The 54335-nt window shown below is 43.8% G+C and overlaps 1 protein-coding gene across 3 annotated transcripts; it reads right to left on the bottom strand.

Moving 5' to 3' along the window:
- Positions 1–25055: 25055 nt before the first annotated feature.
- Positions 25056–47076, bottom strand: LOC129824284 (phosphatidylinositol 4-phosphate 5-kinase type-1 gamma-like). 3 transcript variants are annotated; one of them, XM_055883825.1, is made up of 18 exons: positions 46463–47075; positions 39718–39755; positions 39370–39465; positions 38951–39081; positions 38589–38706; positions 34886–35038; positions 33569–33868; positions 33037–33236; positions 32729–32812; positions 32569–32617; positions 31862–31946; positions 31532–31690; positions 31208–31337; positions 29358–29393; positions 29167–29250; positions 28507–29020; positions 27175–27258; positions 25056–27070 (listed from the first exon to the last, which is right to left on the bottom strand). In XM_055883825.1, the coding sequence occupies exons 1-18, from the start codon at positions 46578–46580 to the stop codon at positions 27068–27070; spliced, it is 2382 nt and encodes a 793-aa protein (XP_055739800.1). In that variant the 5' UTR covers positions 46581–47075; the 3' UTR covers positions 25056–27067. The 3 variants fall into 3 exon arrangements, with proteins under 3 accessions (XP_055739800.1, XP_055739802.1, XP_055739801.1); XM_055883827.1 differs by lacking the exon at positions 25056–27070 and adding an exon at positions 28341–28381 and having other exon boundaries at positions 46463–47076; XM_055883826.1 differs by lacking the exon at positions 25056–27070 and adding an exon at positions 28347–28381 and having other exon boundaries at positions 46463–47076.
- Positions 47077–54335: the final 7259 nt, after the last annotated feature.

Genomic DNA, 54335 nt, shown 5'->3' with positions numbered 1-54335 from the left:
CATCATTCCAAAAGATATAGTCCCGACACAAGTCAAGGGTTGCTACCCAAGCCGGCTGGTTGTTCGTTCTATCGGTTCGGTTGCCAGAGACGCAACCCAGTGGTTCAGTCTTCTTGTTCCTTATCTATGGACAAGACCCAGTTGTTCATTCTAAATGTTCCATTGCCATACTGGCTGGCAACGTCCTTATCCCTTGGTTGCTAGCCATCTACGGCTAACATACTGTACAGTCACGTCAAAAAGTGCAGCCAGAATAACAGCAAAGTAGCTTCATTTGCATTTGTTTAAGCTGGTGACATTTATTTGAATACATCCATAACAATGAGCTAATGAGGCACGATTTCGCCTGGCATAGAACATTTGTTCACTCGTCAGGACACGGTTGTTCAGAGGAGCTAGCCAACAACACAGCAACACAATCACTTCAAACTGAAGCTGGAAAGACTGCAAACTAGCTGCACTTTGTTTCATTTGACTTTTTCTCAATTGACATTTCTTTGTATCTATCCATAATGACGCTAGCTGATTCATGCTTTGACTGGCTGAGAAATGCTGCCTGCCTGCCTGTCTCCTCCCGACTCGTTCATTACTATGGGACAGCTGGAGAATTTGAATATTGAAACAATGTTACAAATGTCGGGGAGACAGAGAACAAGGTTAATTTAAATCTTTGCTGTTGAAAACGAAATGTTAGTCTAAATAACATGTGAGATAATGTCTAGATGTTTTTTATAGTGGAGATCAAGTTTATAAATTGCTTGGCTGGGCTGATGAGACAGTTGATTGAGCAGTCAGATGGAACAGACTAAATAGGTATTTTAACATCCAAGAAATAGACGGAGTCGACACCAGCTGGAATGTACTTTTAACCAATCTGCATTCAGGATTACACCCCACCCATTGTATAACAGCCAGTGTCTATTCCGCAAGTTACCACCGGCTAAATCTCGGATTACAGGCAACATCCGCATCGAGCTAAAGGCTAGAGCTGCCGCTTTCAAGGACACTTATAAGAAATCCCGCTATGCCCTCAGATGAACAATCAAAAAAGCAAAGAAAACAAACAAACAACCAATAAAGGATTAAGAATGAATCCTACTACACTGACTTTGACGCTCGTCGGATCTGGCAGGGCTTGAAAACTATTACGGACTACAAAGTGAAACCCAGACATGAGCTGCCCAGTGACGTGAGCCTACCAAACGAACTAAATGCCTTTTATGCTCACTTCGAGGCAAGCAACACTGAAGCATGCATGAGAGCACCAGCTGTTCTGGACAACTGTGTGATAATGCTCTCGGTAGCCGATGTGAGCAAGACCTTTAAACAGTTCAACATTCACAAAGCCACGGGGCCAGACGGATTACCAGGACGTGTACTAAAAGCATGCTCAGATCAACTGGCAAGTGACTTCACTGACATTTTCAACCTCTCCCTGACTGAGTCTACCTACATGTTACAAGCAAACCACCATAGTCCCTGTGCACAAGGAAGTGAAGGTAACCTGCCTAAATGATTACCGCCTTGTAGCACTCACGTCGGTAGCCATGAAGTGCTTTGAAAGGCTGGTCATGGCTCACATCAACAGCATCCTCCTGGATACCCTAGACCCACTCCAATTTTCTTACCGACCCAACAGATCCAAAGATGACGCAATCTCAATTGCACTCCACACTGCCCTTTCCCACCTGAACAAAAGGAACACCTATGTGAGAATGCTTTTCATTGACTACAGCTCACCATTCAACACATAGCCAAACACAACTCCAACGCCATCATTAAGTTTGCTGACGACACAACAGTGGTAGGCCTGATCACCGACAACAATGAGACAGCCTGTAAGGAGGAGGTCAGAGACCTGGGAGTGTAGTGCCAAGACAACAACCTCTACCTCAATGTGAGCAAGACAAAGGAGCTCATCGTGGACTACATGTCACGATCGTCTTCGGGAGAATGAGAGGAGGACCAAGGCGCAGCGTGATACGAATACATTTTTCTATTTATTTAACACGAAACAAAGAACACTTAAACAAACTAATCAAAACAACAAAACGAACGTGAAGCTATATATATAAAGCGCAGACACAAGCAACCAATACATAGACAATAACCCACGAAATACCCAACGGAATATGGCTGCCTAAATATGGTTCCCAATCAGAGACAACGATAAACAGCTGCCTCTAATTGAGAACTAATCTAGGCAACCATAGACATACAAACACCTAGACTAGTAAACACCCCATAAACATACAAACCCCTAGACAAGACAAAACACATACATCCCCCATGTCACACCCTGACCTAACCAAAATAATAAAGAAAACAAAGATAACTAAGGCCAGGGCGTGACACTACAGGAAAAGGCGAGCCGAACAAGCCCCCATTAACATCGACGGGGCTGTAGTGGAGCGGGTCGAGAGTTTCAAGTTCCTTGGTGTCCACATCACCAACGAACTATCATGTCCCCAACACAACAAGACAGTTGTGAAGAGGGCACGACAACACCTTTTCCCCCTCAGGAGACTGAAAAGATTTGGCATGGGTCCCCAGATCCTCAAATAGTTCTAAAGCTGCACCATTGAGAGCATCCTGACCGGTTGTATCACCACCTGGTATGGCAACTGCTCGGCATCTGACCGTAAGGCGCTACAGAGGGTAGTGCGTACGACCCAGTACATCACTGTCAGAGGAAAGCCCCAAAAATTGTCAGAGACTCCAGTCACCCAAGTCATAGACCGGAGTGCCAAGTCTAGGACCAAAAGGCTCCTTAACAGCTTCTATTGCCAGCCATAAGACTGCTGAACAATTCATCACATGGCCACCAGATTACTTACATTGACAACCCCCTCCATTTGTTTTGTACACTGCTGCTACTCGCTGTTTATTATCTATGCATTGTCACTTCATAGTCACTTCCATGTCTCAATTGTTTACCTACATATACAAATGACCTTGACTAACCTGAACCCCGCACACTGACTCTGTACCGGTACCCCCTGTATATAGCCTCGCTATTGTTATTTTATTGTGTTACCAAATGAATTAAGTAAAAAATGATAAAAGTACATATTTTCCTAACTCTTCTTGAACTGCACTGTTGGTTAAGGGCTTGTAAGTAAGCATTTCACGGTAAGGTCTACACTTGTTGTATTCGGCGCACGTGACAAATAAGTTTGATTTGATTATAATAGAACTTAATTTCAATGTGATTCCTAAAATGACTCCTATCCTGGCAATATTCTGGCATGTTGTCATGGGAGCAAAGTGTGCAAACTATAAAACCTTCCACAGACCATGGTTGTAGGGCGTTTTGCTGTGCTGTGTAAATAAATCGTATCTAACTCAATATACAGTCTCAATTTTGGGCAAGCTACGCCATCATATCAGATGAAGATTTATATTACTTTATCACTGGTTCCCACATCCCAAAAAACTCTGTAACCTTTCGTTGGTTTCTTATGGGGGTTTATCATATCCATGGTAACGTGATAAGAACAGTGATGGCCCAAAAAAACACGAGTGGGCTGATAGGGGTGACGCAATGCATGATGGGTAGGAACGTACGGAGTCACCTCCCACACAGGACCAACTCTTCGTCTCCGTCTCGTTCTCTCCCTCTGGAGTTCAAACACTTCCCATCTGCTTTGATCTGCTCTCTCCATCCATCTCCCTCTCTATCCCTTCCTCTCCCTCTCCCCCTCTCTCTCTCTCTCTCTTTCTAACTGATTCTGTCATTCTCTTTCACCCCCCCCCCCTCTCTGTTTGTTGTTTCTCTGCTGCTTTCTTCCTCCTCTCCTTTGTTCTCCGGCTCAAAGAATAAAAGAGTTTTCCCTGCAGATGAAACGTTTGCTTTGTTATGCCCCATTTCCCCCCTGATACAGAACATGCAGACTACACAGAAATTAAGAGGGGAGCGGGAGAGAGAGAAAGGGAGAGAGAGAGAGATATGAGAGACTGTAAGGGAGAGGGAGGGGTGGGAGCTCTGTTAACATGTCCACATAGTCATGTGCAAAATATCTGCAGAAAACATGTGAAGCAGGTATAGTCATATGTGAATGAAACACCAATAGGATGTGGTGGGGAAGTACAGAACAGCTCATGTCATCACCATGAATGGGCTGTTTCACATAGTCCTCCAGCACAGTGGAATATGAGGAGGACCTTCGCCACCACAAGCCACTGTTTGCTTTATTAGAGTATACAATAAAAATACACATTAGGCAAACGTGTCCACACACATAATCACACATGCATGCATCCACGTTCACATACACCGCAAAAAGTGAAATGTAAGAAAGCCTACATTAAATATCTTATGTTGAGTGATAATTCACTTAAAATGTGCTTTTTTCCTGTTTTTTCTTACCAAGCTAAATTATCTAACGTCAATCGCAGATATTTTTGCTTATTTTAACCTAAAAAAGGCTTAATACAAGTAATTCATCTTTAATTGAGTTATTAACCTAAAATAGCTTGAAAAATATATTGAAATAAGATAAATTACTTGTATTAAGCATTTTTTTATGATAAAATAAGTTAAATTATGTTAGATAACAATATTGTTAGATAATTTAGCTTGGTAAGAAAAGACAAGAACATAAGAAAAGCAAATTATCACTCAATATAAAATATTTAGGCTTGCTTAAATTTCATTTTTTTGCAGTGTACATACGACCATACAGAAAATACACTAGAGTATAGCAAAAATCTGGAACATGGACTTTAGAAGGTGTCGAAAGCATTCCAGTGGGATGCTGGCCCATGTTGTCTCCAATTCTTCCCACAGTTGTGTCAAGTTGGCTGGATGTTGTTTGGGTGGTGGACCATTCCTGATACACACATGAAACTGTTGAGCGTGAAAACCCCAGCATTTTTGCAGTTCTTGACACAAACTGCTGCTCCTGGCACCTAGTACCATACACCGTTCAAAGGCACTTCAATATTTTATCTCGCCCATTCACTCTCTGAATGGCACACATACACAATCCATGTCTCAATTGTTTCAATGCTTAAAAATCCTGCTTTAACCCGTCTCCTCCTGTCTCCTTTAACATCAATAAGGGATCATAGCTTTCACCTGGATTCACCTGGTCAGTCTATGTCATGGAAAGAGCAGTATATATTGAAAATGTTATCATCTGTTTCTCATAATCATAAATCAATGTACTTCTGTGTGTTTTTTGTGTGTGTGGGTGTGTGCTGTAGCCTAGTGGGTGAGCGCTGAGAGGGAGATTTCAGGCCTCAGTTAGAGACTGGACTGCTAATCTCTATTGGGGGGAATTCCGACCCGAGTTTAGCGTACGTAAATGGAAAATAATTCCTTTTTTATGCACTTTTCTCTCTACGAGTAATCTGACCATGAATTTAAGCATGAGAATAGCATGCTATTCACCCGCTATTTGTTTTGGGGTGTAGATCAAAGAAATTAAGGTGTGGTGGAGGTGTGTCTACAGGTACACCGTATTCCGACCTTGACTTAATTCCCTCATAACTCCACCACCTTCATGTGCGATGAAACGATGGCTAAGGTCAAGCAACCTTTCGGTTCCAAGTGGAACAACATCTACTTCATTTTTTCAGATAGAAATAACACAATTTTCCATGCACTGTCATTTACAAATTGATGAGAGCTATTGATAAAAGCTAGGTAAATGAGTGAGCCAATTGGATAAGGGGATCGCATGGGCGGATTGGCCATCTGGCAATTCTGAATTCTGGCAAATGCCAGAAGGGCCGGACCAGATTTTATTGGAGTGGGCTGGTCGAAATTGACCCCAAAAATATGGGATAGTTTTTTTTTTATTGACTTTTGCGCAATTTCTCTGTTGTCATAATTATCTGTATTGAGCATTTTACCAGATGGGCAGCCCCGGTTTTAAGACTGGCTCAGTTGGCGCAAATTCACATCCAAAGTCAAATGCACATCATCAAAGATAGTGAGACACGTTTTGACTGTCTGTCATTCACTCAGTCAAAACAGAAAAATGTAAAGGTGGTGCCAATGTGTGAAGTTAACCAACTTATTGGCTAAAAGTTCTGGTTCTGCTGGTCTGAGTGATGTGTCTGTGTCTGATAAATGACAGATCAGCTGCTGTGGTGCAGTCGAGGTAGGAAGGAAACGGAGAAAGACACACTTATAGTGCATTCGGAAACTATTCAGACCCCTTGACTTTACTCACATTTTGTTACATTACAGGCTTATTCTAAAATGGATGAAATCATTTGTTTCCCTCATCAATCTACACACAATACTCCATAAAAACAAAGCAAAAACAGGTTTTTAGACATTTTTGCAATTTTATTAAAAACAAAAAACCTGAAATATAACATTTACATAAGTATTCAGACCCTTTACTCAGTTATTGTTGAAGCACCTTTGGCAGAGATTACAGCCTCAAGTTTTCTCGGGTATGACGCTACAAGCTGGGAATACCTATATTTGCGGAATTTCTCCCATTCTTCTCTGCAGATCCTCTCAAGCTCTATTCAGGTTGCATGTGGAGCGGCACTGTGCAGCTATTTTCAGGTCCTTCCAGAGATGTTCGATCGGGTTCAAGTCTGGGCTCTGGCTGGGCCACTCAAGGACATTCAGAGACTTGTCCCCAAGCCATTCCTGCGATGTCTTGGCTGTATGCTTAGGGTCGTTGTCCTGTTGGAAGGTGAACCTTTGGCCCAGTCTGAGGTCCTGAGTGCTCTGGAGCAGGTTTTCATCAATGAATCCTCTGTACTTTGCTCTGTTCATCTTTCTCTTGATCCTGACTAGTCTCCCAGTCCTTGCCACTAAAAAACATCCCCACAGCATGATGCTGCCACCACCATGCTTCACTGTAGGGATGGTGCCAGGTTTCCTCCAGACATTACGCTTGACATTCAGGCCAAAGAATTCGATCTTGTTTTCATCAGACCAGAGAATCTTGTTTCTCATGGTCTGAGAGTCTTTAGGTGCCTTTTGGCAAACTCCAAGCAGGCTGTCATGTGCCTTTTACTGTTGAGTGGCTTCCGTATGGCCACTCTACCATAAAGGTCTGATTGGTGGAGTGCTGCAGAGATTGTTGTCCCTCTGGAAGGTTCTCCCATAGCCACAGAGGAACTCTGGAACTCTGTCAGAGTGACCATCGGGTACTTGGTCACCTCACTGACTAAGGCCCTTCTCCACGATTGCTCAGTTTGGCTGGGCGGCCAGCTCTAGGAAGAGTCTTGGTGGTTACGAACTTCTTCCATTTAAGAATGATGGAGGCCACTGTGTTCTTGGGGATCTTCAATGCTGCAGACATTTTTTGGTACCCTTCCCCAGATCTGTCAATCGACAAAATCCTGTCTAGGAGCTCTACGGACAATTCCTTCCACCTCATGGCTTGGTTTTTGCTCTGACATGCACTGTCAACTGTGGAACCTTAAATAGACAGGTGTGTTTCCTTCCAAATCATGTCCAATCAATTGAATTTCCCACAGGTGGACTCCAATCAAGTTGTAGAAATATCTCAGTGATGATCAATGGAAACAGGATGCACCTGAGCTCAATTTCGAGTCTCATTGCAAAGGGTCTGAATACTTATGTAAATAAGGTATTTCTGTTTTTCTTGTTAATACATTTGTACACATTTCTTAAAACCTGTTTTGGCTTTGTCATTATGGGGTATTGTGTGTAGATTTATGAAAATATATATTTTTTATCCATTCTAGTGATTCTGTCGAGAAAATTCAAATTAATGGTTGACCAAATGTAAAGTAATGGCTATGTAGAAAAATGTACTGAAAACCCTATTGAATGAAAACTCCATGAGAAAATATGTTGGACAGGAAGTGGAAGTGTTTTCAGCATTTAAATTACATTTAACTCAGCGTGTGCAAGGGAATCAAACCTGCAAAGCCTGTCAACTACTGTGAAGTGCATAGGAAAGGCGTGCGTAAGAAAGGCATACTTTTCCTAAGTCTGAATCAGGCCCTATGAGAGGAGGAGACCCTGACCACACTGACACACACGCATGCATGCACACATACACCCACATCCACCCACATTTCTTCATTGCCAGTTAGCCCTCATTTCATTGCCACTGAGCCTTGTCATCAGCATGCACAAGTACCTGCCCACCCACCTGCTCCTGCCTCACTGGGGCATCACGTATCATCACCCTGTGCCAGAATCTCCTAACAACATCATTGGGCTTTTATTCGCTGTCAGTAACAGGTCCCTGGAGTCCAGTAAGTCACGGTTTCCTGTGGGCCTCTGCAACTGCTATGGCCCCCATGGAAACTGTAAAGAGCCAAGGCTCATGAGGGATGATTGGCAGGAAGTGAGTAATTGCTACGCACCATTAACACCCGAAACCTGGCAAAAACACACTGACACCCAACCAATACATTTGAAAACCTTCACAACTGATGAAGAGAACGAGGAAAAGAGAAAGAGAATGGAGTCTTCAGCATGGGATGGTGTCTGTCTGAGTTTAAAACTGTTTTGACAAGGTGATGACAGAGGGCTTGTGTCTGGACGTCTGGCAGGAGAAAGTAGTTGTGGGGACAGGAAGAGAAGAAGAGGGGGAGAGACACACACACACACAAAGGGAATCTAAGGGGATAGAGAGCGATGAGAAAAGAGAGAAATACTCATAGGACCGGTGGTGTGTGAAATTGGGGGAGAGGTACCTTCAGTTCAGAGAGAATGAAGCATACTGCACAACATGGCAAGGATAAAGAACAGGTCAAAAAGGTCACTGATACTAGGACAAGATAGACTGTTTGGAAGCTTAGTGGTGCTGCACAGACAGACATACACACATACGCGCACACACACTCCATGCCTTGAAAATGTAAATAAACACCAATCGCCGTGATGACAACCAGGCCGTGATGACAGCCATGGATGTCCGGAGAGCGCCACCAGAAGGAAGTTACAACGTCACAGAGCAGGAAGAGACCTCGGCGGTGGCAAGCGGCGTGTGTTTCCTGGGCCAATGTGATGCTATCCAGACCTCATCCCAAATTCCCGAACCAACCCCAAGGCACTCTGATCAGCTTCCGATAACTGCCACAAAAACACTGCAATCATTCTTCACCTTCCCTCTCTCTCTGAACCACTTTAGTCCCCCCCCCCCCTCTTTGCCCCTCCTGCACTCTCTCAAGGTTCTTGAACCTGTCCCTGTTTCTCTGTGTTTTTTTAACCCAGTAGTCTACCCAGCATTTTGCCCATAGTATTTCCTCTGTCTCTCTCTGTCTCTCTCATACTTTTTATGCCTCTACAAAGCCTCGTGGGCATTCAGTGTATTTTCTTCCCAGACTCATTGACTTACTGCACCATATAATTAGCCATTTCTACATGTAGGGTTTATTGTCTTTCTTAGAAGGCGTCCATCATATTTCTTCCTTGCTTTCCAACAATATGTTTTATGTCTCTTTCTCAACAAAACATGAGTTAGAATCTATGATAGAGAAGAGATGAAAAGAGAGAATGGGGGAGCGAGAGAAAGAGAGAAGAGAAATAGGAATCTTGTTTTCATTAAAGGAGAAGATTGGACCAGCAGCCTGTGATCCCTGTCCATCAGAGATTCCATTATGGCAAGACAGGGCTGAGTTAACACCCGCAATGACACACACACACACACACACACACACACACACACACACACACACACACACACACACACACACACACACACACACACACACACACACTCAGAGTCATATTCGTGTAAAGTTTAGAGATGATCTGATGTCAAGTGCTGCCTCACCTAAAGCCCATTCTTGTGGGAAGCTGCCATAGACCACCAAGTGCTAACAGTCAGTATCTTGATAATATGTGTGAAATGCTTGATAATGTATGTGATATCAACATAGAAGTATATTTTCCGGGTGATTGAAATATTGACTGGCTTTCGTCAAGTTGTCCACTTCAAACTGTAACCAGTGCCTGCAACCTGGTTCAGGTTATCAGTCAACCTACCAGGGGATTTAAAAACAGCACAGGAGCTAAATCCTCCACGTGTATTGACCACATCTTTACTAATGCTGCAGAAATCTACTCTAAAGCAGTATCCACACCCATTGGATGTATTAATCATAATATAATTGCAAAATCTAGAAAAAAATTTTTTTTCAAAGACTGGACATAAGATTGTGTATAAACAATCATACAAGAGGTTTTGCATTGATTCCTATGTTGAAAATGTGAAAAATATTTGTTGGTCTGAAATGTGTAATGAGGAACATCCTGACATAGTACTTGAAGCATTTATGAAATTGCTTCTTCCGCTTACTGACAGGCACATGAAGAAACTGACTGTTAAAACTGCCAAATCCCCATGGATAGATGATGAACTGAGAAAACTGTATGGCTGAGAGGGGAGAGGCAAAGGGAATGGCAAATAAGTCAGGCAGCACAGCAGACTGGCAAACATACAGTCAATTGAGAAATCAACTAACTAAACTAAACAAAAATCAGAAAAAACTATACCATGGAACAAAGATAAATTATATAAAGAATGATAGTGGAAAGCTCTGCAGTACCTTAAATGAAATTCTAGGCACAAAAGCTAACTCAGCTCCATCCTTCATTGAGGCTGATGGCTCATTCATAACAAAACCCTTTGATATTGACAACCACGTTTTTGTTGACAAGATTAGTGAATTTAGGCATGTATGCAAACAACAAATGCTGAGCCTTCATATTCATGCATAACGGTATAAGGGCACGAGGCGAGACCCAAATGCAGACACAGGAGGCATGCGGTAGAGCTCCGATATTTATTGTAACAAAGGGAGTAGGCAAAGGCAGGTCAGGGACAGGCGAGAGTTCATAAACCAGGTCAGAGTCCAAACAGTACCAGTCTATAGGCAGTCTCGAGGTCAGGCCAGGCAGGGGTCAGAAACCAGATCTGAGTCCAAAACAGTACAAGGGGATAGGCAGGCTGGTAGTCAGATCAGGCAGAGTGGTCAGGCAGGCGGGTTCGGAGTCAGGACATGCAGAGTGGTCAGGCAGGCGGGTTCGGAGACAGAACAGGCAAGGGTCGAAACCAGGAGGACTAGAAACAAACAGAGACGGGGAAAAATAGGAGCAAGGAAAAACGCTGGTTGACATGGCAAACAAGATGAACTGGCACAGAGAGACAGGAAACACAGGGATAAATACACCGGGGATAATAAGCGACACCTGGAGGGTGTGGAGACAATCACAAGGACAGGTGAACCAGATCAGGGTACGACAGTACACCTCCTCTAGGACCGCCACCTGGCGTCCTACCTGGGTGCATACCTGGTTGACCGGGGTGTTGGCGGTGGAAGTCGGTGATGAGGGCTGGATCCAGGATGTCTCTAGTGGGAACCCAGCACCTCTCCTCCGGGCATTAACCCTCCCAGTCAACCAGGTACTGGAAACCCTTGCCCCGTGGTCGAACACCCAGGTGGCGTTTTACAGTGTAAGCCGGATGGCCATCAATGACACGGGGAGGGGGGGGGACAAATGACTGACAGAAGACGAAGGACTGTGAGACACGGGCTTAATCCTAGACACATGGAAAGTAGGGTGAATATGGAGGGTATGGGGTAACAAGAGATGGACAGCAGGGGAAATAAGGACTCCAGAGATAGGAAAAGGACCAATGAAATGGGGGAACCGTTTGCGGGACTCTACCCGAAGGGGCAGGTCCCGTGTGGACAGCCATACCCTCTGCCCAATGCGGTAGCGCGAGGCTGGAGACCTGCGGCGGTCCGCTTGTCGACGAGACCTGGAGTTGGTCTTGAGAAGTGCTACCCGAGCTCTTCTCCAGGTACATTGACAGAGGCAGATGAACATCTGGGCCGAGGGTAAGCTGACTTCCGGTTCTTGCTCTGGGAAGAGTGGAGTCTGGTATCCCACGGAGCACTCGAAAGGGGAGAGTCCCGTGGCTGAACAGGGAAGGGTGTTCCGGGCATACTCCACCCAGACCAGTTGTCGACTCCAGGTAGTGGGGTTGGTTGAGATCTGTTATCTTAGGGTGGTCTCCAGGTCCTGGTTAGCTCGCCTCGACTGGCCGTTCGACTGGGGATGGAATCTGGAGGATAGGCTGGCCGATGATCCAATAAGGGTGCAGAATGCCTTCCAGATCTGAGACGAAAACTGAGGACCCCGGTCAGAAACCATATCCACCGGGAATCCATGGTTCCAGAAGACGTGCTGCACCATGAGCTGGGCCGTTTCCTTGGCAGAGGGAAGTTTGGGGAGAGGGATGAAATGAGCAGCCTTTGAAAACCGATCCACCACCGACAGAAAGACGGTGTTGCCATCAGACGGGGGAAGCCCAGTGACATAGTCCAGAGAGATATGGGACCAAGGATGATGAGGGACCGGTAGTGGCTGAAGAAGGCCAGAAGGAACTTGCCATGGAGTCTTTTTCTGAGCACACACTGTCCATGCGGCGACAAAGGCAGAGACCTCAGGAACCATTGTGGGCCACCAAAAACGTTGTCGGAGGAATGCTAGGGTATGGCGGGAACCTGGATGACAGGTCAGCCTGGAGGAATGAGCCCATTTCAAGACCCGGGACTGGACTGAGTTAGGGACAAACAGCCGGTTAGCCCGGGCCGCCTTCAGGTCCAGGCTGGGAATGTTGTGCCTTGCGAACCAGGGTCTCAATCCCCCAACCCTCTGAGGCTGCAAGGCATGAGGTAGGGAGATTGGTTTCGGAGACCGAGGGTGTGGGAGAGGAACTGTATAGGCGGGAGAGGGCGTCAGGCTTCACATTCTTGAACCTAGGGCGGTAGGAAATGGTGAAATTGAATATTGTAAACAAGAGAGCCCACCGGGCCTGCCTGGAGTTAAGGCGCTTGGCTATACAGAGATATTCCACATTTTTATGGTCGGTCCAGACCAAGAATGTCTGTTCTCCTCCTTCCAGCAAGTGCCTCCACTCTTCCAACACCATCTTGACTGCCAGGAGTTCTTGGTTGCCTACGCCGTAGTTCCTCTCTTAAGGATTGAGATGATGGAACAGGAAAGCACAGGGATGAAGCTTTTGGTCCTGGGCAGATTGCTGGGACAGGATGGCAACAACTCCAAAGTCAGAAGCATCAACCTCTACCACAAATTGATGGGACAGGTCCAGATGGACAAAGATGGGTGGTGAACCGATGCTTCAGGTCCACAAAGGCTCTGTCGACAGCTGGAGACCATGTGAACGGTACTTTGGGAGAGGTGAGTGCAGAGATGGGGGTGCTGTAGCCCCGAATTAAACAGCGGTAGAAGTTAGCGAAACCCAGGAAACGTTGTAACTGCACCCTGGACGTAGGTTGAGGCCAATCTACCACTACTTTCACTTTTCGCTTTTTTGCTCAACCAAATAGATGTCATTTTACAGTAAACAAATTACCAACAGACTTTCAGCATGCTTATAGGGAATGTCACTCTACATGCTAAGCACTGACACAAATTACTAATGATTGGCTGAAATAAATTTATAATAATAAGATTGTGGGAGCTGTTTTGTTAGACTTCAGTACAGCTTTTGATTTAATTGATCATAACATATTGCTGACAAAACGTTGGTGTTATGGATTAACATCCTCTGCCTTATCATGGATTGAGAGTTTCCTATCCAATAGAACACAGAGGGTTTACTTCTCTAATGCAAATTTGTTTGATTGTGGTGTACCGCAGGGCAGCCGGCTTGGGCATTATTGTTTTCTGTTTTTACTAATGACCTTCCATTGACCTTGAATAAAGCTTGTGTGTCCATGTATGCTGATGACTCAATAGTATCCATATCGGCTGCAACAGTAAAATAAAAACTGACAGCCTTAACATAGAGCTCCAGTCAGTTTTAGAATGGGTAACTAGCAATAGGCTGGTGCTAAATATCTTAAAAACTAAAAGCATAATTTTGGGGACAAATCACTCGCTCAACCCTAAACCTCCTCTAGATCTATTACAGAATCATGTGGCAATTGAGCAAGTTGAGGAGACTAAACTGCTGGGTGTTACCCTAGATAGCAAGCTATCATGGTTCTTTAACACATAGACTAAATGGTTGCTAAAATGGGAAGAGGTGTGTCCATGATAAGGCATTGCTCTGCTTTCTTGATATCTCAGTCAACCAGACAGGTCCTACAGGCCCTAGTATTGTCGCACCTGGACTACTGTCCAGTTGTGTGATCATGTGCGGCAAAGAAGTACATAGGCAAGTTGCAGTTGGTCCAGAACAGAGCAGCACTTATTGCACTTAGATGTACACAGAGGGCGAATGTCAATGACATGCATGTCAATCTCTCCTTGCTCAAAGTTTAGGACAGATTGACTGCATTACTATTGGTCATTGTGCGAGGTGTTGATGGGTTAAAAGTACCAAACTGTCTGTTCAAGCAGTTGGTACACAGTTTGGACACTCATCGGTACCACACAAGACATGCAACCAGAGGTCTTTTCCCAGTCCCCAGGTCCAGAACACAAGCTGGGAAACACACAGTATTAAATAGACTTATGACTAAATGGAACTCTCTGCCACCCCAGGTAACTCAAGCTTGCAATACAAACACATAAAAAAACTGATAAAAGAACACCTTATGGCACGACAGGGACACACAGACACCTTTATGTATTTTGTATTGTATTTTGCATTGTATTATGTATGTGATACGTGGTTGAATACCATTGTAATGTGTGATTGTCTCCCCTGGCTATCTTAGAGCGACCCCACTGGCTGTGGGTCGCACTGGATGAGAGCGTCTGCTAAATGCCTCGGCAACATTGGGGAGCCTAATAAATATGAAATACTCACACACACACCTACAATGACACACACACACACACACACATATACACACACACACACACACACACACACACACACACACACACACACACACACACACACACACACACACACACACACACACACACACACACACACAGAGCTTTGTTTTCCTTAAATGTCAAATCAAAACAAATTGTATTAGTCACATGCGCCAAATACAGTGAAATGCTTCCTTACAAGCCCCTAACCAACAATGCAGTTAAAAAACTATGAAAAATAATAAGAAATAAAAGGAACAAGTAAGTAAAGAGCAGCAGCAATGCAAATAGTCCGGGTAGTCATTTGATTAGATGATCAGGAGTCTTATGGCTTGTGGTTGGTAACTGTTTAGAAGCCTCTTGGACCTAGACTTGGCACTCCGGTACCGCTTGCCGTGTGGTAGCAGAGAGAACAGTCTATGACTAGGGTGGCTGGAGTCTTTGACAATTTGTCGGGCCTTCCTCTGACACCGCCTGGTGTAGAGGTCCTGGATGGCAGGAAGCTTGGCCCCAGTGATGTACTGGGCCGTACACACTACCCTCTGTAGTGCCTTGTGGTCAGAGGCCGAGCAGTTGCCATACCAGGCAGTGAAGCAACCAGTCAGGAAGCTCTCGATGGTGCAGCTGTAGAACCTTTTGAGGATCTGAAGACCCATGCCAAATCTTTTCAGTCTCCTGAGGGGGCATAGGTTTTGTCGTGCCCTCTTTACGACTGTCTTGGTGTGCTTGGACCATGTTAGTTTATTGGTTATGTGGACACCAAGGAACTTGAAGCTCACAAAACCTGCTCCACTACAGCCTGTCGATGTGAATGGGGCGTGCTCATCCTCCTTTTCCTATAGTCCACAATCATCTTCTTTGTCTTGATCACGTTGAGGGAAAGGTTGTTGTCCTGGCACCACACGGCCAGGTCTCTGACCTCCTCCCTTAAGGCTGTCTCGTCGTTGTCGGTGATTAGGCCTACCACTGTTGAGTCATCGGCAAACTTAATGATGGTGTTGGAGTCATACCTGGCTGTGTAGTCATGAGTGAACAGGGAGTACAGGATGGTACTGAGCACGTACCTCTGAGGGGCCCCTGTGTTGAGGATCAGCGTGGCAGATGTGTTGTTACCCAACCTTACCACCTGGGGCGGCCGGTCAGGAAGTCCAGGATCCAGTTGCAGTGGGAAGTGTTTAGTCCTAGGGTCCTTGGCTTAGTGATGAGCTTTGAGGGCACTATGGTGTTGAACACTGAGCAATAGTTAATTAATAGCATTCTCACATAGGTGTTCCTTTTGTCTAGGTGGGAAAGGGCAGTGTGGAGTGCAATAGAGATTGCATCATCTGTGGATCTGTTAGGGCGATATGCAAATTGGAGTGGGTCTAGGGTTTCTGGGATAATGGTGTAGATGTGAGCAATGACCAGCCCTTCAAAGCACTTCATGGCTACGGACGTGAGTGCTACGGGTCGGTAGTCATTTAGGTAGGTTACCTTAGTGTTCTTGTGCACAGGGACTATGGTGGTCTGCTTAAAACATGATGGTATTACAGACTCGGACAGGGGGAGGATGAAAATGTCAGTGAAGACATTTGCCAGTTGATCAGCGCATGCTTGCAGTACACGTCCTGGTAATCTGTCTGGCCCTGCAGCCTTGTGAATGTTGACCTGTTTAAAGGTCTTGCTCACATCGGCTACAGAGAGCGTGATCACACAGTCGTCCGGAACAGCTGGTGTTCTCATGCATGTTTCAGTGTTATTTTCCTCGAAGCGAGCATAGAAGTAGTTCAGCCTGTCTGATACGCTCGTGTCACTGGGCAGCTCTCGGCTGTGCTTCTCTTTTTAGTCTGTAATGGTTTGCAAGCCCTGGCACATCCGACGACTGTCGGAGCCCGTGTAGTACAATTCGATCTTAGTCCCGTATTGATGCTTTGCATGTGTAATGGTTCGTCGGAGGGGATAGCGCGATTTCTTACAATCGGGTTAGAGTCCTGCTCCTTGAAAGCGGTAGCCTTTAGCTCAGTGCGGATGTTGCCTGTAATCCATGGCTTCTGCTTGGGGGTATGTACGGGAGTCTAGCCTCCTGGAGTCACCTCTTCACTGTTGACGTTGAGAATGGTGTTTGCGGGTACTATTTAATGAAGCTGTTGAGGACTTGTGAGGCGTCTGTTTTTCAAACTAGACACTATAATGTACGTGTCCTCTTGCTCAATTGTGCACCGGGGCCTCCCACTCCTCTTTCTATTCTGGTTAGAGCCAGTTTGCACTGTTCTGTGAAGGGAGTAGTACACAGCGTGGTACGAGATCTTCAGTTTCTTGGCAATTTCTGGCATTGGAATAACCTTCATTTCTCAGAACAAGATTAGACTGACGAGTTTCAGAAGAAAGTGCTTTGTTTCTGGCCATTTTGAGGCTGTGCTGATGCTCCAGATACTCAACTAGTCTAAAGAAGGCCAGTTTTATTGTTTCTTTAAACAGCACAACAGTTTTCATCTGTGCTAACATAATTGCAAAGGGTTTTCTAACGATCAATTAGCCTTTTAAAATTATTAACTTGGATTAGTTAACACAACTTGCCATTGGAACACAGGGGTGATGGTTGCTGATAATGGGCCTCTGTACGCCTATGTAGATATTCCATAAAAAATCTGCCATTTCCAAGTACAATAGTCATTTTCAACATCAACAATGTTACACTGTATTTCTGATTAATTTGATGCTATTTTAACGGACAAAAAATAGCTTTTCTTTCAAAAACAAGGACATTTCTAAGTGATCCCAAACTTTTGAACGGTAGTGTACATATGAGATGGGTAATGCAATATTTACAAACATTTAAAGTGACTAAGATACCCTAGAATAGTATAAAGTACAGTTTACACATCTGAGATGAGTAATGTGTAACAGTATAAACTTTACGTCGTCCCCTCGCCCCGACACGGGCGCGAACCAGGGAACCTCTGCACACATCAACAACGGTCGCCCACGAAGCATCGTTACCCATCGCTCCACAAAGGCCGCGGCCCTTGCAGAGCAAGGGGCAACCCTACTTAAAGTCTCAGAGTAAGTGACGTAACTGATTGAAATGCTACTAGCGCGTACCCGCTAACTAGCTAGCCATTTCACATCCGTTACAAATGCAAGATACGGAGACATTATTAAAGTGGCTAGTGTTTCATTTCCTTGAAGTGGCCAGTGATTCCTAATCTATGTCTATAGGCAGCAGCCTCTGATGTGCTGGAGATGGCTGTCAGTGGTGTAGAATAGAATACAATACAGTATATAAATATGTATATATGAAATGGGGGATGCAATATGTAAACACAATTTAAAAGTGACTAAGATACCGTAGATTAGTGTGGAGTGCAGTTTGTACACGAGATGAGTAATGCTAGATATGGAACATTATTCAAGTGGCTATTATCTGGGGCCTGTTCCCGGGAAAGCAGTATGACGTTCACGTCGGGCTTGTCGGACTCGTCAAAGGAGAAAAAAGCTACTGCCAATTCGTGGTGAGTAATCGCTGTTGTGATGTCCAGAAGTAGTTTTCGGTCATAAGAGATGGTAGCAGCAACATTATGTACAGAATAAGTTAAAAAAATAAGTTGCAAAAAAACGAACAAAAAAACACATTTGGTAAGGAGCATGGAAAAACATCAGCCATCTTCTCTGGCGCCATCTTATTTTCCCTAACCCGGAACCATAAACCTAACCTTAAACCTAACCCATAACCTAACCTTCAACATAAACCTAAACCTAACCTTAAACCTAACCCTAACACCAAAAAATCTAAACCTAACCCTTATGCTTATAATAGCATTCAGGACCTGAAAAAAGTCCAGACTTTTCAAAAAGGTTCTGGTTTTCCTACCTTTTCAGTACATTCGGGGGAAATGTTAGGACATTGGGGTCCTGATAATGTAGGAAAACAAGTACATGTATGCATGCACACACACGCACACACACACACACACACATATCTCATGGATTTCATCTTTTGCTCTTGTTTTCCCCTTCTGTGGTAGAGGTGGAGAGTACTGTAGGCAAACATAAAACAGAAATAGAAATGTGTGTGTGCTGCCTGAGATTATAAACAAGCCTCTAGATTGAGTGAGGTTGAGTCATATCGACCCAAGGCAGACATTTTATTTTAGCACTAAAGAAATACACCATCAAACTGTGCTTTGTGTGTGCTCTCCTGTGTGTGTGTGTGTGTGTGTGTGTGTGTGTGTGTGTGTGTGTGTGTGTGTGTGTGTGTGTGTGTGTGTGTGTGTGTGTGTGTGTGTGTGTGTGTGTGTGTGTGTGTGTGTGTGTGTGTGTGTGTGTGTGTGTGTGTGTGTGTGTGTGTGTGTGTGTGTGTGTGTGTGTGAGATCAAGGTTTCAGAATGGAAAAGGAAAGTCTCTCCAGGGAACAAGAAAAAGGGCAAATCAGAAAACACACACAAACACTCAAGAACACAAGCAGAAAATCATCATACTGTATGGGAAATGAAAAACAATTGTTCAATCGAATTTTGCAATAGAGTTACAGTAATGTCAATAAACTCAACTCTCCTAAACGGTACAACTTTGCCACCTAGTGGCAAAACTACCCTAACACAGATTGGTATCCTGTATGCCCCGTGAAATGATCTTGAACTACTGCAGGTCAGTTAAAAAAAGAAAATGTTGCCGTTTTAAAGCATGTTTTCTGCAATTCTACACATTTTGCCATGCGGCAGAGAGAACATTTAGCAATTGTATGAACACATTTCACGTAATTCTACTCATTTTGCCATGGGGCAGAGATAAAATGTATAAATTCTACAACGCATGCTATTCTGCAAATTCTGCCAGCGCAGAGAATTTTTGCAATTTTGCATCTAATTTCCTGCAATTGTACCCAGTTTACCATGATTTTTTTTGTTTGTTGCAGTTTTAAAGCCAGTTTTTCTGCAATTTGACATATTTTGCCATGGGGCAGAGAGAACAATTTGCAGTTTTACAGCAAATGTCCTGCAATTCTACACATTTTGCCATGACTTATGCCATGTTAATTATATCTGAGATGGTTATTGTCATGCAAAAGACTGGCGATCTCACGGACCATTAATGAACATATACACATTTAGCATCTCCAGGCCTCCATGCATAGCAGCTACTGATGCACGCCTTTGGTCCATCTACATTTAAAAAATAAATCAATTGAATGTACACCACCACAATAAATCCATTATTAATTTTAGGCAGGTCTAAAGAAACATTATGATATGAAGAACAGGTATTTCAGAAGAACAGAATATGAGTTGTACTGTATGTTATCTGGTAATGCCCTACGCCCCATCCCGTGCCATTATTTGATATTATATGATTTTATAGTAAGAAGGATATAATTGAACTTACCTGAATAAAATAGAAAGGATATGTTTCCCATTCGAGAGCGAGAGTGCGCATATGAAGTGACTATGTTCAGCATAAAATTGATTGTTTGAAACAGGTCTTATATGCTAGATTTAAAGTTATTTGGCGACTTTAGTTGTGGATGATACGAACCTTAGAATGCCTTAGAAATCTTACGATATATGGGCTGCTTGATGGACTATAGGCCAGTGATCATTTTAGAAAGTTGAAAAAAAGAGCCTGCGCTCTGTTCCTTGCCTCAGGCTGCACACGCTGTTCTCTCATCAATTCATCATATTTTCACCCATCAGACTATTCTCATTTTAATCGTGTCTTTACTAATATGTAAAATGTGTTTTGATTTAGAATGGTCCGTTATCAAATGGGCAGGAACAGAGGCAAGAGAAAAAACTATCCGTATGCACTCAAATAAGCGAATGGAGGCCACTTTCCTGCTGGTTCATTTGTTACTCATGTTTGGTAGGCTACGCTAATCAAATCAAATCAAATGTAATTTGTCACATGCACCGAATACAACAGGTGTAGACCTTACAGTGAAATGCTTACTTACAAGCCCTTATTAACCAACAATGCAGTTTTACGAAAAATAAGTGTTAAGTAAAGCCTAGATAAGTGAACCATTTAAATAACAAATAACAAATAATTAAAGAGCAGCAGTAAAATAACAGTAGTGAGGATATATACAGGGGGTACCGGTACAAGGTCAATGTGCGGGGGTACCGGTTAGTCTAGGTAATTGAGGCAATATTTACATTTAGGTAGAGTTAAAGTGACTATGCATAGATAGTAAACTGAGAGTAGCAGCAGAGTAAAAAGAGGGGTCTGGGTAACCCTTTAATTAGCTATTCAGGAGTCTGCCAGGGTTCTTCTAGGCAAATGAGTAAGGCCAAGGGGTTCTCTTCAGAAGGCTCCTAGATCCTAGAGATGGAGAGGAAATGTGGCAGGTGGTAGTGCCAGAACCACTGCAGTTCCAGGCGTATGAAGCGAAGCACGACCATGAGGTCACTTTGGAGAAAGGAACACCTTTGCGATAATGCATAAGAGCTACTTCTGGCCTGGTATGCTGAAGACTGTCCAGACATGGGTGAAACAATGTAAACGCTGTGCCTTGGATAGTGATGTGTTCCCCATGCAAAGGGAATGCATGACTTGCAGCAACGTGATGGCACCAAGAGAGGTTGTGCCCATGGGCTTCACACTGTTGGAGAGGACAACAGATGGATTTGAGAATGTCTTGGTCTTAACAGACATGTTTACCAAGTTCAACATAGCAGTGCCGACAAAGAACCAGACAGCTCACACTACGGCTAATGCTGTGTTGCAGTATTGGATCAAATACTATGGTTGTCCAGCAAGATTGCATTCTGACCAATGGAGGTTTTTCGAGGCCAATGTGATCAAGGAACTCTGCAATCTCTATGGTATCGGTAAAAGTCGCAGTAGCCCCTACCACTCTCAGGGAAATGGTCAGTGTGAAAGGTTAAATCGTACGATGCATGACATGTTGAGAGCACTGCCCCAGGACGGTCATGTGGATGTGCCAGCAGGGGTGCTGCAAACGGAAGTAGGCATAGAAGAGCCTGAGTTGATGTCAGGGGAAGATGAGGCACCCCCTGAGGAGGAAGAAAGCATGCACACAGCGAATGAGGCGTTGGAGGGTCCCCGACGGTCAACGAGGAGCTCTAGGAGTGCATTGCCTGTGAGGTTTAGGAAGGCTATGTCTTATCCTGATCCCGTGATACCGAAACTTGAAACCTGTAGAAGTTAATGTGCACTGCAAGGTCAAGCATGTGAATTGTTGTTTTCTGTGTTCAGAGGTACTCGGGCTTGGCAGGGTTTTGCAGGGGGGAATGTGGCGGAGTCTAGGGATATGGCTTTTGCCGTTTTGTTCAGGGACTTTCCAAGACTACTATGAGGCAGGTGACATCACCGCCGGCTCTGAAAGGTCCTGGGGAGAGGTGGCACGAGTGAGTGTGTGGGCAAGTGTGTTGCAAAAGGAGGAGAGAGTTAGAGAATAATAACGAGTAGAGAGGAGACAAATTCAGAAAGTAACTTCTGTCGGAGTATCGTGGGAGAAAGAGGACGTGCTAGTTCTGGAAGACGATTGTTCCATACCACCGATGTGTCATTTCGCCTTCGGGATTACCGTGAGTTCAATTGATGGAGCTAGCTACCAGCCGGAGTGATGCTAGCCAGCTACCCACTGGAGTGATGGACATCACAGAATTGTTACCGACATCAGAAGAGAGCCGTAAGTTAAAGTTATTTATTTATAGAAGATTCCAGTGGAAGTAACTGTAAGCTCTAATATGCATATCTTGTGTTATGATTTTATCATCACCTTAGAAAGCACTGTCCATTCTGTTGAGTTAGGCTTTGAAACAACATCCACAATGAAACCACAATGACCATGTTTTCCGCTCAGTTTCAAACCTGTTGTTCATGTTCTTTCTTCAAACAGTGAGATGAGGTTTAAAAGCACATACTTTTTTGATGATAAGTGTTTGATGTGATTTTCGGTTACATTTGCATTGATGTAAGAGTGGTGAGAGGGACAATAGAGCCCTGAGAACCAGACCATTAGCGACCTGATGATCATTAGCGAGTTAGGTATTATTACCTAAGTCATAGACTGTTTTCTCTGCTCCAGCACGGCAGGCGGTGCCGGTGCGCCAAGTCTAGGACCAAAAGGCTCCTTAACAGCTTCTACCCCTATAGCCATAAGACTGCTGAACAATTAATCAAATGGCCCCCTGGACTATTTACATTGACCCCCCCCTTCCATTTGTTTTGTACACAGCTGCTCCTTGCTGTTTATTATCTTCACACCTACCTACATTACAAATTACCTCAACTAATCGGTACCGGTACCCCCTATATATAGCCTCTTTATTGTTATTTTATTGTGTTACTGCACTGCTGCTTGTAAGTAAGCATTACATGGTAAGGTCTACACTTGTTGTATTCGGCGCATGTGACAAATAAAGTTTGATTTGATTAACGCATGCCCAGAATGCATAAAAGGAGATTACAGTGACTCAATGGTCACATAGAATTCTACTGCGGTCATGACTCAACTGCAGGTGTGGTGGTAACATGGTCACCGCAACAGCCCTAAATGAGAGTGACGAACAAAATCAAATCAATGGGGAACCCCTGGAGGTCAGGGCCCCTGGGCACGTCAGGGCCCCTGGGCACGTGCCCTGCATACCTGGGCCCACTTTCCTGATAGCCCTGGAACTTAGGCTTCCAAGTGTTTTAAAGATGCATCTTTCCTACAATGGCTGAAAACGTAACGTTTCCCAAAACACCATGCAGAAGGAATGTTTGTTAAGTGCGTTGTTGGAGCATGTACTGATACTGATAGGATCTAAAGGCAGCGCTGCTCTCAGATCAGCTTTTTCCATTCAAATCTCACCTGAACATCAGAATTATTTCACAATACTGATGACGGATCACCTCCAGAGATATTACCACATACGGATGCAAATATTGGGGCGGCTTATTCTAATGCTTACCAAATTAAAATGCAAGAAATTACCGATTTGGCACATCACAGGCTACACATCATGAAATATATTGAAACAAATTATAGACAGTAGCCTACAAGTAGCAAAATAGAACTCAATTGATTGAACATGAAATGTATATCAATATGATTCAAATAAGCCGATTACTGTTTCGTTTTTTTATGCAGTCTAGCGACACACTTTCCTGTTCTACAAGTGCTCTGAGGCAGGTGTTAGATTACAAGCGTTTTCAAGTGAAACATTAATAATGATGGTTTTGGGAAACAGCTCAGAGTTTTAATGATGCTCCTACGAAGGGTCTAACGATTAATTTAGCCTTTAGATGCTTTTGGGAAACCGTGTCCTGGTTGGTATTCGGACATGATTACTAAGTTTAGATAGCTGAATAGACTCTTGTTAGCCAGCATGGCTAATTGAATGACAGTCAGTGACGAGAAAAACTGTGGATGTACAACCAAACGTGGAAATTGCTCCTTGTCTACTATTCTAACTCTCAACAGTAAGTCGAGACCCTGAACTCCCCCCAAAACACAATATTGTTTGGGGGGTCCCCAAGCGGCCCCTAAGTGACCGCTTATGTTTCTTATGCCTGGAGTCGTCCCTGAATATAGTACCTCTATGGGTCAGATTCGTCAAGTATTTGCAACCCCGTGCAAATAAATAAATATCAGACATTATTTTCCATAACAAGTTCAAAGGAACGTCTTAAGGATCCGCTCCCTTTGTTTCAATTTTCACCTAAAATGACTTACCCAAATCAAACTGCCTGTAGTTCAGGACATGAAGCAAGGATATACATATTCTTAGTACCATTTGAAAGGAAACACTTTGAAGTTTGTGGAAATGTGAAAGTAATATAGGAGAATAAAACACAATAGATCTGGTAAAAGATAATACAAAGAAAAAAAAAACGTTTTAAAAAAAAAGAATTGTACCATCATCTTTGAAATGCAAGAGAAAGGCCATAATATATTATTCCAGCGCAGGCGCAATTCAGATGTTGGCCACTAGATGGAAGCAGTGTATGTGAAAAGTTTTAGACTGATCCATTGAACCATTGTATTTCTGTTCGAAATTTTGTATCAAGACTGCCCAAATGTGCCTAGTTGGTTTATTAATAACTTTTCAAGTTCAACATTGTGCACTCTCCTCAAACAATAGCATGGTATTCTTTCACTGTAATAGCTACTGAAAATTGGAAAGTGCAGTTAGATTACCAAGAATTTAAGCTGTCTGCTAATATCAGATATGTCTATGTCCTGGGAAATGTTCTTCTACTTAAAACCTCATGCTAATCGCATTAGCCTACGTTAGCTCAACCGTCCCATGGGGCACCCACCGATCCTGTTAAGTGAGAGATTTAATTTAATAATTCTTACACAAGATATTATTAAATTTTTACTCAGTGATGATAAGCTCTAACTCCTTGTCAAAACACTTTACACACAGCCATTGATTTGACTTCAAGGGTTACACTTTTCGGGGGATTGATGATGAAGTCGTACAAGTACAGTATCATTGACAATTTATATATATTTTCTTTGTGTTTTGTTTCAGTTCAATTGTGTTTTTTCCTTTGTCTGGTTGCCACAGTGGGCCAGATAACATACAGATTGCACCTTAGAAGGATGGACATTGATTAAATGTTACAGTAATGTTTAAAGCCTTTAAAGTTCCCTGGACTGGAACAATTTTGTAATCTTTTTTTACCCTTGATGTTTTATATTATTGACCAGGACAAAGTGCAATATCCTCTTTTCCTCGCCAACCCTTTGGCTCTTTGTCACCCACGCACACACGCTATTTACAATTCACAAAATATATTTTTTTCTTCTTAGATGCTGAAGAATGACATTATAGAACTACTGAGGAGTGTATGGACCTCATATAACTTAGTATTTAAAACATAATGATAATCATATTATTATTTTTTAAAGTTACGCTGAAGTTCAACACACTGTGTCGGTCCTGTGCGCCTCAGTCGCTTGCAACTCCGAGGGTGGTGGGTTTGATTCCCGCTGGCGCCACCCATCAGTAAAAATGCATGCATGACTGTAAATCGTTTAGGATTAAAGCGTCGGCTAAATGGCATATATTACTATATGTTATATTACACCTACCCTGGCCCATTTGATCAAAATGAATTTAAAAAAGGAAACTGATCAGGGGAATATTTCTCAGTAAACAATAATAACACACTTATATGATCTTATATCACACTTGTTCAGTATATCTATATACAAAAATGACATTCCCCAGCAATAGAGGAAACAAATAATTCAACAAATAAATCAACTGAACCAACACTTCCACTTGACCCCCCCTTTCTAGCTCCGACTTTGCAGATAGCTCCTTTATCACGGAAAAGTGTCCTTACTATGCATATGATATGCGATTGTCCCACCTGGTTGTCTTAACACGAATGCACTAACTAATTGTAAGTTGCTCTGGATAAGAGCTTCTGCTAAATTACTCAAACGTAACATTTCAATGTAAAACAATGACAGCGATATGGTTTCAAAAAAACATTTACAAAATGATAGTTTTAGAGTGCTAGTAATGGAATCAAATGTTCAGGTTTTCATGACCATTGTGAAGACTTCAGTGTGCGCCCTGTGAGAACACGGAGCCCAACACAACTCCAGACAGAAATGTTCACGATTCTTTAACACAACTTACATTATTGACTGAGCTGAATATGCAACCATCACCATCAGACCAGTGAACGCTACAAAACATTAGAAACAACTGAGAAAAAAGGTTTTGCTTCACAAAAAGACAAAACTCTCCAACATTTAAACATAGGAGTCCAAAACCTGACCGTGACAATATAACACATGATATTCAATTCATGATATTACAGCACAGTTAACAAAAGACAAGCACCAGTAACAAAAGACAAGCACAGGTAACAAAAGACAAATATCATTCTTAACACAACAAGACCAACTAAAGTACTGTACGATAGTCTCTCTGGGCAGCCTTAGCTGATGTTTGTAAAGGGTTGCAATATGGTTTTATTCAAAATACTCCCATCGAAGATTATGCATACGTTCATGTTTATGAGTTGATTTTGCGGCAAAGGGAACATTATTGTTGCATACTTATATAGGACAACGTTAGGGTGTGTGAGTGTGAAGACGTGTGTGTTAGCGTGCGTGTGTGTTAGGAAGGTGTTTGCCAAAGCAGAGAAATAACATTTTATTAAGTTTTCCCACAGAATCCTTCTCCCTCCATGTGGGTAAAACAAGCCTTCACATGCAGATTGGGCCACAAGGGTTACACAATGCCGTAGAAGCTTCATAGAGCTTCATGGAGCTTCGTAAAGCCTCACAGCTTCTGACTGTAGTCTTCGATCCTCTCAAGTGATTCGCTTACATTGGAGACTCCACCCAACTTACTGTTGAGAAAAAGAAAGAGACATTTGAGAGAGAGGGCGAGTTAGAGTTAGGGTATGAGTGAAGGAAACTTCTCTGTAGGGGTATTGACGAAGTGCACACTTACTGTCTCGCTCTCCCCGTCAGAGCCAGGTCTGGACTCTGAGCCGTAGTGCAGAGGAGAGTACACCCAGCTCCTGTCCTCCTGATTCTGTTGTTACACCACCCAACCAGCAGGGGCAGCAGACACACAGGTCAGCATACGCAGAAACCGGAGGAAGAGAGAGAAAAGCACATTTAGGGAAGAAGACCTTCCACAAGTCCTAAATAGCTCCTCTAACCCTATGTTGGGTATTAATTGTTTAGTCCAATCTTTTCCGATCTAAAGTGCCTAAGGGTCTATGTTAGGGGGCGATTTGAGATGGGTTCTAGAAGCTCAGAATGAGGGGAAGGAAGCCGACACCAGTCTACACCACTTTACATTACACTACGACTGACTATGGCTCGTGCAACCAGCAGCCGTGACTTACATTGCAGCTAGAGCTTGAGTTGAGTTTCTTACGACCCAGAACTGGGGAGTACACCCAATACCTCCCATCAGCATACTGATAATACACGTACACGTGCATACACAAAGACACACAGACACACATGTAAGGAGGGGGGGGGGGGGGGGGGTAGATGAAGAGAAATGGAAAAGGAAGTAAGAGAAATAGAGGGAGAACGGAGAGAGCAAGAGAGACAGAGACACATAAAGAGAGAGAGAGAGAGAGAGAGAGAGAGAGAGAGAGAGAGAGAGAGAGAGAGAGAGAGAGAGAGAGAGAGAGAAGGATGTTGTGACAACATGGGTGGGGTGGGACAGTGGAGAGAGAGAGAGGAAGAAGAGAGTGAAAATGAGGAGAAGAATGGAATAATACATATTCAAAATGGATGAGGAAAGAACATAATGTTGAATGAACCACCAGGCCAGATTGCTGTTGACAACCCATGGCTGGGGGATTTATAAGAAGGAATCACATGACTGGATTAATATGGATCAGCCAGGCATGAGCAACACACATGCCACAAGCCAACATGCAATCCACACGACACAACACAAAAGAGACTTTTAGCACTGTATACTGTTCTCTCTCCCAGTTGCTATTTCAGCAGAATGTTTGTTATCAGGCATGTGGTGTCTCAGGATTCAATCCAACCTCTTTCTTGCAGGGAGAGTAACCAACATTGCCACATGCTTTCAAGCCACACTTTGTGATTAATGATCAATGATCGATGACAGCAAACTACATACACCCTCACCCTCATAGATCAACCACGCTGTCCTTACTGCCCGACTGTAAGAAATCCAAAACTCCAGTAAACCACGAGAGCTTCAGAGCTACACTCACACGCTGAAGACTGTTACACACATACACTCACACGCTGAAGACTGTTACACACACACACGCGCGCGACTTACAAAGTAGATGTCTGAGACTGGAACCTCCCCCTCCAGTGAGTTGTGGCTGACGGACGAGGTGACAGACAGATGATTGGACGAAAAGCGTTCTGCTGTCACCTGGGGGCTCGGAGGGAGAGAGGAGGGAGGGGTGCTTGGCAGGAGGGGGGAAGAATGGGGGGAGGAGGAGGGAAGGGTGGAGGCGGGAGTGGTGGAAGAGGGAGAGTTGGAGGCTGGAGGGACTGCAGAGGGTGGAAGGGTGGAGGCGATGTGAGCTGATGATTGATTGGTGGAAAAAGGACGAGTGGAAGAAGACGGGAGAGTGGAGTTAGAGTGAGGGGCAGAGGAGGAAGGGACTGAGGGTGGAAGGGAACGAGGGAGAGTGGAGGCTGGTGGGACTGAGCAGGGAGGAGTGGAGGATGGAGGGGCGGAGGAGGGAGGAGGGGTTGAAGGAGGTGTAGAGGAAGCAGCTGTGGTCTGTGTGATGACTTCCTCCTCTGTTACTTTAGAGTCCTGAAGGTTCTCTGGAACCACACTGTGACAGAGATAGAAACACTGCTGTCAGACAGGTGATAATGTGTGTGTGTGTGTGTGTGTGTGTGTGTGTGTGTGTGTGTGTGTGTGTGTGTGTGTGTGTGTGTGTGTGTGTGTGTGTGTGTGTGTGTGTGTGTGTGTGTGTACCTGGTTGTAGGTTCCCTCTTCACCTCTACAGCCACAGTGATGGTCTGCTCGTGCACTGCCACTACTTCCTGCTGTGGCCTGAAACTACATGGGACAGCACAGGAAGTGACATCGGACCATCAATTACAGTCAGAATGGTCAGATGAGAAGAGATGTGTAAGACTGAAAGGGTACGAAATAAGAATGCTTACCTCCCCTCACGGTCCCGTGGAGAGTGGGTTGGCCTCCTGTGGGGTAGAACAGGGACAGGTGTAGGAGCGTGTGTGTGTTAGAGAAAAATATATTATTTTGATGATGATACCGATATTTTAGGCCAATATTTAATATAATAAAATGTGAACATTTTGATGATAACATTTCCCAGAGACATGTATGCATTAATGCATCAATTTTAAAATCAAACAGCTAGCTAACACTACATATGAAAGGGTTAGTTATCGTAATCTTTGCTAACAGGTCACATAGCCATCTGCTTAGCTAGCTTGCTTATTGCATGAATGTCCGGGCACCTCGACACAAGCATTATTATTAGTGAATTAGTGAATTAACTCAACTAATTCATTCAAGTTTGCAGACAACACAACAGTGGTAGGCATGATTATCAACAAAGACGAGACAGCCTACAGGGAGATGAGGGCCCTGGTGGAGTGGTGCCAGGGAAAAAAAACACTCCCTCAAAGTCAACAAAATGAAGGAGCTGATCGTGGACTTCAGGAGACAGCAGAGGGAGCACACCCCCATCCACATCGATGGGGGCCACAGCTTAAAAGGTGAAAAGATTCAAGTTCCTGGTTGTACACATCACTGACAATGTGACTGATGTCTTGAGATGTTGCTTCAATATATCCACATAATTTTCCCTCCTCATGATGCCATCCTGCAGCAAAGCACCCCCACAACATGATGCTGCCACCCCTGTGCTTCACGGTTGGGATGGTGTTCTTCGGCTTGCAAGCCTCCCCCTTTTTCCTCCAAACATAACAATGGTCATCATGGCCAAAAAGTTATATTTTAGTTTCATCAGACCAGAGGACATTTCTCCAAAAAGTACAATCTTTGTCCCCATGTGCAGTTGCAAACCGTAGTCTGGCTTTTTTATGGAGGTTTTGGAGCAGTGGCTTCTTCCTTGCTGGGTGGCCTTTCAGGTTATGTCGATACAGGACTCGTTTTACTGTGGATATAGATACTTTTGTACCTGTTTCCTCCAGCATCTTCACAAGGTCCTTTGCTGTTGTTCAGGGATTGATTTGCACTTTTTGCACCAAAGTAAGTTCATCTCTAGGAGATAGAACGTGTCTCCTTCCTGACCGGTATGATGGCTGCGTGGTCCCATGGTGCTTATACTTACGTACTATTGTTTGTACAGATGAATGTGGTACCTTCAGGCTTTTGGAAATTGCTCCCAAGGATGAACCAGACTTGTGGAGGTCTACAATTTATTTTCTGAAGTCTTGGCTGATTTATTTTGATTTTCCCATGATGTCAAGCAAAGAAGCACTGAGTTTGAAGGTAGGCCTTGAAATACATCCACAGGTACACCTCCAATTGACTCAAATTATGTCAATTAGCCTAACAGAGGCTTCTAAAGCCATGACATAATTTTCTGGAATTTTCCAAGCTGTTTAAAGGCACAGTCAACTTAGTGTATGTACACTTCTGACACACTGGAATTGTGATACAGTGAATTATAAGTGAAATAATCTGTCTGTAAACAATTGTTGGGAAAATTACTTGTGTCATTCACAACGTAGATGTCCTAACCAACTTGCCAAAACTATAGTTTGTTAACAAGACATTTGTGGAGTGGTTGAAAAAAAACGAGTTTTAATGACTCCAACCTAAGTGTATGTAACCTTCCGACTTCAACTGTATGTGTATGCGACCAATAAAATACAATTCAATTTGATTTAATATTTGCAACAGGAGTTTGATTTTGGCCACTGTGTCAATTCACTTACTTCTGAATACTGCACCTTCCCGTTAGAAAATGAGCTAGCTTGCTGCTGCTGCGGTCGTTCTCTAGTGTTGTGTGTGTGTGTACCTGAAGCGTGGGTGTTCTGGTGTATCAAAGGGTGTGGTAGGGAGAGAGTTGTTTGAAGAGAGAGTGGTAGCGATGGATGCTGTGGTCGCATCCTCAAAAGACGGAGGAGTATGGGGATGCTCTCTCAGACCTGAGAGGAGAGAAGAGAGAAATGATTGTGATAGAGTAGTAATCTACCACCACAGCATGACACTTCACCCAAATAGCCGTGTGGGAAAAAAGCTAATGGTCCTCAAATGCTTGTCGGCCATTTTGGCTCTTACAGGAGAGACAGTTTCCTTAGGTCAACCTCTGTATAGAAATGGAGTGTGGTAACCGTCTTACCGTCCTCCTCCAGCAGAGGGAAGCCACGAGCCCCTCTGAGGTGCAGGTCTTCGTTCTCCTGGTTCTCCTCTCTCTCTACGGAAAGCTGTGTTTGGACACAGTTTTTGGGTGCGGGCAGAGCCCCCCCTCGCCCTCTCTTGGAGGGAGAAGACCTCAGGGCTGGAGGGGAGGAGAGGCAAGAAAAAGAGGGTGGAGATGGATGAGAGAGAAAAGAGAAAGCAGCCAAGAAGTAAACTCAATGGATCGATTACTCAATATCGATATGTAGATTGTGAGCTGAAATATCAAATAAAACACTTGTTGCATGTCGTGTAATGTGTTCCTACTCACAGCAGCTCTTTCTAAAGACGGTGGTGCTGCAGAACTTGTAGAACCTGTCTGCATAGAAACTGGGCCTGTGGACAGACACTGTGTCCTGAGAGAGATAGAGAGAAGGGGAAACCATCTCAGCAAACAAACCATCAAACACATCTGCACAGTCAGGTATAGGGAATTATTGAAATGGGAGAGTTAGTCCATGTCACCTTTTCAAACGTCTAGTGTAAAATAATAACCTACTAGCCATTCTCAGTATCAGACTAACGTTCCATCCATAGGTTACTCCTTGAAGGTTTAAGGACACGTTGTCTGTCTACATGCTGTTGACTGTCTGTGTTGAATTATGCAGCTGTAAGTAGAGCAGCTCGTCACCGGGCCTGTGTAAGCCTAGGAAAGGTGCCGAAGTCTGAGGACTAGACTGCAGGTTGGCATTTCTTGTCATAAATCTTGACCTGGAGGCACCTCTGTAGAGTAGTCACCAGCTGGCACAGCCACAATGTCATAAAATCCGATTTTAAACCTAACCCTAACCTTAACCACACTGCTTACCCTAATGCCTTAAATTAAGAAAAGAAAAGCTCATTTTTTGTTTTTATGATTTGTTTTTTCTTGATATAGACAATTTTTACTTTGCAGCTGGCCCATCTAACAGAAATCGCTCAGTTCTGCCTCCAAGGTAAGACTCATGACAATAAACGACAACCTGCAACTGGACTCACCCCGTCACTGATCAGAGACTTCCACGAGTGCTCCAGTTTCTTGATTAGCCTGCAGGACAAGAAAAATAACTAATTAATTCATACATCATTAAATTAGTACTGGTCCTTTTGATTAACAGGACATCATTAGTAACTCAATGAGTGATTTGGTGGAATTGACCTGTAGGACTGCAGGATGTCGATGATTCCAATAAAGAGAAGGAGTTGTTCTCCTTTACCATCCACAGCAGGAATACCACCCATGCTGGAGAGAGAGAGAGAGTCTCATTTAGTGGGAGAGGACTCCAAGACACTGAGTGTGTGTGTGTGTGTGTGTGTGTGTGTGTGTGTGTGTGTGTGTGTGTGTGTGTGTGTGTGTGTGTGTGTGTGTGTGTGTGTGTGTGTGTGTGTGTGTGTGTGTGTGTGTGTGTGTGTGTGTGTGTGTGTGTGTGTGTGTGTGTGTGTGTGTGTGTTAGCTCGGTAACTCACGTAGCATCGTGGTCTAATGTGTCTCTACAAGCCTTCCCTCCCTGTATAGACTCCATGGCAGTGGAGTAGAGGGCTCTCTGGGCCTGAGGCTTCTTTTCATCGCCCCCTGCTGGTGAGCCCTGGGACTCTCTCACAGCCAGGCCCAGGTTATGGACCCCCAGCAATAGACTGTAGTCCATGATCTTAAAGCTCTCTAGCACCTGGAGTACCACAGACAGAGAATGAAGGTCAGAATGAATGATCGGAGGATCTACCAGACAGCACAGACACACAGGTCATAATGGCTTTCATCCTCCCCTTCCTTCCACGTCTAATCTCTCCTCCTCTCTAAGCCAATCTCTCTTTTGGCTTTTCCCCTGTAAGCCCATCCTAAACCACCCTACTCTCCTTCTCCTCTCCTCCCTCCCTCCCCTTCTCATCCCCTCCTCCCTCTCTCACCAGACAGGGAGGGTCTTGACCAAAGCTCTGTATGTATTATCCCCCCCACCCTCTCCTCATATCCCTGCTCCTCATCCTCTCCTCCCTCTCTCACCAGACAGTCTCTCTGTAGGGTCTTTAGCAGGGCGCTGTATGTATCCTGATCCAGGGTCAGTCCTTCCGGTACATCTGATATAAAGTCCAAATCTTTAAAGGTGGGATTCGATTTCTCCCTCTCTTTCTTCGACGCACGCCGTTTATACGTGGAGCCCTTCAGGTCGAACTTGAGGTGCATGCGTACGGCGCGCGGTAACACATTGTTCATGGCCACGATACGGATGTTTTTACCCCCAGACTGGACGCAGTAGAGACCAAAGAACTTAGGAAGCAGGGTCCTCGGGTTCTGATTCAGATTCTAGAGAAAGGAGGAGGGGAAGAGGGGAGAAGAGGATGGAGGAGACTGAGAAAATTATAATTCTGTGCCTATTGTAGTGTTCTTTACATGCAACAATGGGAAATGATATGGTGCCATCATATTGAGTATATAAGAATATTTTTAAGATAAATACACAACGCAGAGGAGAGGACGAGAGGACTAGAGTTAACGATCAATAGGAGTTGGTTTTCAGTTCAACATCTGTTTAGAATCTGTGGAATGTCACTCCTGAACTCAGAGCAACGTGTGCCACGTTTTCATTGGTCTGTATATTGAGTCGGGAGCAGGATACTTGTTATTTGGCCATTGGCCAAGTTGTGCTGCAAGGACATCTGATTGGTCAACCCCAGGCTAGGGTGGGGGGTTATAAATGGAATCCGGGGAGAAAAGCTGAGGACAGGGGAGACTGAACATCTACCTCCCAGCATAACATCTTGATTTGTCATTCTCAAATAAACCTATTTTTCTCCCCTTGATTTGCTTTGGAGTTTGTGATATTGAAGAATTACATCAATTGCTAACAATCCAGTGTATTTTAGATATGTCAGTTCGACTAGTTAAATATTTCCCCTTAAAACATTTGTAGAACTAATAAATGCCTGGGAAATGAATGTTCATTAAGCCATACATTGATACAAAAACAAGAATACTGTACAAAAGCTTTATTGATTAACTTGCTATACGTTATAAAAACGTTATTATAATAACATTTAGAAGGCATGACTTTGCAGATTCTGCCTGCAGTGACCCTGACTCCCGGCTCCTGTCCAAGACACCTGACAGACGTGAGTCGGTTGGACATAAAACCTCTGGCCGTGTGTCTACTAAGACGTGTGCGCTTAAGGCGTGTGACGTTTCTTTGTGATGTGCTTAGCCCACGGCAGTCCCTACTGGTGTCATAGCTGAACATAGGTTAACCCCAGGGGCTAAGATGTGACCATCACACACGCACACACACATTCATTGGAATGAAGGAGGGGCTTGTGACATACTGACCATGTAGTATCCAGGAAGTAGTTTCTGCAGAAACTCCGCCTCCTTGGCATTGACTGTTTTGATGATGAACTCGTCGTCCCTGGTTACGTAGAATATGGAGCCGCTGGCACCGGGATTGGACAGCTCGATTAGGGGCTCATTACATAGAGAGTACTGAAGAGAAAGCACATATATACACACAGGATACATCAGTGGGCCGTAGAGATAACATATAAAATGGCACCAACACTGGAGAGGTTCACATAGGGCACTATATAAGGTGCTTTAGATAGTCCTTCATTAGGCACTTTATAGTGTGCTTTAGATGGTCCTTCATTAGACACTTTATATGGTGCTTTACATGGTCCTTCATTAGACACTTTATAGTGTGCTTTAGATGGTCCTTCATTAGACACTTTATAGTGTGCTTTAGATGGTCCTTCATTAGACACTATATAGTGTGTTTTAGATGGTCCTTCATTAGACACTTTATAGTGTGCTTTAGATGGTCCTTCATTAGACACTTTATAGTGTGCTTTAGATGGTCCTTCATTAAACACTTTATATGGTTCATTAGATGGTCCTTCATTAGACACTTTATAGTGTTCTTTAGATGGTCCTTCATTAGACACTTTACAGTGTGCTTTAGATGGTCCTTCATTAGACACTTTATAGTGTGCTTTAGATGGTCCTTCATTAGACACTTTATAGTGTGCTTTAGATGGTCCTTCATTAGACACTTTATAGTGTGCTTTAGATGGTCCTTCATTAGACACTTTATAGTGTGCTTTAGATGGTCCTTCATTAAACACTTTATATGGTTCATTAGATGGTCCTCCATTAGACACTTTATAGTGTGCTTTAGATGGTCCTTCATTAGACACTTTATAGTGTGCTTTAGATGGTCCTTCATTAGACACTTTATAGTGTGCTTTAGATGGTCCTTCATTAGACACTATATAGTGTGTTTTAGATGGTCCTTCATTAGACACTTTATAGTGTGCTTTAGATGGTCCTTCATTAGACACTTTATAGTGTGCTTTAGATGGTCCTTCATTAGACACTTTATAGTGTGCTTTAGATGGTCCTTCATTAGACACTTTATAGTGTGCTTTAGATGGTCCTTCATTAGACACTTTATAGTGTGCTTTAGATGGTCCTTCATTAGACACTTTATAGTGTGCTTTAGATGGTCCTTCATTAAACACTTTATAGTGTGCTTTAGATGATCCTTCATTAAACACTTTATAGTGTTCTTTAGATGGTCCTTCATTAGACACTTTATAGTGTGCTTTAGATGGTCCTTCATTAGACACTTTATAGTGTGCTTTAGATGGTCCTTCATTAGACACTTTACAGTGTGCTTTAGATGGTCCTTCATTAGACACTTTATAGTGTGTTTTAGATGGTCCTTCATTAGACACTTTATAGTGTGTTTTAGATGGTCCTTCATTAGACACTTTATAGTGTGCTTTAGATGGTCCTTCATTAGACACTTTATAGTGTGCTTTAGATGGTCCTTCATTAAACACTTTATAGTGTGCTTTAGATGGTCCTTCATTAGACACTTTATAGTGTGCTTTAGATGGTCCTTCATTAAACACTTTATAGTGTGCTTTAGATGGTCCTTCATTAAACACTTTATAGTGTGCTTTAGATGGTCCTTCATTAGACACTTTATATGGTGCTTTAGATGGTCCTTCATTAAACACTTTATAGTGTGCTTTATATGGTCCTTCATTAGACACTTTATAGTGTGCTTTAGATGGTCCTTCATTAGACACTTTATAGTGTGCTTTAGATGGTCCTTCATTAGACACTTTATAGTGTGCTTAGATGGTCCTTCATTAGACACTTTATAGGGTGCTTTAGATGGTCCTTCATTAGACACTTTATAGTGTGCTTTAGATGGTCCTTCATTAGACACTTTATAGTGTGCTTTAGATGGTCCTTCATTAGACACTTTATAGTGTGCTTAGATGGTCCTTCATTAGACACTTTATAGTGTGCTTTAGATGGTCCTTCATTAGACACTTTATAGTGTGCTTTAGATGGTCCTTCATTAAACACTTTATATGGTCCTTCATTAGACACTTTATAGTGTGCTTTAGATGGTCCTTCATTAGACACTTTATAGTGTGCTTTAGATGGTCCTTCATTAGACACTTTATAGGGTGCTTTAGATGGTCCTTCATTAGACACTTTATAGGGTGCTTTAGATGGTCCTTCATTAGACACTTTATATGGTCCTTCATTAGACACTTTATAGTGTGCTTTAGATGGTCCTTCATTAGACACTTTATAGTGTGCTTTAGATGGTCCTTCATTAGACACTATATATGGTCCTTCATTAGACACTTTATAGTGTTCTTTAGATGGTCCTTCATTAGACACTTTATAGTGTGCTTTAGATGGTCCTTCATTAGACACTATATATGGTGCTTTAGATGGTCCTTCATTAGACACTTTATAGTGTTCTTTAGATGGTCCTTCATTAGACACTTTATAGTGTGCTTAGATGGTCCTTCATTAAACACTTTATATGGTCCTTCATTAGACACTTTATAGTGTGCTTTAGATGGTCCTTCATTAGACACTATATATGGTGCTTTAGATGGTCCTTCATTAGACACTTTATAGGGTGCTTTAGATGGTCCTTCATTAGACACTATATATGGTCCTTCATTAGACACTTTATAGTGTGCTTTAGATGGTCCTTCATTAGACACTTTATAGTGTGCTTTAGATGGTCCTTCATTAGACACTTTATAGTGTGCTTTAGATGGTCCTTCATTAGACACTATATATGGTGCTTTAGATGGTCCTTCATTAGACACTTTATAGTGTTCTTTAGATGGTCCTTCATTAGACACTTTATAGTGTGCTTTAGATGGTCCTTCATTAGACACTTTATAGTGTGCTTTAGATGGTCCTTCATTAGACACTTTATAGTGTGCTTTAGATGGTCCTTCATTAGACACTTTATAGTGTGCTTTAGATGATCCTTCATTAGACACTTTATAGGGTTTCTACAGCTCCCTGAAGTGGAGTCTGGAAGGCCAGATAAACACAGGGGCTGGAACAGGCTTAAGGGGAGAGATTGAAGATCCTCTGTCTCTACACACTGAGGATAATTACATACCCACGCACTTGCTCTTTTTCTGAGAACAACTAAGCATGTCGCGGAATGGATTCCTCATGCTGGATTAATTCAGTGAGTCAAATATTCTATTTTCCTGCAATTGTGAAACCACGCATGTACATAGAAACCCATAGAAACAGACACTCCAACTTGTTTCTGAGTTGGCCTAGACTGTAACGGAGTGTCTACTGTTATCAGCTTGGAGCTTTGCAAAGAACGTCTTAGTACGCTAATCTCCATCTGGTGCAGGTAGTGTGAGGTTATTGGAGTGACTGTGTGTGTGCACGTGTGCATGTGCACATCTTTACAGTATGTGTGTCAGGGTGCATGTGTGTCCGCCTGTGTGTTAATCAATCTGTGCATATCTCTCCTGCTCTTAACTGACTTGCCTAGTTAAATCAAGGTCCCAATTAAATATGTATTCCAGTGTGTGTGGCCAGGGGCATATGGGAGCATATGCTTCCTTGAAAAATCCAAATGATGTCATGTTGCGCAAATGATCACCTGATGTAGGATACTACATTTAACCTAGATATTAACAGGACTATCTGTAGTGTTTTTACTATGGTTACTGTCTCTCACCAGGTAGTCATCGGGTCGGATCCCAAACAGCTCTCTGAAGTAGCGGAAGGCCACTGGGGCGTAGGTCTTAAACCTGAAGTCTGGGTAGTGGTGTGCAGGAGTCAGGTTACTACCCTCACTGGTGAGATGAGGGAGAGAATACGGGAGTGGGTGGGAGCCAGAAAGAGAGAAAGACAGGAGGGAGAACGGGGCATCGTACTAGAGAGCACTTCACATTGGAGGTGCTTTAAGTGTCTATGCACACACACAAACACACACACACACACACACATACACACACAAACAACAACCCCCCCCCCCCCCCCCCTACCCCCTCCCCATTTAAAAACACATCTGCCATCCATACACAATCAGAAACACACCTGGGGAAGAAGATGCTCTCCACCACATAGAAGTCCTGCATGAGGACATCTCTCTCTGGCTTGGAGCTCAGGTTGCCCACCGTGTAGCCGATGCCCAGCTGGATGGCACCTTTCAGGGCAGAGGACGTGGTCTGTAGGGCACAGGCAGTCAGGTTACAAACCCCAAGTCACTTAAATAGAGCCATGAAGACGAATATGAGGGAGGAAGAGGATGAAAGGAGGACAAGTGAGATAGGAGAAGTAAAAGAAGTACAGAAAAGGTCAGGGGAAAGTGGAAGGAAGAAAACAGAGAGGTAAGACAAGAAGAGAGGGAAAACAGGTATAAAACGAAGGAGAGAGCAGAAAGAGAAGAGAAGAAGAATGGGAAGATGAGGGAGGAAGGAGAGAAAGGGATGCAGAAGAGGAAAGGAGTAGTGTACCTTCTTGTACGTGGTCTCTCCAGAGGCGTCTACTCTCCTGTGGCCAATCTTCTTCTCCTGACCTGGGCCTAGACCCTGAGCTGTGGGGGACGGCATCTGAGGGAGAAAAGGGGGGACTCGTTTTATTTGTGGGTTACTTACACGGCAGTGCACGCTTTACTGCACAAAACATGTCATTTTAGGTCTATGTAGTGTGTGTGTGTGTGTGTGTGTGTGTGTGTGTGTGTGTGTGTGTGTGTGTGTGTGTGTGTGTGTGTGTGTGTGTGTGTGTGTGTGTGTGTGTGTGTGTGTGTGTGTGTGTGTGTGTGTGTGTGTGTGTGTGTGTGTGTGTGTGTAACTAGCCCTCACCTCGCTAGTTATTGTAGACCTCCTAGGACCAGCGTCTTCTGTTGAATAACAGAGAAGACAGAAGGAGAGAACATCAATAGATGACTTAGGCCTGTTAGATACATACAGGAACCAGGGAAAAGGGTTCCAGGGCAAAGTATGCACCTGTTATTGCCAGCAGTGTACTAAAAGACTGAAACCAAAGCTACACACATCAGTGTTCATGCACTGTATCTACACGACTATTAAAAGGTGTATTCCCTCTGGAAAGTATCAGTTGCGTAGTGAAGATGGCCCAACCGGAGCTTGTCTACTATCACCATGTTGGACACACACACACACCTGGTTCTAGGCTCAAATAGCCTTACAGGCGTAGAAATACAATGCAGCAGAGTGTAGTTAACTAACACTGATGCCCAGAATTAAAATGACAAATTCAATCAGGATATCCACTAGTAGTAGATGAAGGCTAATCCTTCATGGATATGTACACAAGCACTGCCAGACACAACCCAGGAAACAATTCTGCTTCTACATATATTCATATCTTTAACACCCTGAGTATGCGTAAACATATCTACCCTGAAGACTTTTGAACGTCTCACCCAACTCTTTGTCACTCAAGCCTGAACGTGAAACGGTACTCCAGTTATAGCCACCAAAAACACCCCAAAATACCAAAACACCCCAAAACCCAGACCTGACGGTAGTTGGTGTCCGCGGTTGATGTAGATATAATCTATCTCTAGAGCAGATCTGTCCTGGGAAGGTGACTCTTTAGGATCGACGGGCTCGCTAATCTGAACTCGCTGTCATTGGTTGACACCACCACCGTCTCCCAGGAGACCGGATGCCCTGAGCAGTGAGCGGCCAATCAGAGTGCAGGATTAAGAGGGGTGCCAGCCGTCGGAACAGCCAGCGCCAGGAAGTTGGCCCGTGAAAAGAAAGAGAGAGACTTACAGATGAGTGAGAGAGAAGGACAGAGAGACACACACACCAAAGACGAAACAATGGGACACACTAGAGCCGACCCAATCTCGTTAGTCATCGACCTAAAGGTCTAGCAATGACACTGGGCTAATGACCTTCAGACTACAGATCAGCTTCTGGAAGGTCGTCTTGCTAGCAGGGTCTTTTTGGCAGGACTTTGCCAGTCACGCAGAGTTCTAATTCATAATTATATATGACGAACATTCAGAAAGATAGAACACACAGACTCAAACCCAGACAGACAAAACACTCAACAGACAGAACACTGAGAAAGACAGAACTCTCGGACACGAAACATGTACGGGACACTGAAGGGGGAAAAAAACACTCAAGACATAACTCTCAGAACGATCCCGAGACAGAAAACGGAGAAAGAGCACACGGACGGAACTGATGGAAAGACGGAACCCTCATTTGGAACACAAACAGAATCAAACACCCGAACGAAACCTTCAGAATCGAACACTCGGGTAGCAAGGTAACTCTGTGCTGCAGGATCGAGGCCAGTCATAATACGCTGAGGAGCTGTCCTCAAAGGACAACTATTACTACACAGTACACTACTAGTGTATCAGAGTCAACATAGTCTCGCGTTGCCATGCTTCCAAGTCTCCTTCCTCACTCGGTTATTCAGGAGCAAAGTGAGAAATGTGGGTCAGTGCCTAAGACACTGGCATCCTTATACGCTCAACGGTTCTTTTGTGCAATATAGACTGAAAAGACAGAAGGTTTCAGATCGTACAATGACTGATTGGGTTTCCAGAGGTAGCTACATTTCCAGGGACTGCGTTGGAATTTGTAGGCATTAGACTGTTCGGCGTGTGTGGGTTTTATGGTATAAAGAGGATTAGGCCTCTCACTGGCCAGCTCAGAAGACGGATGACTGATGACGAGTGTTATTGAGACGTAAACAAGAGTTGCGTAGGACTGTTTTTTTTTTTTTTTTTTTTCACCTTTATTTAACCAGGTAGGCTAGTTGAGAACAAGTTCTCATTTACAACTGCGACCTAGCCAAGACATGGAGTAAACAATAAACAAGTCAATAACACAGTAGGGGGAAAAAAAATAATAATAATAATGAGTCTATATACATTGTGTGCAGAAGGCATGAGGAGGTAGGCAATAAATAGGCCGTAGGAGCGAATAATTACAATTTAGCAGATTAACACTGGAGTGATAAGTCATCAGATGATCATGTGCAAGTAGAGATACTGGTGTGCAAAAAAGCAGAAAAGTAAATAAATAAAAACAGTAAGGGGATGAGGTAGGTAAATTGGGTGGGCTGTTTATAGATGGACTATGTACAGCTGCAGCGATCGGTTAGCTGCTCAGATAGCAGATGTTTAAAGTTGGTGAGGGAAATAAAAGTTTCCAACTTCAGCGATTTTTGCAATTTGTTCCAGTCACAGGCAGCAGAGAACTGGAAGGAAAGGCAGCCAAATGAGGTGTTGGCTTTGGGGATGATCAGTGAGATATACCTGCTGGAGCGCGTGCTACGGGTGGGTGTTGTTATCGTGACCAGTGAACTGAGATAAGGCGGAGCTTTACCTAGCAAAGACTTATAGATGACCTGAAGCCAGTGGGTCTGGCGACGAATATGTAGCGAGGGCCAGCCGACTAGAGCATGCAGGTCGCAGTGGTGGGTGGTATAAGGTGTTTTAGTAACAAAACGGATGGCACTATGATAAACTGCATCTAGTTTGCTGAGTAGAGTATTGGAAGCTATTTTGTAGATGACATCGCCGAAGTCGAGGATCGGTAGGATAGTCAGTTTTACGAGGGTAAGTTTGGAGGCGTGAGTGAAGGAGGCTTTGTTGCGAAATAGAAAGTCGATTCTTGATTTGATTTTGGATTGGAGATGTTTAATATGAGTCTGGAAGGAGAGTTTACAGTCTAGCCAGACACCTAGGTATTTATAGATGTCCACATATTCTAGGTCGGAACCGTCCAGGGTGGTGATGCTAGTCGGGCGGGCGGGTGCGGGCAGCGAACGGTTGAAAAACATGCATTTGGTTTTACTAGCGTTTAAGAGCAGTTGGAGGCCACAGAAGGAGTGTTGTATGGCATTGAAGCTCGTTTGGAGGTTAGATAGCACAGCGTCCAAGGAAGGGCCAGAAGTATACAGAATGGTGTAGTCTGCGTAGAGGTGGGTCAGGGAATCGTCTAATACCACAACACTGTCGGACTAGGGGATAGAGCTGTTACATGCAAGCGCGCACACACGTGCACGAAGCACGCGATGCTGTACACACAAGTGTGCTCACAGGCACACACACATCCTCCATTTCCTACGTAGGCGATTTGAGACAATTCCCTCAGGCTTGAGCAGGTGCAGTTTTGGGCTGGTGCCAACACTTAGTAAGAGAAATCAGACTGCTCAGATAGCAATGTAAACTGAGTATACACAACCTTAAAAACACCTGCTCTTTCCATTACAGACTGACCAGGTGAATCCAGGTGAAAGCTCTGATGCCTTATTGGTGTCACTTGTTAAATCCACTTCAATCAGTGTAGATTAAGGGGAGGAGACAGGTTAAAGAAGGACTTTTAAGCCTTGAGACAATTGAGACATGCATTGTGTGTGCAATTCAGAGGGTGAATGGGAAAGACAAAAGATTTAAGTGCCTTTGAATGGGGTGTGTTAGTAGGTGCCAGCCACACCGGTGTGTGTCAAGAACTGCAATGCTGCTGGGTTTTTCCACGCTCAACAGTTTCCTGTGTGTATCAAGAATGGTCCAGCACCCAAAGGATATCCAGCCAACTTGACACAACTGTGGGAAGCATTGGAGTTAACATGGGCCAGCATCCCTGTGGAACGCTTTCAACATCTTGTAAAGTCCAAGCCCCAACGAATGGAGGCTGTTCTGAGGGCTGTTCTGTAGGCTGTTCTGAGGGCTGTTCTGTGGGCTGTTCTGTGGGCTGTTCTGAGGGCTGTTCTGTGGGCTGTTCTGAGGGCTGTTCTGTGAGCTGTTCTGTGGGCTGTTCTGTGGGCTGTTCTGAGGGCTGTTCTGTGAGCTGTTCTGTGGGCTGTTCTGTGGGCTGGTCTGTGGGCTGTTCTGGGGGCTGTTCTGAGGGCTGTTCTGATGGCTGTTCTGTGGGCTGTTCTGAGGGCTGTTCTGAGGGCTGTTCTGTGAGCTGTTCTGTGGGCTGTTCTGTGGGCTGGTCTGTGGGCTGTTCTGGGGGCTGTTCTGAGGGCTGTTCTGAGGGCTGATCTGATGGCTGTTCTGTGGGCTGTTCTGAGGGCTGTTCTTTGAGCTGTTCTGAGGGCTGTTCTGAGGGCTGTTCTGTGGGCTGTTCTGTGGGCTGTTCTGTGGGCTGTTCTGTGGGCTGTTCTGAGGGCTGATCTGATGGCTGTTCTGTGAGCTGTTCTGAGGGCTGTTTTGAGGGCTGTTCTGTGAGCTGTTCTGAGGGCTGTTTTGAGGGCTGTTCTGTGGGCTGTTCTGTGGGCTGTTCTGTGGGCTGTTCTGTGGGCTGTTCTGTGGGCTGTTCTGTGGGCTGTTCTGTGGGCTGTTCTGTGGGCTGTTCTGAGGGCTGATCTGATGGCTGTTCTGTGAGCTGTTCTGAGGGCTGTTTTGAGGGCTGTTCTGTGAGCTGTTCTGAGGGCTGTTTTGAGGGCTGTTCTGTGGGCTGTTCTGTGGGCTGTTCTGTGGGCTGTTCTGAGGGCTGTTCTGTGGGCTGTTCTGTGGGCTGTTCTGTGGGCTGTTCTGTGGGCTGTTCTGTGGGCTGTTCTGAGGGCTGTTCTGTGGGCTGTTCTGTGGGCTGTTCTGTGGGCCGTTCTGAGGGCTGTTCTGAGGGCAAAGGGGTGGGAGGGTTTATAGCGAGAGAAAAGAGGAGAGAAAGAGAAAAGCGACTAAAAATAGAAGAGAAAGCGAAAGAGGAGAGAGAGTGAGAGAGGAAGAGAGAGGGGCTAGAGGTCTGCTGGATGAGGATTGTACCAGATGCCAGTCTCTAGCGCCACTAGTCTAAGTGCTGCTGATAAGCAGATTACAGCAGATAATGGTCTGCTACTGTGTGTGTGTGTGTGTGTGTGTGTGTGTGTGTGTGTGTGTGTGTGTGTGTGTGTGTGTGTGTGTGTGTGTGTGTGTGTGTGTGTGTGTGTGTGTGTGTGTGTGTGTGTGTGTGTGTGTGTGTGTGTGTGTGTGTGTGTGTGTTGGGGGAGTTGCTGCTTCTCTACAGATGGGAAACTGTAAAAATGCAATAGGGAAATGACTGCAAGAAGAGCTGCTAAGAAAACCAGTCAATTATGTTGTACAAATCAAATGTACGTGTCAACTACGAACACAAATACCCCTGTAGCCCATTCAATTCCCACTCCGTAAGCAATAGGGAATCTGCCATGGTATTGAAATTCATTCACTCCTACTCCGTACTGTTCATTCCGTCATACTTGGTTTGAAAAGGGAGAAAAGCACAAGTGTGTGTATGTGCAGTGTTCAACTCTGCTTGAACAGCTTCACGGAGAGGAAGCACAGAAGACGGAGTAGAGCTTCTAATACATACATAGTGCTTCCAGTTCATCTCGGACTCTTGTCTTATCATCTTTAAATAAAGACTGGTTACATTATACTGCTGTTATACCAGAGTAATAGCACTGGAACTATGCAATAGTCTATTGTGACAGAAACAAAATTGAGTAGCTGGGTTCTGTAAGACACCCTGTTACAGACTAGAATACAATGCAGGACTAAGACAGTTTTATGTTCTTCCATTACAGTTGCGCGTTCGCTTACATACATATCTGGTACGAGGTGTTCTTCCTATATTCAAGGCTACCTAGGATTATTGTAATATAGGCTAGACTGTTGCCTATACACTCTACATAGTCTGTTCTCCTGGTCATTCAGTGTACACTGGTAAAGCGAGGCAGAGAGGCTCAGGGCATTTTTGTTCATTTATAATTCAACGCCATGTATTACGTTTCTATCTGCTTCCTGGTGTTTCATCTTTAATTGTAACACGTTTATGTGACAAAGACATTGGCCTGATCTCTAAAGGGAATCAGTTGTACTACTGAATGCATCCAACTGAAATGTGTCTTCCACATTTAGCCCAACCCCTCTGAATCAGAGAGGTGAGGCGGGCTGCGTTAATCGACATCCCACAATTAAATAAGACAGTGAAGATGACGATCAAAGAATCATATAGATAGTCTGTTACACACACAGACAGACAGACAGACAGACAGACAGACAGACAGACAGACAGACAGACAGAAAGACAGACAGACACTCTCTCACTCTCTGCAAATCACTAACAATCATGAGCTTGACGGTGGAGGCCCGATTCCCTCTCCTTTTGATAGAAATTGACCGTGATCTGATGCCACCGACTGGCAGACATGACCTTTAATTGGGTTCCGAGCGGAACGAGACAGTTTGTCTTGACCTGTTTCACATAGTCAGGCCCTGGACATTGCCTACCAACTAATGCATGCTGTACATTTTAATCAGGACTAGGTCAGCTTCTGTATGCTCAATGTCTGCATTAATTAATTAGGCTTTTGCTTTTGGTGGTTGCTGGCAGCTTGTCCTGGTCTTTAGAAATAGCAGGATGACCATCTTGGTTAGTTATAAGCCTATTACCATAAATAATTTCTTAGGTCTGGAAACTGACAGATAATTTAGTCTACTGAGACAAACCATAATTGACAGCTGGACCAAACCTGAATGAACGGTGCCAGCGCTCTCCTGACAGGTTTAGCTCATCTGAACAATCTCTCATGCAAATGTATTTAGTCAACTAAACTAGTCTCATAATAAAGCACAGCCATACGAACCCATGTCTCCAGAATCCAGCTTGAGAGAGAGGCCGGCCGTATCCATCTGGTCCGATCTACCCGCCCCCGATGTGGGCATGCCTCCCCCGGCCTCCCCCGCTGTCGCAGTCTCATCCATTTACAATTCCAGGATAAGCGTCGCGATATAATGTCCTTTGTTGATGCAAGGGCAAATGCGAAATGTAGCCTACAGGAAACTCTGACATCACGTTGAAAAGGCTAAATACGTGGCCTCATCGACATTTCTTCAACACCAGTCTTATTTTCATCGTGGTAATTGTACGCCCATTAATACAAACAATCGCCTATTGGTGATGCCTTGTCGGATATACTAGCGCTATAACCTAGGCAACTGCTCGTCTCGCGCATTATAAACCTAGCAGCGTTGCACGACAGCCGCGGCTGCGTCATTCACGTAGGAGAGTCTGTCAAGCATGTCAATGGAGCATCCTTCTCTCTCTCTCTCTCCTCTTGCGGTTGACATGCTCATATAGAATAACACAAATCCAGTCTGTGCGAAATCAACTCGTAATTTCATTGGGCATGTTTGTCCAGTAAATGGTGTCGGGATGGGTAGCCTACTGAGGAGCAAAACGGATTTCCGTTCCAAAATGGATAATAAAGATACATTCTGTTACACACAGAGTAAAGATATTGCAGCAACACTGTCATAGAATAGCTCTTTCATTATAGCGCGTAACTGTCATTATTGAGTTGGATAATACGTGTGTGCTGTAATGTAGCTTACAATTGCAGACCGTAAACCCACACAACGTCAGTAGCTTTCAGTTTATTCTTCATTCCATCAAATGCAATTACAATAAACACCTTCGGATTGTCATACAATAACACTGGTACATAAATGTGTGTCCAAAAGTACAGTTAGAGCAGGGACTGTTCATTTCAGTGCTCTGGGGAGGCAGTAATTCTCATCTTTGTTGGGGTGGGTTTTGACAAGGGGTTTCAGTTCAGTGTATCAGTTGTGTGTGTTAGGGACGCGCATCTTTCCCCTTCAAGACGATACATATCTAGATACATGGGCTCCGATACGATACAGGAACGATAGTTTAAAAAATGTCGGTGCAACTCGGTTTGATTAGAGAACGAATCGATGCACTAACATTTGTTGCGTACACACGTTCATTGTTCATTAATATGCTGCTGATGGAGCTCATGGGCTGGGCCTCTCTGAGGTGGATCTGTCTGAGCGGACTTCTTGTATCACCACCCATAGGCGGAAATCCCAGGGGGGACGGGGGGGACACGACCCCCCCATCTTGGGAAAAATATGATTTGTCCCCCCCAATATATCGCTGTAAACATAACTATGTAATTTCAATAATATTAATAATACGTAATGAAAGCACTTGTGCTGATTATAGACACTTAATAGCGCATTTAAATTTCAAAAGATTGCGACCCCCCCCGCCCTTTGCCTCACAATGGTTTGATCCACTGCCAGTTCTTTAGCTGGCAAGGTAATAGAGAGTTCGTATCTACTGTCCGAAAGGGACATGTACATAACTGACGTGAGGTTAATCCAGTCAATCCATAGCAGGTCCATAGCAATGTTATTTATTTATTTTTATGTTGGCAGGGTTCACACACTAGGGGAATTTGCAGAGCTAGCGCGCAAACTAAAGCAAACATTAACTATCAAGCTAGCTAGTACCTATTCCATTTATGTGGCGTCGTCAAAGATGGAATCTTTGCTATCGTCAGTTTATTCCAAGATCAGCATGCAGCTGTAGTGCTTCGACGTCCCTGTGATAAGGTTAGCAATAAACTGAAGTCCAAACTGAACAGAACAGAACTACACTCTCTTCTACCATTGTCTTAAATATATATAATGGTCTCGTTGCAAAAGATAAATTGTCGCTAGTGAACTTTTTTATTTTTATTTTATTTAACCTTTATTTAACCAGGTAGCAAAGATTATAGCAAACACACAGAAACGGAATTGGTGCTCGCTAGCTTTACAAATTCAGCTATTTTTGGAAGCCAGCCAATATGAAACAAACTATTTAAATTACAAAAGGTTGCAGCATGTGTTGTGTAAATGTGTGTGTGTGCAGCTAGGCCAGCCAGCCAGCCAGGTAGAAAAATGGCAGAAAAAAGTAAGACGGACATCAGAGTATTTGTCAGTACACCAAAACGCATAGTAAGAACTCTAGTATCCTAATATCTCAAAGACTAGTTGATAAAATGTTCATAAGAAAGAAGTGAAATGCTAATGGAAATGTTTCACAATGATGTCATTAGGCAGAGCAGGCAACAGATGGCACACAGACAGCAGAGTTGGGGACAGATATGCAGGGACAGATTGGCAGACATGGAGTCTCAGGTAAGTTTGTTGAGTCTTTGTTTGGCAACATTATGAAAGGTTCTCAATTTTTTTGACTTGTAAAATAGGGACATAATTGGAAAATGCCATGGATACCCCCACTCTCAATTTAAACTGGTGACTAAACTAAGATTTGTTTACGGCAATGGTATTGCTGTTGTGATTAATTGTGTAGTTTTGGGTACCGGTAGTTAGGAGTACGGCAAACACCTTATTTATTTTCTAGGAGACAGACTGAGTCAGTTAGGGTGGTGAAAGGGAAAGAGCCAGGGAGAGAGACTTCAGAGGACAGTGTCACAGCCACGGCAGGACCAAGTGTCACCCTTGTTGCCAGCAGCACCAGTATAGGGGACAGTGGCACAGCATTGTCCAGTTACCACAGTGATGGCACAAAACCATATCAGCCACACCCACAATTTATAGAACCGCAAACTCTTGCCAACAGAGTGTTGACGTTTCAAGAGAGAATGTTTCGCGATTTCCCCTGGCTACATTATAATCCATCAATAAAAGGAGTGTTGTGTTTTCACTGTAGCCAAGGGTTTTCAAGCCAGCCATCTTTTGGCCAAAGAGCTGATGCTGCCTTCATTAGTGCAGGATTTAGGAACTGGAGAAAAGGCATTGAAAAATTCACAGCACATCAAAATTGCCAAACCCACCGCCACTTTGTAATTGTAACAGCACACCAGCTAAATCCAATCAGTGTCCAGTTATGTCCAGCGCGTGGGGTAAACAGCAGGATGACGCAAGGCATTGCTTGATGAAAATTGTTAGTTCGGTGCGGCATGTAGTAAGACAGGGACAAGCCTTTAGAGGCCACACGGATGACAGTGGGAATATTTACCAGATTTTGAAACTTAGGGCAGAAGAGGATGATCCCATTTTACTGAAGTGGTTAACAGAGCGTACCACAATGTACACAGGCCCAAAAGCACAGAATGAAATTCTGAACATCATGGCCAATAGTCATTCGAGGCATTGCAGCTGAGATTAGGTCTCTTCCGATTGTACAGTTTTCATTAATTGTTGATGGTACTCAAGATGTCTCTGGTGCTGAACAGGAGAATGTCTGTCTGCGTTATGTTGACCATGACCTTGTCCCTCACAAGGAGTTTATTGGGCTATACAGGGTGTCGGAGACAACAGGCGAGGGCATTGCGAAAGTGCCAACTGATGTGTTGTTGAGGAAACCCGCAAACATATGCTCGGTTCTTTTGTTCAGTAGTGTGTATAGCAGTGGTTCTCAACCTTTTTGGGGTACTGGAACCCCTGCATATTTTGAGGCAAGGCAGGCAAGGTTTTGAGCGGTCCTCAGGGACCTCCACCCCCTCTATATTATATGTAAACTTACTGGAAACCTTGTGGTACTGACTACATTCATTACACTTTTTTATTTCACGGACCCCTTGCAATTAGTCCATGGACCCCTGTTTGAGAACCCATGGTGTAATTGATAGTTGTTCTTTTGTTTAGTAGTTTTCAGTACACTTACAAATGATTTATTTCATGTTATTTTATTTAAAATGGCATACTTTGTGCGACATACTTGTCCATTGCTGCTGTTTGAAGAGTTGAGACACTGAAGGATATTTTGTTTGATTTATTTGGGTTTTTCATTGAAGTAGTTATTTTGCTTTTAGAACTGTACTTATTTTAAGCTTTTTGTTCTTGCAAAGATATTGTAGACTCAGGCCAGGTGCACATATTTAATGACTATATAAATGTATCAGAAAAAGTCAAATTAAAAGGTCAATTCAATACGGAGACCAACTTTGTGGTGGTTCTCAATGGAGATTCTTTTAGATGTGATCACACCATGTTCATTGTATTTATGAAAACTACACCCATAGAGTGTACAGTACCATTGTCACCTACTGACCTTTCTTGATATTGCTGGTTGTAAGTACGAATACCTGCATACATACTGGACTGGTAAGGAGCACTGCTATAACTATTATTAGTAGTAGAATTATAATGATTTAAACATTTGAACAAGTTGGGAAAACCCTTCAGTTAACTACTGTACCTATCAATTATCCAGTTGTAGGAATTATGGTTCCTCAATATACATTTAACAACGTATGCTATGTGTTACAGCACTACTTTTGGTGTCCCCCTCAGGAATTGCTCTTGAGAAAATTTAATGTAATTGTCCCCTCCAAGGTTGATCTCAGATTTTCGCCCCTGTCACCACCCCCTTTTCCGCAGCAACCAGTGATCCGGGGCAATAGCATCAACGTAACAGTTTTTCTTCCGTCCCTCTCCTCGACCCTACCTGGGCTCGAACCAGTGACCCTCTGCACACATCAACAACAGTCACCCAAGAAGCACCGTTACCCATCGCTCCACAAAAGCCACGGCCCTTGCAAAGCAAGTGGAACAACTTCTTCAAGGTCTCAGTGACGTCACCGATTTAAACGCTATTAGTGCGCACCCCACTTCTAAATGATACAAACACAATTTTCTGTGTCACACACTCAGTCACAACATACGTGCGTGGCTGCAAAAGTGCATCGTGAGTGACGTCTCAGCAGGCGCTCAGCTCGTGCACAGGCAGCAGCGGCCAGCAGCAATTTCAGCAAATTGCAAATCATTGTTGGCTGACTGCAGCAGCAGTATTACGGGTTCGACAAGCCAAACCCAATGAATATAGTTGGTCACGAATGTTTGATCTTGAACAGAACTTACAACATCAATCAACATGTCTCAAGCAAAATTGTACAGCCAGAAGTACAGAAACGAGTGCGAGTCTGTACCTGAACAAATGTGAAATCATATTTTTTGCTGAGATGGCCAGTCAATTTGAGTAACGTTATTGTGTATTCTACATAATGACGCAGTTTTACGTTATCACGCAATGACATCACAACGTAATTTAGCAACTTTTTGCAACAAATCAACCTGCCTCTAGCAACGTACCCTGAAAATTAGTTGGCAACACTGGCCATTTCACACCGGTTATTATAGCACAATTTTGGATTTCGCCCCCCATCTCAAAATCGAATGGTTTTGAGCATTTAAAAGTTTTTACAGAGTGATCTTCTCTTGATTCGGTCATGCAGTGCATCTCGCAAATGTGATTGCTGTCCCCATTATGAAATTATACATTTTACCCTGTATATCAACAAATTACCATATACACTGATTGTTTAAAGCAAAACTACCAAAACTATTACTGATGGTGAACCTGAACAATGAAAATAAAATCTATTATAAGCCCCATTCAGCCGGTATATCTCCAGTAGCTTACTTTTATTCTGGTAAAACACAATTTCCAACAGCGCATAGATAGCAATAACCTATCAAATGACAGATTTTCACTCACTGAATAAATCCTAATGTCTGGAAAGCCATTGTAGCATTTTACTTCTGAATGTGCCACGCAGATTAGGAACAGGCTGCCTACCTCCCGTTGGTCAGCGCATGAAGCTGGGCTCAGTGCGCAATTTGACTAGCCTACAAATATTGCCTGTGGTTGTTTGGCATGCCAAATGACTTGCAGATCAATGACTGTCAAAGCAGTTGTCACAAAATATTAGATATTTTCGGAAGGTAGAAACTTTTGAACGTTTTTTTGACCGATGCATGCTAGATCGGTTTGGGGTCCGCAGACCAATGCACATTGTCACGATCTTCATAATAAGTGGACCAAGGCGCAGCGGGATATGAAGACATCTTCTTTTATTAAAGATGACGAAACACGAAACGAACACTTTTACAAAACAAAAGTGAAGCTACAAACGTAAGTGCATACACAAGCTACACACGTTCAACATAGACAATTACCCACAAACAGCTAAAGCCTATGGCTGCCTTAAATATGGCTCCCAATCAGAGACAACAATAACCAGCTGTCTCTGATTGAGAACCAATTCAGGCAACCATAGACTTTCCTAGACACCTACACTGAACACTAACCCATCTACTCTACTTAACCCCCTAAACCATACAACCACCCTAGACAATACAAAAAACACATACCTTCCCCATGTCACACCCTGACCTAACTAAAATAATAAATGAAACAAAGAATACTAAGGCCAGGGCGTGACACACATGTATCTTTAACATCTGAATCTGGAACATGTCTACTCCTTATGTCTAATAAAATGTCCGATATACAGATATACAGTATATAGATAAATATATCCCCTGATATTGACCCTTTTCGCCCAGTGCTGGGAACGACATATTGGTGAATCGCTACATCTCACAGTCTGGTAGAAATTAGGTTAAAACGGATTTAAGTTTCCCTGCATTAAAATCTCCGGCCACTAGGAGCGCTTTCTCTGGTTGAGCATTCTCTTGTTTTTTTATGGCTTTATACAGCTCTTTGAGTGCGGTCTTAGTGCCAGCATCGGTTTGTGGTGGTAAATAGACAGCTACGAAAAATATAGATGAAAACTCTCTTGGTAAATAGTGTGGTCTACAGCTTATCATGAGATAGTCTACCTCAGGCGAGCAAAACCTTGAGACTTCCTTAATATTTGATTTTGTGCACCAGCTGTTATTGACAAATAGACACAGACCGCCACCCCTTGTCTTACCGGAGGCAGCTGTTCTATCTTGCCGATGCACGCAAAAACCAGCCAAGTGTATATTATCCATGTGGTCGTTCAGCCACGACTCGGTGAAACATTTTTTTCTTCTTAATGTCCCTTTGGTAGGATAGTCTTGAACGGAGTTAATCCAGTTTATTCTTCAATGATTGCACTTTGGCCAATAGCACGGCTGGTAGAGGCGGGTTACCCACTCGCCAACGAATTCTAACAAGGCACCCGGACCTGCGTCCCCGGTATTGGCGTCTTTTCTTCAAGTGAATGACGGGGATTTGGGCCTGGTCCGGTATCTGGAGTAAATCCTTCACGTCCGGCTCATTAAATTAAACATCTTCGTACAGCTCGAGGTGAGTAATAGATGTTCTGATATCCAGAAGCTATTTTCGGTGAAAAGAGACGGTGGCAGAAACATTATGTACAAAACAAGTTACAAAACAATGCAACAAAAAAAACTAAATAGCACAATTGGTTAAGTCTCACACCCTGATCTGTTTCACCTGTCTTTGTGATTGTCTCCACCCCCCTCCAGGTGTCGCCCAACTTTCCCATTATGCCCTGTGTATTTATACCGGTGTTCTCTGTTTGTCTGTTGCCAGTTCATCTTGCTTGTCAAGTCAGCCAGCGTTTTTGTATCAGCTCCTGCTTTTCCGCAGTCTCCCTTTTCTCGTCCTCCTGGTTTTGACCCTTGCCTGTCCTGACCCTGAGCCCGCCTGCCTGACCACTCTGCTTGCCCCTGACCCTGCCTGCCATCCTGTACCTTTGCCCCGTCTCTGGATTACCGACCTCTGCCTGACCTGACCCTGAGCCTGACTGCCTGTACCTTTGCCCCTGTTGCTGTAATAAACATTGTTACTTCAACACATCTGCATCTGGGTCTTACCTTATCCTGATAGTTAGGTAATTAGGCTTCTCCAAGCTCTGATGCTGCTGATGGTCATTAGTAGCCTACCAAACTTTCTAACTGCCTGGT

The sequence above is a fragment of the Salvelinus fontinalis genome, chromosome 26, assembly GCF_029448725.1.
Source record: "Salvelinus fontinalis isolate EN_2023a chromosome 26, ASM2944872v1, whole genome shotgun sequence".
Taxonomy (NCBI): Eukaryota; Metazoa; Chordata; class Actinopteri; order Salmoniformes; family Salmonidae; genus Salvelinus; species Salvelinus fontinalis.
The sequence above is the reverse complement of the archived record's forward strand: the minus strand, read 5'-3'. Positions and strand labels throughout refer to the sequence as shown.

Excerpts from the sequence above, each read along its gene's own strand:
- LOC129824284 (XM_055883825.1), bottom strand. The coding sequence starts at position 46,580 with ATGGATGAGACTGCGACAGCGGGGGAGGCCGGGGGAGGCATGCCCACA. Across the intron at positions 32,813-33,036 it reads ACATTAGACCACGATGCTAC|CATGGGTGGTATTCCTGCTG; the intron begins GTGAGTTACCGA and ends CTCTCTCTCCAG. Across the intron at positions 32,618-32,728 it reads GACATCCTGCAGTCCTACAG|GCTAATCAAGAAACTGGAGC; the intron begins GTCAATTCCACC and ends CTTGTCCTGCAG.